This window comes from Cottoperca gobio, chromosome 1 (genome assembly GCF_900634415.1).
Source record: "Cottoperca gobio chromosome 1, fCotGob3.1, whole genome shotgun sequence".
Classification (NCBI taxonomy): Eukaryota; Metazoa; Chordata; class Actinopteri; order Perciformes; family Bovichtidae; genus Cottoperca; species Cottoperca gobio.
In genome coordinates, this window is record NC_041355.1 from 24,428,704 (window position 1) to 24,499,861 (window position 71,158).

General features: G+C 41.4%; 4 protein-coding genes and 3 non-coding genes across 11 annotated transcripts in view; 4 read left to right on the top strand and 3 right to left on the bottom strand.

Annotated features, from left to right (window-relative positions):
* Positions 1–13,749, bottom strand: part of LOC115013736 (ribosomal protein S6 kinase beta-2-like) — a 17,269-nt gene extending 3,520 nt beyond the window's left edge. The window contains exons 1-16 of one of the 3 annotated variants that reach the window (XM_029440337.1): positions 13,521–13,749; positions 10,401–10,455; positions 7,866–7,903; positions 7,647–7,761; positions 7,458–7,526; positions 7,103–7,250; positions 6,708–6,765; positions 6,408–6,508; positions 5,952–6,042; positions 5,702–5,792; positions 4,588–4,695; positions 2,037–2,099; positions 1,679–1,756; positions 1,374–1,481; positions 1,036–1,148; positions 654–872 (exon numbers count right to left, since the gene is read on the bottom strand). In XM_029440337.1, the coding sequence (XP_029296197.1) occupies positions 695–872; positions 1,036–1,148; positions 1,374–1,481; positions 1,679–1,756; positions 2,037–2,099; positions 4,588–4,695; positions 5,702–5,792; positions 5,952–6,042; positions 6,408–6,508; positions 6,708–6,765; positions 7,103–7,250; positions 7,458–7,526; positions 7,647–7,761; positions 7,866–7,903; positions 10,401–10,454 (1,413 nt within the window). In that variant the 5' untranslated portion in view covers position 10,455; positions 13,521–13,749 and the 3' untranslated portion in view covers positions 654–694. Of the gene's footprint in view, positions 873–1,035; positions 1,149–1,373; positions 1,482–1,678; positions 1,757–2,036; positions 2,100–4,587; positions 4,696–5,701; positions 5,793–5,951; positions 6,043–6,407; positions 6,509–6,707; positions 6,766–7,102; positions 7,251–7,457; positions 7,527–7,646; positions 7,762–7,865; positions 7,904–10,400; positions 10,456–13,520 lie in introns of all 3 variants that reach the window. The other 2 variants (XM_029440255.1, XM_029440413.1) reach the window with 2 other exon arrangements.
* A 9,828-nt stretch (positions 13,750–23,577) lies between these two features.
* On the bottom strand, positions 23,578–23,650 carry trnak-uuu (transfer RNA lysine (anticodon UUU)). The gene has a single exon. It is a non-coding gene; the product is annotated as a tRNA-Lys (tRNA).
* A 470-nt stretch (positions 23,651–24,120) lies between these two features.
* On the top strand, positions 24,121–53,918 carry LOC115013556 (E3 ubiquitin-protein ligase DTX4-like). 3 transcript variants are annotated; one of them, XM_029440067.1, is made up of 12 exons: positions 24,121–24,346; positions 27,570–27,796; positions 38,070–38,284; positions 38,399–39,288; positions 49,269–49,330; positions 49,488–49,649; positions 49,863–49,924; positions 50,029–50,195; positions 50,274–50,427; positions 50,531–50,620; positions 50,740–50,838; positions 50,968–53,918. In XM_029440067.1, the coding sequence occupies exons 2-12, from the start codon at positions 27,586–27,588 to the stop codon at positions 51,097–51,099; spliced, it is 2,244 nt and encodes a 747-aa protein (XP_029295927.1). In that variant the 5' UTR covers positions 24,121–24,346; positions 27,570–27,585; the 3' UTR covers positions 51,100–53,918. The 3 variants fall into 3 exon arrangements, with proteins under 3 accessions (XP_029295927.1, XP_029296004.1, XP_029295846.1); XM_029440144.1 differs by lacking the exon at positions 24,121–24,346 and adding an exon at positions 26,233–26,389; XM_029439986.1 differs by lacking the exon at positions 24,121–24,346 and adding an exon at positions 26,801–27,272.
* Positions 25,194–25,266, bottom strand: trnat-ugu (transfer RNA threonine (anticodon UGU)). Its single transcript has one exon. It is a non-coding gene; the product is annotated as a tRNA-Thr (tRNA).
* A 1,553-nt stretch (positions 53,919–55,471) lies between the features above and the next one.
* trnay-gua (transfer RNA tyrosine (anticodon GUA)) lies at positions 55,472–55,559 on the top strand. The gene is given in 2 exon segments: positions 55,472–55,508; positions 55,524–55,559. It is a non-coding gene; the product is annotated as a tRNA-Tyr (tRNA).
* A 1,968-nt stretch (positions 55,560–57,527) lies between these two features.
* LOC115014075 (ladderlectin-like) lies at positions 57,528–61,078 on the top strand. Its single transcript, XM_029440762.1, has 10 exons — positions 57,528–57,666; positions 57,761–57,830; positions 57,994–58,023; positions 58,271–58,315; positions 59,034–59,102; positions 59,364–59,396; positions 59,787–59,878; positions 60,151–60,276; positions 60,389–60,488; positions 60,970–61,078. The coding sequence occupies exons 2-10, from the start codon at positions 57,782–57,784 to the stop codon at positions 61,038–61,040; spliced, it is 615 nt and encodes a 204-aa protein (XP_029296622.1). The 5' UTR covers positions 57,528–57,666; positions 57,761–57,781; the 3' UTR covers positions 61,041–61,078.
* Positions 61,079–66,693: 5,615 nt separating this feature from the next.
* On the top strand, positions 66,694–69,716 carry LOC115007980 (rheacalcin-1-like). The gene is made up of 8 exons (XM_029431178.1): positions 66,694–66,757; positions 67,316–67,372; positions 67,776–67,808; positions 68,677–68,709; positions 68,815–68,906; positions 69,032–69,157; positions 69,386–69,485; positions 69,643–69,716. Exons 1-8 carry the CDS (start codon positions 66,694–66,696, stop codon positions 69,714–69,716), a joined length of 579 nt encoding a protein of 192 aa, XP_029287038.1.
* Positions 69,717–71,158: the final 1,442 nt, after the last annotated feature.

The following is a 71,158-nucleotide window of genomic DNA, read 5'->3' on the forward strand; positions in this document are numbered from 1 at the left end:
GTTTCATTCAGTAGATTTCTACAAGATAAACTCCCACCCCAACACATGAACGCATCTTACTACTTTACGCTTGTGCAGTCAAGAATGACTTGATAAACTGATGGCTGATGGTCGGTTTCACAGTTCATCAAAAATGGAAAAGAATCAGGACTTCAAGCAAATTCTATTAAAACCTGTTAGACAAGCCTGTGATAGCCGACCTCCTTGCACAAAACTCTGGTAAATAAACTGAAAGTGGACGAACTAATTAAAGCCAAGAAGCTTTTTAAATCACAGCTTCCCTTTACTGGAATTGTTCTAGCATGTAGATGAAACACTGTTACCAATCAATCCATCACCTGACCTCGACTCCTCACGATAGACTCCGTGAAGTTGGTGAAGAAGAATCATTGCTCCGGTTGCCTTCTTTCCCAAAATATTGAAAAATTGTTTCCTATATATTAATGCACATATTAATGCATAAAGTCCTGAACAGTAAGCCCCCATAACACTGTATTTGTTTTCATAGATGAATGTGAGAAAAGAAGCTTTCCACTTTTGATTTGGCTTTTTAGAGACCTCTAAAGTTAAACCACTTAAAAAACAGCATGACGCCAGCAAAAACGCTTCAGCTCTGTGCCTCAGCGCTTACTATACACCAGGAAAAATCTTACTCTGGTTTTGCAGCGCAGCCTAGCTCCTTGAAGATTTCACCTCATCTACGATGTCCCTTCTGCTTCTTGTTCCTCGAAGGCGTCTTGATCGGCTGACTGGCCGCTCCATTCTCTAGTGACACATGAGCTGGAGCTGCTGGTGGAGAAGTGGGAGAGAAAAGATCCGGCTCGCTGTCCATGCTGGACTTGAAAGGTCCGGCTGGGGAAAATTTCATAGGACTGAAAGATAAAGACAAAGAAAAAAGACAGAAGTTATAAGAAACATAGGTAGGAAAGATAAGACGATAAAAAAAAAAGGATGTTAACAAAAGGAAGCAAAAAGTATGTGTGTGTGTGTGTGTGTGTGTGTGTGTGTGTGTGTGTGTGTGTGTGTGTGTGTTACCTGATGGGTGTGCGTGGGCTGCTGTTGTGTCGGCGTACAGGTCGTGTTCGTGGTTCGAATGAGAAGCCTTCTTTCAGACTCTCTAGGACCGACGGAGCCACGTAGGTGAAACCCTGATTGAAAAGGATCATTGTTTCTCGTCAATCGAAGATGGATAATGTTACCAAGTTATTGGCTTTCTTATTAAAAACAAGTCATTTTTGTAATAAAAATATAAAAATAAAAAAAAGAGCGTACTGCAGTGAACTTAAGTAGGCATTGACTAATTATTCATTAACCCTTTGTTGCCAGTAGACTGTGGTTTCTGTAGCCTAAATATTAAAAAAACTGAATCTCACAGCAAAGGCAAGCTCTGCACTGTGGCCGAGCGAAGTGTCGTCTGGACTGTCCACCGGGGTCTGTCTGGTAAATCTGGTATCAAACTGGCTTACATCCTCGTCCGACTGCTACAGAGGCAGATAAAAAAAGAATGGATTTATTAAGGTGTAAGTAGAAACGAAAGGTGTGTAAGAATGTCAGGTGAACATGAAGGAGATGGTAGTTGAGAAGAAAAGTAATGAAAGAACGAGAGCATACAAACATAATAATAACTTAACAAGTCATTCCGTTACATGATGGCCACAAATGACAACTGAGGACCTACTAGTTGTGGCTTGTAAGGCGGCTCTATGGTCTTGTTCAGCAGGTCAGCCCAGTTGATGTGTCTGAAGAACGGATGTTTCTGTTTGGAACAAAAGGGATCATTTATGTATTTTCTATGGACCCCATTTCTAGCTGACATGTAGAGGAATCCCTGAACACCAGTGAGGCCATGTCTCTCTTCTTTACAAGCTCTGGTTTTGCTTAGAATGCTTGTATAGCTGTGAATTACTTTTACTTACTGGTAAACAGTACAATCAAGATCAAATCTTAAATATATCTTATGAGACACATGGATTCAGTGTATTTTAGCTCGTCACCCCTGTTAACGTGCAAGTGATGAAGTTACTGCAGTGAGGTACCTGGATATCAGCGCAGTCTGCTGTACTGGAGCCAAGTCTTTGGGATGGACTCTTCTTCAGCAACTGAAAAAAAGAGTGGCGCATGTCACTATAAAGATTGAGGATTGTGCGCAATAGTACCCAAGTTTTGAAATAATCCATCATTTGTTTGAATTTTCAGAATGTATGTGATTTCATAGTATTGTTTCCAATGAGCATTCATACCAAGAAAATAAAAAGAGGGTTAGATAGATTAATTAACTGACTGTTTTGTAATTCATTCATATGGAAGGACTTTTACTTTCATGTTAATAAAACCATCATTTACTCTAATATATTTGCAAACACGCATACCATCTGTTCTCCTGCAAAATAAATACTACTGCTACTACTACTGCTCCTGCTGCTACTACTACTACTACTACTACTGCTCCTACTACTGCTCCTGCTGCTACTACTGCTACTACTGCTCCTACTACTGCTGCTACTGCTGCTACTACTACTACTGCTGCTACTGCTGCTACTACTACTACTACTACTACTACTACTGCTCCTACTACTGCTCCTGCTGCTACTACTGCTACTGCTGCTGCTGCTACTACTACTACTACTACTGCTACTGCTACTGCTCCTACTACTACTGCTCCTACTACTACTACTGCTGCTACTACTGCTACTGCTGCTGCTACTACTACTGCTACTGCTACTGCTCCTACTACTACTGCTCCTACTACTGCTCCTACTACTGCTCCTACTACTGCTCCTACTGCTGCTGCTACTACTGCTGCTACTACTGCTGCTGCTATTGCTACTGCTGCTACTGCTGCTACTGCTACTGCTGCTACTACTGCTACTGCTGCTTTTACTACTACTGCTAGCTGCTGCTGTCAAATTCAAGAGAAATATATAGTAAACTATCAAATTAATGAAAACTTTACGTAGCTTTTACTTCTGAGAAAACAGGAGTTGAAACATAAAAAACACGATTAGAAGCTGTTCTTAAGCTTTGATCAGATCACATTCTCTGAATTTGATATTGTTGATACCATGAACATTGTGGTCAGATGTCTTTGACCACTAGTGTAAATGTAGATTTACCTAATGACTTTTACAGTTAATGTGAAGTGTAAAAGCTCTACTCGCAGACTGTACACGCTGTGTTGCTAACTGCTAACACAACTGAACAAAAGGGATTGGGACCGACTGATCTACATCTTCAGAAAATGTACAAAAGATGATTAAATGATTAAATGGCTAAAACAGGCTGTGTGCTGGGAGCTGGGAGCCCACTCTTGTGCCCACATTCATAGGCGCTGAGGTACGTTGCTAAGCAACCATACCAGATAATTGTACCATCGGATCTTCTGCCAGGCGCTGTTTTTCAAATGTTTATTAAAATATTGTCTGTGGGACAACAGTGTTTTCCCTAGAAAACGACGCTCTAGTCTTGAGGGCTCAAAAGACGCAGCAGGCTGATCAGATCAGCGGAGAATTAAAAAAACACTCAGTTATTTCTTTCAGCAAAAAAAAGGACACATTGCAATCTCCTCTGAATATTGCCTATTGGTAGGTCGCGGGTAATACATAATCGCCTGATTGAGCTGACCGTGATCATTTTGCATTATCGTTAGATTCCACAATCAGGGGAATTCAAAGCCAACGTCACTAATGTGACAAAGACAGTGAAAAGGTGTGTATTCATCCGTTTGGTTAAAATAAAGTGTCTACCTGAGATACCAATATCAGGAAAACCCCCCATGGAATAAGAGTTGTTTAGATCTTACTGCTGTTGGACAGGTTTGTCTGTTTCAGCTCATACGAGACCAAGATGACGACAGAAAGTTGAAGAGAGGCAAAATTCGGTAAATAATAAAACAAAAGAGATGTTACCAATTATTTTGAGATTTGCAAAGATTCATAAACTCCCATTTCCCTTGTCTTTGCATTTCTAAGACTTTTTAAAGATTGATTTAAGACATTTTAATACCAATTAAAGCCATTTTTTAATTGGTGAATTCAATGCCTTTAAAAGATTGTTACGGATCTAAGGGAACTCTGTGCTTGACCACGGTCTGAAGCTGAAGCAGTGACAGCTGCCACTGACTTTGTGTTTCCATGTGCATATTCACTAACTTTCTTTTTGTAACATTATGTTGGCCTATGGAACATTTTAGAACAGGCTTTTTAAAACAAATGCATGTGCAGCAGAGCGAGAGGGGAAACATAGTTTTAGGAAACCATTGGAAGATTAATTGACACTCTTTTACAGATGATCGCATCATTTCAATGAGCAGCCATTGAAAACAATATGGATTTAGATCAGCACCGCTGTGTGGCATAAAATGAACAGAAATAGACAATTAAATCGCTAATCTGAATTATTTATATGGACTAACATCCATGATTGTGACAGCCCTCCCTGTGGGTGATGAAACAATATGCAAAAAGTTCTTACTGCCAACCGTGTGAAACCAGAATGGAAAGAAAAGGAAAGAAATTACCTTACTCTACATTTGGTCTCGTGTGCGTGTGCGTGTGTGTGCGTGCGTGCGTGCGCGTGTGTGTTACAGACCTTCTTGATGAGGTCCCTGGCATCGATGGTAAGATATGGGGGCAGATTGAGTTTACACTTCAAGATCTTATCAATGGTCTTCTTCTTGTTTTCAGCTGTGAATGGAGGCTGGTGGAGAATCACAGGGTCAGTAGTTACTGAAGCAGATCTACAGGTTTCTCTAATCTATAAATCAATCACAGCAGCACTAATAAGCCTTGTTCTTTCTCACGCCTTTCTTACAGTTAGACTCATTATCAACAGTTAGAAAGAATGTCTTTATGTAACTTAACATTGCAGTACAAGTAAACAAATGTTGAGTTTCTTTGTAGTGTGAATTAGTAAAATGGGTACAGTAACTTCAGTGTTACTAATGTTACAGAGAAGTGTTGTGCAATCCAGGAAGCAGCAGCCATGAGACCACTTAGCTAGCATTAGAGAGATACAAACAATGTAATACCGTGCATTCTGTCGATGTGATTATGCAGAGTTGTTCTGTAAACAGTTAAAAATTGAAACGTGATGTTAAGATAAGAACTGTATTGATCCCCCACAGGGGAAATGTACTTGTTCTGGTCATTTCTGTAGTAAGTTACAGCTACTTCCCTACAGTTTAAATACGCTTTGCCTTAATAAAAAAGCTAGGCTAAAAGATGCCCCCTTGGCAGTGAAGTCTTATTACTTAAGGTTTCCAAAGAAGTTCTGTGCAACATTGTTCAGGAAGAGAAGGCATGACATCGCCCAGGCTGTTCAGAAACAACACTTTTCCTTTGACTTGCAGGTATTTCAAAGCACCAGATCAAATCTTTTGCCACAAGCTTTAGGTGCAGACCAAAATAATCACTGATACACACATCATGATACATGTGTGATCGGGTGAGAGGTGGACTGAGGCTTCACAATAAGAGGAGAAGATTGGGGTGATGGGGGCACCTAGTGAGGCTGCTTCCTTGCAGGACGCCTCTCTTTTGAGGCGTTTTGGGAACGGGTCTGCAGGGAGATCTTCAGCAAGTTTGTTTCCCACAAATATCAGTTTAAAAAAAAACTTAACCTGAACTATTACAGCCCACCACCATCTCCAGACTTCAAGATTCTTCATAATTAGTTAGTATTCTCGCTCACAGTTCTAACTTACCGATCCAGTCATCATATCGTACATCAGGGCCCCAAGGCTCCACCAGTCTACTGCTCTGTTGTGACCCGACCTGGTCAGGATCTCTGGAGCCCTGGTGGAGAGCATAACACATTCAACAAGTGCCGAAGAGAACATAACATAACATAACAGCATACAGTTTTACATGTGGACATAAAGTGGTTAGAAATCTAGGGAGTAAGAGTGTGTGTGTGTGTGTTGTGTGAACTGTGTGTGTTAATGTGTTACCCACATGTACTCTATGGTGCCACAGAAGGTGTGTGTGACAGTTCCATCATGAATCGATTCCTTACAGAGGCCAAAGTCAGTTAGCTTGATGTGTCCTTCAAAAAGAAGAAAACATATTTGAAGTAAAACTATCCGTGGTTAATGTGTAGCGAGACCTTTAGATTTGAATTAAGAGGAAATGACACCATCTCAAAATTCTGTTTTAACAATGACGCAAAGGAGGGAACAGTAAACAACACAAACAAACCACACAGTGCTCACATTCATTCGGCTGTTTAAGGTCAATTTTGATAGAATTTAATTATTCAAAAGTGGTATATTTAAAAAGGAGATGAGATCAAATTACGAGGTAAAATAATAATGATCATTCTGCATCTTGAGACTGTAAATGTTTTACTTTCATCCATCTTAAATTGAATTGATTGGAGTTTATCACATTTATTTGCACGTGATGCGTTACCTTGGTGATTAAGCATGATGTTTTCCGGTTTGAGGTCTCGGTAAATAATCCCGTTAGAGTGGAGGTGGCCTAGAGCCAATGTGATCTCTCCTAGATAGAAACTACACACAGACAGACATTATTTGAGTAAGTGATATAAGAGAGGCAGAATGCTTTGACCTAAACTACAATAGTGGAACTAACTAGGAGTAAAACAATGTATCATTATCATGCTTAAGTAAAAAACAAAATAGCAGATTTGCAGCTTTTGCTGGTTTCCTGACTGTGTGCAAGCATTTACCAGGAAATATGTGTCCTTACCAAGCAGTGTCCTCCATGAAGATGCCTTCCTTCTCTAGCTGCATGAACAGCTCCCCTCCTGGTAATAAACAGTACACAGTAAGGTACAGTACACAGTAAAGTACAGTACACAGTAAAGTACAGTACAGTACAGATGGTTAAGTGGCATTAAGGAATCTTCCTCCAATCCATTCTTTCATTTTTCCAGTCATCTCTTTTTCTCCGTCCAGCTCTTCTCTTCCCATCACTTCAAACAACCGTAAGGCCATACATGCTAAAAATGAAGAGATCTCATAAGGAGTGAGTGACAGACAGACAGACGGATAGATATATGCACAAACATGCCCCATGGCATTTGTCTCGCTCCCATGCCTTTACCCCCCACATCCATCAGTTCATCCCTCAGTGTCTCTTACCACTCAGACACTCCAGTATGAGGTAGAGTTTTCCTCCAGTCTGAAAGGCGTAGAGCAGATCCACGATGAAAGGGTGTCTCACCGTCTCTAGGATCTCCCGCTCTGCTCGTGTATGGGCCGTGTCTTTAGCATTACACACTATCTTGGCCTAAAGACAAATAAACAATACAAGTGAGCACAGAACAGTGTCGAACGAAGCAAAGAAAGGTAAATACAAAGAGGGGGACCTGAAAAGAAAGGAGAGGCAGCTAAAGCATGGTGTGGAGAGTGAAGCATGAAACATACATGGAAAGAGAGGAACAACTCCGTATACTGTTTGTGTTTTAGGAGGGAGCTGTGGGCTGAGACAAAGTACCTTTTTCAGGACCTTCATGGCAAATATGTTCCCCGTCTGAGCACCTTGAACCTTCCTCACTTGGAAAACCTACAAAAAGACATTTTGTTTTCATGTTTATGCCAAGAAATCTTTGTCACACTCACACAACACACACACCCCCCACACACACACAACACAACACCCCCCCCCACAAAACAAAACCCACACCTTGCCATAGGCTCCTTTTCCAAGCACAGTAAGAAGCTCAAAGCAGTCAGGTCCAACTCTCTCACAGTCTCTGTTGACACTTTCACTGGTCAACTCCACCTCCTCTGTCTGCACACTGGGATGAGCATGACGCAGAACATTAGCAGTATTGCTATAAATACATTTTGTGCACTGTATCACCATTCAATATTGTTTTATTTTATGCTAAAGTCAACTTACTTGTCTGCTTCTGTTACAGTGAAGTCGCAGACATCATCCTGCAGATGAGGAACAGCAAACCAATGAGGTTAAACAAAGTATGTCAGTAAGTCAAGAGAAATGGTCTTTCTTAATTGTTGTACACCATAGCCAAATGTCTCTATGATGTTTAACATGTTTAGAATTAATGTTTGTGTTTTATCAACATGTATAAGTATCATGCACAGAGTATGGCAAGCCGTTCTAACATTTAATCAGTGGGGCTGACTAGGAGCGACTTAAGGCCGTGTCACACATATCCGTATGACAGAAACGTATGCCAGCGTATATGAAAATTCTAATTCAGAGTCCAAATACGTCCAACTTTTCATCGGATCAGAAAAGTGAACATATACAGATCCACATGTCTAACCTATTGATATCGTATCACTTACTTATACAAAATGTATCAGACACCCAACAAATGCAACGTATATAAAAACGTGGCGTATACAAAATATCTGCAACACGCTGGTGTACGTTGACATAAGGTAAGGTATAAGTAGTATTCGTTAAGAGCTCACTGTGTTACGCTGGGGTGCGTTGTTGAACGCTGATGTTTTGAGCATGTTCAACATTACCGGACGTACCCGACGTGTGCTTCATAAGATATGCAGACGTTACGTTAGACATACGTGAATACGGAATACGTACGTGAATATTTACCTACGTGAATACCTACGTGACTACGTTAGAGGTACGTTAGATATAGGCTACGTCGGCTGACGGTGAACCCTACAGCCAACTTATTGATAACAAGTGGATAACCTATTCCTACCCTATGTTAACATTATGCCTGACGACGGAGTAACTTATTAAACGCGTTTCTACAGTACAGATAGCGTTCAGCTAGCGTTTTGGGAGCTTATTGGGGTTTGAATATAGTATATAGGGTCCCTGTGAGTAGCTCATCCTCACTTCTTCACAGGACGTCTTGATGAATACATCAAGAGAACATTCTAGCCGTTCTCCAGCATGACGTGAACCAGATGGCACTTTTCCAGCTCCATTGGCCAGACGCTCTGATACGTGTTGTATAAGTAAGTGATACGCTATCAATAGGTTAGACCTGCGTATAATAATTTGTTATGTATACGTCAGCTACAACACCGCTGTGGAAAAGTTGGACGTATTTGGACTCTGACACATTTTGAGCTACTTTACATATACGCCGGAATATGTTTCTGCCATACGGAACTGTGTGACAGGGCCGTGTGTCTGGCGTGTTCGGCGTATCGTCTGCGTCCTTCAAACGATCACAACTTACCCTTAATTTATATCAACCTATTGTCGATATTTCGTATTCGACAGCATACGTTTCTGTCATACGGATATGAGCGACAGGGCCTTTAGTTTTCACATGTCGAAATGACATTTTTACTAGTTCAAATGTTGATTTAAGAGATCTGTGAAAGTATTTCAACAGGTTACAAATATATTTTGATATATAGTAATTACATTTCGACCAGTCAGAACAGTTTTACAGATCACTAACCCCTTTTCACTATTAACCATTACAGATATCTACAATTTAATTTTTATTTTACATGTTGAAAAAGGAATTAAAAATGTTAGATATCAAGAATTGCATTTCTGATATGTCTGACATAACAACAAATAATTTTGTATATGTGCGCATGGTCAGCGCAAAGCCATTGGTCAACTTTCAATTGGGTGACGTCTACCTCATGAATATTCAACATATGCTAATTTGGGGGGAAAACGCACCTTTTGTTAACTGTTTTCACTCATTCTAAATCGAAGTGGAAGAAGTTTCTGTGGTAGAACATGGCGGAGCAAGTTATTATTCAAATCTATTTAAAACGCATATGTTTTAAAAAGTGATTGTAGATACCTCAAATATAACTGTTACACATTCAAATGTATTTTTTACATGTAACAATTGCATTTCAGATATTTCAAATGCAATTCTAGATATCTTATATTAGATATCAATATTTCTATTTATGAAATCTGTAATGCAATTGACATTTCTACATGTTACAATAAATGTATTGATATCAATAATGAAGATTTTAAGTATTTATCATTTAATATCAATAAATAGAATTGCAACTAATCAAATTTACAATACGGATAAGTAGACTTAGAATTAGAACACGTTATAACTGATTGATAGATATTTGTTAAGAAGTTTTTATAGGAGTCAACGTAAGAGTGAACTAGTAGTAATTGAATTACAGATATAACAATGAATATTTCCACTTGTAAGATGTGAATTGTTGACATCAAGAATTACCAATTTGACTTAAATTAAATGTAGATATCTTCAATTAGAATTGCTACTAGTCAAAATGACATTATGGATTTGTAGGAAGTCAAAATGCCATTGTCGATATCTGCAATTGCTATTACCGCTACTGATTAAACGGCTTGCCATACACAGTAAAGTATTATGCGATCCAAACGTCTGTAAAGCAGAAACAACCTGGGATGGAAAATGTTAGGTAACAGATCAGCAGTGACAGTGAGTATCAATGACTGGGGGATACAGACCTCTGTTTCACTGACGTCCTCCGTTTCCAAGTCTATATCGAACACTCCTGCCATCCTGAAATTTTAAAACATTTTACCGTCAAACATTCTCTTGTGTTTCATTCAACCAGAGGTTCATTAACACTTTCATCCTAATGAGGAATGTAGCATTTCTGTACAACTATAAACATGCACGTCTCCTGAGCAATAGGCAACGAATAGGTCTGCGACTCGTTCTACATACATACATACATACATACATACATACATACATACATACATACAGTATATCTCAAAAGTGAGTACACCCTTTAGATTTTTGCAAATATTCTGTTCTATCCTTTCAGGGGATAACATTATCCTACTGAAACTTTGATATAACTTAAAGTAGTCAGTGTGCTGCTTGAATAACAGTATAGATTTATTGTCCTTTGAAAATTACTCAGTACACAGCTGTTAATGTCTAAACAGCTGGCAACAAAAGTGAGTACACCCCATAGTGAACATGTCCTAATTGTGCCCAATGATGTTGTTTTCCCGCCCTGGTGTCATGTGACTCGTTAGTGTTACAAGGATTCAGGTGTAAATGATAAGCAGGGCTGTTAAATTTGGTGTTTTGGGCACAATTCTCTCTGAATGCTGGACAACATGGCACCTCATGGCAAGGAACTCTCTGAGCGGCTGAAAATAAGGATTATTGCGCTTCACAAAGATGGCCTTGGCTATAAGAAGATTGCCAACACCATGAAAATGAGTTGCAGCACAGTGGCTAAGATCATACAGCGGTTTTCCAGGACAGGTTCCACTCGGAACAGGCCTCGCCAGGGTCGACCAAAGAAGTTGAGTCCACGTGCTCAGCGTCATATCCAGAGGTTGGTTTCCAAAAATAGACGTGCGAGTGCTTCCAGCATTGCTGCAGAGGTTGCAGAAGTGGGATGTCAGCCTGTCAGTGCCCAGACCATACGCCGTACACTGCATCAAATCGGTTTGTATGGCCGTCGCCCCAGACAGAAGCCCCTTCTGAAACCGATGCATAAGAAAGCCCGCAAACAGTTTGCTGAAGACAATGAATCCAAGAACATGAGTTACTGGAACCATGTCCTGTGGTCTGATGAGACCAAAATAAACCTGTTTGGGTCAGATGGTGTCCGGCGTGTGTGGCGGCACCCTGGTGAGGAGTACCAAGACAAATGTGTTTTGCCTACAGTCAAGCATGGTGGTGGCAGCATCATGGTCTGGGGCTGCATGAGTGCTGCCGGCACTGGGGAGCTGCATTTCATTGAGGGACACATGGATTCCAATATATACTGTGACATCCTGCAGCAGAGCATGATCCCCTCTCTTCGGAAACTGGGCCGTAGGGCAGTTTTCCAACATGATAATGACCCTAAACACACCTCCAAGATGACAACGGCCTTGCTGAAGAAGCTGAAGGTTAAGGTGATGGACTGGCCAAGTATGTCTCCAGACCTAAACCCAATTGAGCACATGTGGGGCATCCTCAAGAGGAAGGTGGAGGAGTGCAAGGTGTCCAACATCCGTGCGCTCCGTGATGTCGTCGTGAAGGAGTGGAAGAAGATTCCAGAAGCAACCTGTGCAGCTCTGGTGAATTCCATGCCCAGGAGGGTTAAAGCAGTGCTAGATAACAATGGTGGTCACACAAAATATTGACACTTTGGGCACAATTTAGACATGTTCACTATGGGGTGTACTCACTTTTGTTGCCAGCTGTTTAGACATTAACAGCTGTGTACTGAGTAATTTTCAAAGGACAATAAATCTATACTGTTATTCAAGCAGCACACTGACTACTTTAAGTTATATCAAAGTTTCAGTAGGATAATGTTATCCCCTGAAAGGATATAACAGAATATTTGCAAAAATCTAAAGGGTGTACTCACTTTTGAGATATACTGTACATACATACATACATACATACATACATACATACTAGTTACAATAAAAAGCAGATATTACAAGAACGCTACGATAGGTCATACGTCTGCTATGACAATGTATACCATGAGACGATAGAAATTTGTAAAACAGTCAAACTTTTTTCTACACAGATGTAATTCTTCTATTAATCTCTCTGGATGGATCAAGCCGTACTGCAGTCAACGCTGCACATCAACACGTTTAAATGCTTTATATAGATATTAGGTTTACATCATTTTTGCATCAATGTGAAGAAGTACCTTGATTGTCATATCAATTCTGCAAAAAACTGATATTCTAATGAGTGAAAAATTACTATATCACAACATGTGTTAGTCTATAATCTCAATGATTATTTGTATTTAGTGTCCCAGAAATACCAAATGTATTCCACACAGCCACATTTTTGTTGTTGTATTGAATTGTAAATGCACTGACACAGAAATTATAAAGTGGTATAGCTGTGATTGGGGAACCTGTGATTCCTGTATGCTTAATCTGGTTTGTATTTCCTCCTACTGATCAAGCAGTATTTAGTATTTCCTATTCTACCGCCTCAGGTTTTTTTCATTGATCTTCATTGATCAGTTTGCAAACAACTGACCCAGTGATCAGAAATGTTCACACACACACACACACACACACACACACACACACACACACACACACACACACACACACACACACACACACAGCAGTGCTAAGTAACGTTAAACGTGTGGATTAATCTGAATTCATAATACTTGGCCCATCCAAAACCTAACGTTAGCCTAGCATCTACCAATCAGTTGTCTTGGCATAGCATAACACAGCTAATGCTACACCTTTCCGGTTAAAACAGACCTTCCAAATCGTGTCTCTGTCTCCGACATGATGGGGTTTTAAGTGAGGGATATTATGTATCTCAAGTTACACAAGTTAAAGACGTCTCACAATCAAATGCATTGAGACAGCTAGCTTAACTCTCACGTTAGCATGCTAGCTAATCAGATGGCAACCAAAACAACATGTGAGTTTAACTTACATGACAGCAAATATTTCATTAGACTGCTTTAAGGTTACACCCACAATAAGACTGAGTGTTTGTTAGGTCGCTTCTTTTTCCTGCAAAATACTTAACGAATTAACTGTCTAATAACAGTAAGTTTGAGCTAACATCTCGTTGACAGCTGGTTTGACAGCTAATGCTAGCTAGAGTTTCACCTGTGAACGCTTCTTCATCCGGTGGTTCTTTATCTCAGTCCGCAGTCCGATAGTTACAAACCGAAGCAGTTTCTATACACAAACAGCCGTGACCTCCATTGCTCTTGTTACTCTTTCGTCAACTTACAAGCAACAACACACAGAGCTGTTTAGGCTCCCTTTATTCCCCTCTGTCCATCATGGAAGCGCCGAGATGTTGTTATCCCTGAGTGCAACTTTAACCTTCTACGTCATTCTGGTCCTGAAAAGTAAAACTGTAACAGCTGGCAGTAATAATAATGATGATGGTATTACTACGTCTGCTGGTACTACTACTACTACTACTACTACTACTACTAATAATAATAATAATAATAATAATAATAATAATAATAATAATAATAGCCTACAGCTAAATATTACAATAAAAATAATAAGTAATTTAATGACAATATTTCATAATAAGCATTATTTAGTAATACTAGTACAATCCCACCCTCAAATTGTTTTTCATTTATTAAATAATAACTGAAGCCGGCAGCCGCTTATACAGTTCTGGTGACCATTATTGGCACCCATGAAATTGAAATGCATCATGTAGAATATCTACTGGAAAACAAATAATCAAGTGAAACATCTTTGGTCTATAGACACTGATGTTTGGTACAGAACAGCAAATGATGAAACAATAACAATTAAAAAATCAATAGGCGGAAAAAACTATAAAAAACTGAAAGATTGCCATGACACTGGTATTGGCACCCTTCAAATTATTTTGAAAGAAATAATTACATTTGACTCAACAGTGATAAATTAGAAATTACACTCACCTGTGATAAATTGTCAGTGCCCACATGACTTGAATTAACCAATGAATGATGACTTCAATGCTTAAAAAAGCCACTTGTTATTCCCTGTTCCTTTTCCCAATGGTGAAGACAAGGGAGCTGTCTGAGAGCATCAGAAGTGGTATTATCACCAAACACAAGACCTCTAAATGGTACAAGGCCATCTCCAAAGACCTTGGTATCCCTGTTTCAACAGTGTGCAACGTTATTAAGAAGTTTGCTAAGCATGAAACTGTTAAGAACCTCCCTGGACGTGGGGGTAAGAGGAAAATCAATGTGAGAAGTCTTCTTAAGTTGGTGCAAACTGTGGAAAAAATACCACGTAAAAAGGCTGAAGGCTGACCTTGAACAATCTGGAGTCATGGTTTCAACACGTACCATACGCCGCACACTAAACCAAGAAGGGCTTTATGGGCGAAGGCCAAGGAGAACCCCACTGCTGAAAAAAATACATAAAAAGGATGGACTGATCTTTGCCAAAGAGTACCTGGACAAACCACAATCCTTCTGGGCAAATGTTCTGTGGACAGACGAAACCAAAATAGAGCTTTTTGGCAATTTGGCACACCAGCGATTTGTTTATAGAAGACGAAATGAAGCTTATAAGGAAAAGAACACCCTACCTACAGTTAAGCATGGTGGAGGATCCATAATGTTGTGGGGCTGCTTTGCTGCATCTGGTACTGGAGGCCTTGACCGTACTGAAGGAATCATGAAATCAGAGGATTACCAAGGGATTTTAGAGAGGAATGTGCTACCCAGTGTAAGAAAACTAGGTTTGGGTCGAAGATCATGGGTTCTCCAGCACGATAAAGACCCAAAGCACACATCCAAAAGCACTCAAGAATGGTTGAAAAGGAAAAGATTTACTGTTTTAAACTGGCCAGCAATGAGACCTGATCTCAATCCCATTGAACATCTTTGGAGAGCTGAAATCTGTCATTGGGGAATGGAATCCTGCAAACATTCAAGAACTTGAACAAATGGCAAAGGAAGAGTGGGAGAAACTACCAGCTGACAAGTGCAAGAAGCTTATAGGTGGCTACAAGAGGCAGTCATCGTTGCCAAAGGGTGTGCAACCAAATATTAAGGAAGGGTGCCTTTATTACTGTCCAGGTCACATTTTCTATTTATTTTTTAAAATTACTACATGTAAGTTGATAAATAATGTTTTCTGGTTGAATTACTTTGGACATCCTATGAAAATATTCTGATGATACAAACTTTGTACATTTCCATTTATTTCTGAAGATATTGTACAGGTTATACAAAACATTGAAGGGTGCCAACAATGGTGACCAGAACTGTATATTATTAATTTGTTATGGGTTGGGGGGGGGGGAGTTGTGTTTCTTTATTTGTTGGATTCTGTGACTGGAAAGCCACACATAAGTTTACACTTTGTTGTTAATTCTTCATTAAGTTTAATTTTACCTTATACTCACATTGCGCATTAGTAAGAGAACAGATAAAGGCACATATTAGTTTCATACATCATACTCATAGTTTATTTAGTAATGTTGGCAGTACATATGTTTATTAGTAGCGCATACATTTAGTTCACTTCTGCACAGTATCACTTAAGTAATTTGTTCTACTCTACTTTCTATTTATTTTGAGTTGACAGTGAAAGACCATGAGCCTGAGCAACAGATGCACCATAGAGCAGAGGTGTTACATACAGGAAGTGGTCAACCACCACATCCTGGGAGGAAAGGGATGGATACTTTCTTTATAGTATATTATTGTTTGCTACCTGTATTTGGGTTAATTGTTACAATATTTAAACTGAAAGACTAACTGTCCTGTTTGTTGTGTTTATAGTTATTTATAGCTGGTAGTGTTTGTTTTTATGTCCCTCTATGTTCTGATCAGCCGTTATTATATTGTGTTCAGTTTGTTAGTTCAGTTTGACTGAGTTTAAGTTAAGTCATCACAGTCTGAGCTCAGTTCTGTTTAGTTGACCTATTTTATGGGCCCAGACCGTTTATTGTATATTTTGTAAATGGTTGTGTTAATGTTTGGGTGAATAAAACCCTCTTTTTGAAAATCCACCTGTGACTCCTTATGCCTGTCAGCTCTGTCTCTCAGAGTGAACTAACTCTTCAACTTATTAGTGACATCTTTTATATTTCTCATCTTATCAGTCAAATCTAATAATCACCCACACCTGGCAAATAGAAGCACGTTTGTCTGTGTTGAAAAGCTGGGTACAGTTAACAGAGACACTTGATTACTGTAACAACCTGTTGCCTGGCCACGATCAACAACATGAAAGGCTCCAGTTCCCTTTTTTCTAGTTTAAATATATATTTTTATTTTCAACTCATCCAATAAACAGACCAAAACCAAAAAATGCATTACTATCTAATAGTTTGTTAATTGCATACACTGTCTGTGACACGCACTCCTACATTAATCTAACATTAGTCTTTAAAAACAGCTGTGATTGTAAACCTTCATTTTTGTAAATCAAAACCTGGGAAACGTTAATCCAAGCAAATATTAACTAACGAGGAGTGCAGAGTGCATTTGCCTCGTACTATTTCCAGCAGAGGATTAATATACATTAATTACATTACAACAGAAGGATGGTGGGTATATGTCATCCAGTGCAACAGTGTGGCTCACTGCATTTTCTTAATATTTTTAAGACAACAATGGAGCTCTATCAAGCTGTGTTGGGAAACACAGGCAATACTTTGTTGGGAGGAACAATTTATTGGCATACTAGTCAAGAGACCCATCGACTGACCGAGCCCGAAGCTCCTTCTTCAGTTTGATCTCCTTCACCACTGGTGCCAACCACCAACTAGTTTGATCACATTTCTTTTCTCCATGTTCTCCTCTCTTAACTGTCAAATCTGATTCTGATTGTACTGCTTGTGACAGGGGAAGTTAAACAAACAGTTCTCTCTGTCTGGGGTGTGATAGAAAGTGAAAATGACCTTCTACCACAGTACCAACAAACAATTTATTGCAATATTCAGTTGTAACACAGACGTGAAACATGTGTTGTAGTTATGTTCCCAGGGTAAATGTACAATTGTCTGTAAGACTAAGACAGTAGAAATATCAAAACTGTAAGACAATGGGAGAGTAATGCATTATGATAAATATTATAAATAAAAGAGACTTTGAAGATGATCAAGTCCCTCCGACCAAATATAGAAGTAGAGCTTCAGCGGAAGGTTTCACTGTGGTTTCACAGTTAAGGGAAAGTCTGTGGGCTGATCAAAGTGTCATGAACAGAAACAAATAGAGATACAAGAAGATGGAGTCTTACTGGATTACAACAGTTGTTGTTGGTGAGTGATAAAATACCATATACATATCATTTTAGATAAACAGACAGAAAGTAACTTTGTTTTCTATGTAAGGTAAATTCACTTTTCACTCGTATTAGATGAAGGTTGAGTGTGACAGACATGAGACAGCTGCTGATGATTACAATGGCACAATCGCAGCGTGATTAGTTTGTACTGTGGTGGGAGCAAAAGGATGATTTGTTTTTTATGTTTCTGCTTTGGTCATTTCAAATGTTAAATGGGAACAAAGTGATGATATTGCAAAAAAATAGTGTTTTATTATATTGTTATCTGAAAAAAAAAAGATTACAATAGAACAACTATAATATATAGGTTGAAAATAGGTAAAGAAAGAAAAGAAAGAAAGGCCTTCATATACAAGTTCATTTTAAGAAAGGATTTAAAACTACTATCTTGTGATACTCAGGAATGGAGTTTTAGAGCTTTGGGCACCATACTGAAATATTTAATCAACCTTGGTAATCAGGTGTGTTGATTCAAGAACCAATAAGCCCCTTGTGAGGACTGTGCTTTTTCTCATAACAGCTATGTATAATACTGTCGTTCTTGGGGTTTCAAAAGTAAGCTATAGCTAGCCTACGTCATTGGGATGTGGGTTGGTGGAAATCCCTTCATACGACAAGGAATCTTCCGTTTTGGAATGTCACTTAACTTCGGCAGGTGAGTAAAGAGCATCCCCCCCTTACTGTGGATGACAACATCATGAGACTTCATCAGATCCAATCCTAGGAGGACAGAGTCACGTATGATCAGCAGTGACATACTGAGGGGTCTGCACTCTCAGAGAGGTAGCAGTGAAGTGTCCCCAGATGTCTCCATTGTCAGACCAAGAAGTGTGTTCTGCTCTGTTCTTTATTTCAGTTTCATGTCCCACAGTAAGTTGGAAGTTATGTTTACAAGCCTCTGCACACTTTTCAGCTTTTACAAGGGAGCATGGGTCTTGGTTCCTAACTTCATGGGCCAATTTTTGATTTCTTAAACCTTTGAGGAAGGCCAGTTGATCTTGCAGCTGGAGAGCCACTCCTGGATATGCAAGCATGACGACAAGACGTCAATCCTCTTCTGCAAATTCAGCTGACGACTATACCTTGTCAATGTCCTCCCAACCTTCTCCATACTGTGTAGGGGGGTCTCTGCTCTGAGTGAGCTGTACATGAAGACAACCTAATCATACCATGTTGCAGCTCCTCAAGTAGCGAGATTTCTGCTTATTGGTAGGCCTACAGGGCAAAGCATTATTTGTTGAGTTTTGTCTGTTGGTTTTGATTATGCAACAAAGCTTGTAACCAATTTTGCTTGAGGTGAGTACAGATCACACAGCTGTGTGAGTGAAGGCAGTCATACACTGCTGCGTTTTACACGTGTGATACTATCATGTTCAGGACAAGTCGACATGCCAACATCTGTAAGCTTTGAAACTGAGTTGTTTGCACTTCAGTTAACAATGTTATTTAAATCTGCTTCAAAAGTTTGTTTAAAGATGAAACTCAGTTGATGTGCTTTTGATTCACTCTAGGGTTTATCACCATGGCTGCTTTTTGGATGCCGTTTGTGACTGCTGCTGAGGTTCAACATGCCCAGTGTGGTTCCACAGTGACTCTTGGCTGTAACATATCCTACCTTCATGATACAACGTGGCTTAGGAACAACCCTGATCTCACCCCCACTGTGATCCTCAGCGCCAGCCTCAGAGAGGGACAACCAGTACAAGGTTGTACAAGATCTCCAATGCTGATTTGAACAACCATGAAAAACTGAGATCTAAACTAAACTGAGGCTATAGAGAGCATAAAAACAGAAGTAATAAGGACATTAAATATTTTAAAGGGGAAAATGTGTTAATAAAACTGGGGGTAACAAAAACTGGGAACACAAAACCGAAAAGATTGAGTGTTGGATTGGAAGCATTGGCTAAGTAGTATCTTTAGCTTACCACCTGACTCTTGAGATGTAGAGGTTGAGTATACCTGCAGCTGTCCTTAGGAGACACACATGCATGTTGTGTCTGGTTGAGCTTGCCAGGAGGGAAAACTTTGCACGTTGTAATAGAACATGGAGTATTATTTGATATGCTTTCAACTGACTGCAACTGTTTTCTCAGGGTTTCTGCTCAGCCCTCGTTTCTCAGTGGGGCTGATGAACCGATCTCTGGCACTGAGCATCACTAGTGTTGAGGAGAGAGATGTGGGGCTGTACTACTGTATTGCCAATGTGAACACACATTTAACAGTTGGGAGTGGAACCATGCTTGAAGGTAATATATTTTGCATTGCACTAGGACTAGGCAGGCCTTGTTGCACAATTGCTTGTAGGATGTATAATGGCCTTATCTCAAGGCTGCAGATTGCTCTGCATGTTTCTCACCTGTAGCTGCAGGCAACTGCACTCTGTATCACTAATGCAACATTTTTCTAAGAGACTGGCATAATAGTAGCCATCTAGCTTCCTCAGGCTTTGGCCAGCACCATTTCTTGATGTAGCATGGAAGGCCAAGTTCCCAGATTCCAAACAAAATAGTCCAAAATAACAAATAAGTCAACGTTTTTGCGATTGTCTTGGCTCAACTCAACACAGGCAAGTAATAGCCAAGGGGAGCAAGGGATGTCCCCTTAATATATGATAGATAGATAGATAGATAGATAGATAGATAGATAGATAGATAGATAGATAGATAGATAGATAGATAGATAGATAGATAGATAGATAGATAATAGATAGATACATAGATAGATCTATATAGAGATAGAGAGCTAGATACTTTATTGATCCTGAGGGAAATATAGGCATCCAGTATTTTAAAATACATATGACATTGATATACAGAAATGTAATAATAATGCAAATAGGAGATGTGCTGTGTCAGTGCTGACACACACCCTAAATCTATCACAATGAAAAAGGTATCGTAACATGCAGCATATACAACCAGATAGCATGTTTTCGTACTGAAACCCCGGTTCTCTCAGAATTCAGTGAGTTAGTGTCCTGCAGGGATTACATGTTTTTGTTGGCCAACCACAAAAGTTAGCATCGCACTGGTTTCCTCAACAAAAAGCCCATGGGATTCTTCAATTGGATTATAGCAGAAAATAAGCTCTGTAACAAATAAACATTTATGCTACGTGCATGTTTTTTCCAGAGAGATAATCTTCACAAATAAACACCCCTTTTATGATTAATGAGGACAATTGTTTTGCATGATGATGTTTAGTAATTTAGTCACTTGTTAGCAACCGCCTTTTTTAAGACACGTAAATACTTATTTATTTATTATTATTATTACTGATATATTTTATGTAGTAATCTTATCCACAATTTAATTTTCTTTCTCTGCATTTCTTCAGTTTCACCTCCAGGTTCGTCTTCGTTTGTCTTCCACCACTGGTACTGTTTGGTTGTCGGTTTTGGGCTGCTGATGATGGTGCTGGCTGTTTGCATCACCCACTGGAAAGCAAAGTCAAACAAGGAAACCACCAAAGAGACCCCCAATGCTAACTTAATTAAAAAAGACAACAACATCAGCAACTAATGCAGTAGACCAGGGGGGCCAACCAGTCAGAGGTTAAGAGCCAAAAATGTTACTATGTTACTACAAAGAGCCACATCATACACAAAGTCACAGATGCGCAACCCCCCCCCCCTTCTCTCTTTTGTTCTCAGCCATTCTCTGTGCTCCCTCGCTTTCTTCCTCCCCTCTCTCTCTCACACTGACAAAATTAAAATCTAAAACTATACACGCGCACACACACACACACACACACACACACACACACACACACACACATTTATTGTAAATGTCACATACCATAATATTGACAGCAATTGAATTAAACCTCTCCTACCAGTATTCAGTATTATCAACAATGAACATTGTGTGTACTCTCACACACAAACTCTCAGTAATTTATTTTTGAAAAAGTGTTTTATCTTCCTATGCATGTTGCTTCTTTAAATTAGTGTGACTTCTGACATTCCTTGCCTCGAACAATCCTCCTCAAATCTGGCTTCTATTCCGTTGTGGTCATTCGAAGCAATTCTTTCACCTATCAGAACAGATGGATACTTTGATTTCACGTGTTTCAGGGTAGAAAACACCGACTCACAGACACATGTTGACCCAAACATTGATAGTAGCTTGAGTGCAGCCTGTTCAACATTCAGATATTTTTTCCATTGGCACATATTCCAGAACTCAAGGGTCCCTTCACTCAGAACAGGTTTCAGTCGGTCTTCCTCAGAAAGTTCAATCATCTCCAACTGGGCCACCGCCTCGTCTGTGACCTGTCAACCCTCCCGTTTTTCCCGGGATTATCCCGTATTTTTACTTCTAACCCGATTTTCTCCCGTTTAAATATTTTCCCGTACTTATCCCGTATTTTTAACCTTTCAGAAAGTGGCCTCCGGTAGAGCAGGTGGCAGTATTATGTTTAACTTTAGCTGAAAAACGTTATCCACCAGTAAACACACAGAAGAAGAAAACAGGAACAATAACACAGAAGAAGACGAAAGCATATGGATGAGTCACAGTGAACGGGAGATAGATGGAGACGCAGTTGTACCTGCCAAACAAGTTAAAACTTTATGCAAGTACCAATGGGAGGAGACCTTCCCTTTTTTAATAAAAAGCAGAGTCGGGCAAACTCGTGCTTTTTGTAAATTGTGCCATTCAGATGTTAGCATCGCACACGGCAGAATAAGCGATTGTTCGCCAGCAAGAAAAATCATCCAAGCACAAGCACAAAAACATCCACTGTCAATGACTTCATGTGTGACAAGAACTGTGTCGGAGGCAGACCAAGTGACCAAAGCTGAGGGAAAGATGTCGATGCTTTGCGCCAAAAATAATGTAGCCTTCAGCTTCTGCGATTGATTTCAGTCGCAGTGTAGCGGACATGTTTCCTGACTCTGCCATTGTAAGGAAGTCCTCGTCAGGGGAAACAAAAGCCACACAACTCATCCATCATCAAATATATTGATGATAATAACTCATCAAATAAAATACATAAATCTTATAAACATGTCTGTACAAGTAATGCATACTTTAAATAAACATGTATTTCCTGAATGTATATATGTTATTTATGTGTTATGTGTTCTTATGTGTTTACGTTTACATTGGTGGCTGACAGCTGTTGGAGAGCCGAGCGGAGTCCGGAAAAAAAATTCCCTTATTTTCAATAGTTTCAGTTTGTTAACACACGCAAATACACTTTGCACTAGATCAGGTAGCATTTTTATATGAATATGAACTCTCCCACTCTAATAAAACGTCCTATGTTGGTCTTCATATTTTCGCTTAGCTGTACATTTTTTCCCTGCAATTTTAGGATCGAACTCAGATGGTCAGATAGTGTTTACTCAACGATAGGTTTTTCCCCCCTCGAAGGTGATTGGTTCACTGCATCGCAGGCATTTTTGTGATTGGCTCTTGGGCCACATCAAAATTAGACGCACTGTCACACATACACACTCACAAATAAAATTCGATATGGACTGAAGAGCCGCATGAAACTGGGCAAAGAGCCGCAGTGGACATTTTTCACAGCAAACATTTGAACATGGAAACAGGAAATGCACAGCTGTCACTAATAACATTTACGAAGGCCTGAAACTGCCACACTCATTGTAATGCAGCCTTGATTAATGGTATTAAACACAACTGTGCTTTTCAATATATGGTGTTCAATTATAACCTGATGCAAGTGAGTGAGGAAAATCTCTCTTGAATGCATTTCCAGTGATTGTTGATTATGTTTCTCACAAACCAAGTACACAGTAACCCAACAACAATATAATCTCAATGAACAAGATAGGAGCTCTCAGTTCATTCTCTGACTGTAGCGCCCTCCATGCTACACACACAAATTGGAATAGAATTTAAAACAGAAGGAAAAGGCTGTTCGCCCGAACAGGGACTTGAACCCTGGACCCTCAGATTAAAAGTCTGATGCTCTACCGACTGAGCTATCCGGGCTCTGACTGTTTGTCAAACAACTACCGTATATGAAACCATGCACGTGCTGTGATACTATTGTATTGGTTGTATATCTTGGCGCTTACTTGGCTCAGGATCGGCTGTCCAATCTCATCGTCCAATCACGATACTCACTATCCATTGTGAGATTGGACCTAAACCAATCACGCCGCGGATCACAATGGGCCTAAACCAATCACGCCGCTGGATGACATTGGACGTGTCGCGAAAAGTAAGTAACAACATTAAATATTTTTGTTTTCTTCTTTAACAGTCGTAAAACGTATTTTTCAATTATTCGTTCAAGTCATTTTATCACTTGGTCGGCTAATGTCTACACTGTTATACGGCAACTTCAGTCTTCTTAACGTTAGCAAGCAATTGTTAGCAATCGCTAACTGTATATCACGTGTAATTTTGAGGAGCTGTTTTACGCTTCGCGCAACACGTCCAATGTCATCCAGCGGCGTGACGTGAGGGTGCTCGGAGAGAAGCTGAGCCGTGGTTTAGATCCATTGTGATCCGCGGCCTGATTGGTTTAGGTCCATTATCACTATGGACCTAAATTGGACGATGGGATTGGAGATTGGACAGCCAATCTGAGCCAAATAAGCGCCAGCCACACCAGCCGCCAACCCATGACCAACCCAAATCGACTCCAGACCCAGGCTGAACCGACAGAAACCACTGAGGAGGGTAATGTGTCAAAATAGATTTTTAGCATTTACATTTAGGGTCACGTCAGTAAATCACCAATATATTGGGAAAATACTAGAAACCTTTTCCTAGAATTAGTACGGAGATAACAACTTGGAAATGTTATCAACATTAACCACAATTTACAGCAGCCTGTTTATTTTCATAAGAAGAAAAAACTGTTTCAATTGAGAAACACAAGAGACAACTCAAATAATAACATTAGCTTCACCTACGCTTAAAACTTCTCATTCTTTATTTAATATTAGCATAGCTTAATTATATAAAACAGGCAGTAGGGAAAACTTTTGGAATGATAATGTTGGGGTATTTTATCTGATGTGACCAATCACAATAACAGACATTGTGGTAGTGGAGCTAACGTGATTGGATGCATTCCTTGAGTAATGTTTTAAGACGAATAACTAATTATATTTTTACCAATTCCATTTATCACAGAAAGCCTCTTACAATTCATGATCATCCACAAAGTTCAAAAAGTACATTATCTTCAAATAGGTACAATCCAGCAACAATCACAAAATTCCTCTTTCTGTCTAATTTATTGCTACAACATATTAAAAGAAAGACAACTGTGTATTAACTATCTCTACCTCCTAAAATGGAAGTAGTACGAAATGATTTACAAATGTATATTTTATAAGGATGATCGTAAACTATAAACTAGACTTATATATATTTTCTTTGTATAAAAAACTGAAATGTAAATGACATTGTGAACAAGTGGCTATGATCTATGTTGTATTATTTTCATGTATTTATTTTGTAAAAATTAATATAATTTAACCACAACGTTCATCAAAGACAAAAAAAAAATATCGCATGCAGGCCCCAGCGAGATTTGAACTCGCGACCCCTGGTTTACAAGACCAGTGCTCTAACCCCTGAGCTATGGAGCCAGTGCTGGTAGCGTATGACGTCACATTCATCTAAATAGTTGTCTCAGTGTCATTGTCAGTGTCAGTTACGTATTACGTAATACGATGTATTTCTTTTAGATATTTTTCAGGTAAAATATCAACTTCTGCCAAGCAGTGCACAATGTTATACGCTATATTGCCCTAAACAGAAATATGCAGGTAAATAGATACAATAGATACGTGATAAAGTTACATGCACACCTGTAAAATATCAGCATTAATTGACGACATAATATTGAATACGCGCCCTCAAAAACTGCCTGCGATTTAATGCTTTCATGATTTTGATTTGATATTTTTAAAAACTATGAGATTCACCATTTATCCACCAGGTGGCAGCATGTCACCACCTTTAAAATGACAAGCACCGACAGCAAACCCCACTTTCAGTAAAAGACGCTGCCTGTCATTTCAAAGTGACCAAGGGAACCTTTAAAATATGTTTCTATTACAGCATAAATACCATGTTTAGAGCATGGCTTTAATCATATTTTGCTTTGTGGGCAATGGCAGTTATTGGTTACAGTGCAGAAAAAATAGACAAACGTTAAACAAGACTTTGTCAAATAGGTCAAACTAAGGCATATAAAATATACGTCAGTGACTCGGTGGTGTTGGTTGGATGAAATGTTTTAGAAGACTTTTTATTGGTTGTCGGCCACCCCTCACGATTGGGGTTACAGGGAGTGGTGAGGGGCAGGAGCCGGCTGCTGTCCCCCACATCTCCCCCCCACTCCCCCGCACTCTCCTCTGTAGCCTAATGCCAAGTTTGGATGCGAAAGGATAGCAACAGGAATACACATGGCAGAGTTTATTTCAATGCATTGTGGAAGTACAATTTCACTAGCATTAACACATTTGGAGGGCATCTAGTCCATCTCTGTTTGAACATTTAATTAAAAGAGAAAGCAGGGGGATTTGGCTTTGTGCGACCACCTGGGGTAGAGAGAGAGAGAGAGAGAGAGAGAGAGAAAGAAAGAGCAATGGTGGAACCGAGAGGACGAAAAGGTAGATTTAATTCATGAAGAGGTCTGTGGCGATCCTGGATTTTGTTCCAAGTGTCCTGGACTAGGATAGTGGACCCAGAAGTTCATATCAACAGGTGAATATTTGATTCAGGACCACCCTTTCTTTGCAATGGTGGAAACGACTATGCATGATTGAACATATTATAAACTGGTGCATAAGACCTAACCAAGTGTTTAAATGCAGAGTCCGCCCCACCAGGCTGCAGCAGCAGCTACCAGAATAACAACACCGCGATAATGCTGTAGTAAAACTTGAAATATGACAAACTTGTGTTTTCTTTAGTTCAGTCGCTACAAATTCATTATATTAACATATATTCCTCGCCTTGGGCTCCAATGCACATTTTTTGTTGGTTACATTTGTTTGTAGTATACATATTCCGTGTTGTGTTCAGTGCTCCCGGGATCCAGACCAGTTGAACCTGTTCTGATATGACCCGGGTTGGAGACTGGTTACTACTGAGGTTGCGCTGTTGGAAGCCACTACTTTCTCAACATTTCGGTATGCTACGCCCCAAACTACAGGAGAAAAACACACTAGCTGTTGCTATCTACACCCTGTCGAGGTTGGTTCTGTCTGGATTTATAGACACATCTACCTCCCGCTCTACAAGAAATAACAAGCGTTATTTTCTAAACATATTCCCCCCACACCGAGGAGATTTCTTCCACTGAGGCAAGAATCACACAACAAGTAAAAGGCCGTCGCTGGAAATAAACGACTCGTTGGAGAAGCTATCGGTGTGTCTGGAGCAAGGACTAGCAACAATAACAGACACTATTTAGGCCGCTTCATTGTCAGTGTCTGCGCCTGGAACAACACCGTATTACGGGTTTATAACAAAGACAGTCGAGTGAGGACCGGGATTTCCTTCTCCGCATGGCCATGCGAGGAGCTCGAATCTACGTACAAGAATGTTTCGCCTTCTCCCGGCGTTAGCTCAGCCGCGGCTCCATGTAAGACACAAACTGGCTTTGTTTTAGCTTTGGGGTACAGTCGGCCTGTATTCATTTGTCACGAGGGAATAAAAGACACGCATACAACCAGAACGGACCGGATTAAAATTGATATCGCAATGATAAAGACTGCTGTGTGCATATGCAGCCTTGTTTTCTGTGTGGTTGGCCTCTGCTCTGAGCAGCCAGGCTTTATTTTGGCAAACAAATCCCTCACTCATCTTCGATGTGCTTAGCAATACATCTAGCTAACAAATGAGTGTTTTCTTGATATTTCATAATTAATTTCCTCTCCAGGGCCAACAGTAACAACATGCTCCTGGCCTCTGTCGTGGTTGTGTGGGAATGGCTGAACGAACACGGACGGTGGCGGCCCTATAGCCCCGCCGTCTCCCACCAGATAGAGGCGGCCATCCGGAGCAGCGACCCCCGCGGAGGAAGCGTGGTCCTCGGCCAGGTTGACAGCCGGCTTTCGCCCTACATCATAGATCTCCAGTCAATGCACCAGTTCAGACAGGACACAGGTAAGACAGGGAAGGTGCTGGGAGCGAAAGAAAGAGGATGCATTGTGCAAGGATGTCACGTTTGGGCTTTTTATTAAGGGTTCAGGGGTATTGTGACACCTTGAGGTGTTTTGCAATAACTTTCGTATATAGTATACAGATATAGATCTGGAAACAAGTGTTTTTTAAACTGGTAGTAGGGCGACGAATGCTTTTGTCAACAAAGTCCGTGAAGACAGTTATTAGCATATATTTATTGTTTTTTGTTAAATTCAAATGAACATATATTAACACACACTACTTTAAAGTTTGAGTTATAGCAGAAAAAGAATCAGAATCTTTTTTGTTTTACAGATTATAATTGCACTTATTGGCATGTTTTCCTGCAGTGCCAACAGTCACCACTTATGTAAACAAAGCCATAACATAACCAGAAAACATGACTTTGTGAGTGATAGTAGGTTTCAGTGCTGTTTTGATTGTTAGACATGGGGCGCCTTTTTATGCTCACATTTGAACCACAGCATTGAGCCTTTTTTGATACTAGTCATCTAGGTTAAATGAGATTACAACTGCAAAATGTACCTTGTGTGTTGTATAGAGTAGGTCAACAATACCTCTGATTGGAACTGGGATCTATGATTTCAAGCCTAGTTTCATGAAGGGCCACGCTGTTGTGTATGAGCAGTATCACAATATCTGGTGCTATTTTTTTATTGGATTTATTATTATTATTTAATAAATTATTTATTTGGATTTAAATAAATCTCTGATGCAAAAGGCTAAAGAAAAGTAATTAAGTGTCTGCACCAGAACTCTTAAGTTGTTGATTTGCTCTATACAGTCTTGTATTGGTTCAGGTCCTTTTCAAAGTTTGTGGAACTTCTGTCAGAAACAGAGACAAAGTTTGTGTGTGTGTTGGGTTGAAATTCAACAATATGATGGTGTGGAGCAGCTGCAAATCACACCACTGAGTTGGCTGCATTCTTCAGCCCTTATCCACTCGCACTACTAACATACACAGAGACACACAGCAGCTGCATACTCCTGACCCGAAGAGATGGAGAAAGAGCATGGTTCTGTGGAAAGAATGGAATATTTCAAGGCCTGATGAGCAGAGAGTTCACTTTAGTTGTTGTGTTGTTGTCCTCCCTCCCCCACTTCTCGCCCCTTCCTCTCCCTCTGTTTTGTACAAGTGTTAAGTTTCGTCAATAGGCAAAAGTCCCAAGGGCCTTTTGGTTTTGGCTTCAATATGAGAGAGATAGAAAGATACCTCCTGTTTGTGTCTGTGTGTGTGTGTGTGTGTGTGCAGTGGGGGGGTTGTTGCAGAAGCAGTGAAATAATTGGGGAGTCTGTATTCTCTCTCTCTCCCTCTCGCTGTCTTTCGCTCTTCCACCATTGTTGGATTTTGTCGAACAGATGTGAGTTACTCCATTGTGGCTGTGAGACACACACACACACACACACACACACACAGGAGGTGAAAGTCTGAGGGTTTTGAGAAGCAGAACCGACCTCGGAGGCAGAGGGGAGGGGTTGGTAGGTTTGGGGGTCGCTCGTTGTTACAAGTTCAGTAAAGTGGAAGAAGAAGGGAAGGAAGAAAGATGAAGAAGTTGGGTCCACTCAAGATCCAGTTTCTAGCTTGGCACAATACTGGATTTGCTAAACTCAAACTCTCATATCAAATATTTTATTCGTCCTGCGTTAAGTTGACAAACATACAGCAATAAGGAAACGCCTCAGGTCCTCAGCATGGTCCCTGTCATATCTTAAGGCCTGACATACCAAGCTGACGATCGGCTGTCGGCCAATGTTGAGTCGTCCTAGGTTTTGGTCGGCGATGGAGCCAGTCGGTGAGACAAATCACTTTAAATGGCTGCTCAGCTAGAAGAGAATCGGAAGTGAGGAAAACAAGCAAACAAGCCCATCGGTCACACATAGAGGCTCTTTTTATTTTTATCTTCATCTCATCTGATCATTCCAATACTCCGATATTTTCACAACGACCAGGCCATCTGTAATGTAGTGAGCCAGTGGTGGGAAAAGGCTGCTTTGTTTTAATATGTGTGTCATAACAACGGCTTGTATAGGTGAAGTAATAGGTCTTCCACTTTCCATTTTTTAATGACAAATACAGATTACCACCGCCTGCTGTTATGGAGAGTTATTTGCTCGCATGCAGGCGCAGAATGTTTATTTATTTTATTATTTATGTTTATGCACTTGAACACAGCATTTCTGTGGTGTGTTGAAGTGCGACTTCCTGGCCAAGACGCAGGCGACGTGAAGAGATGCAACAGTCGGCTCCGTTGCCACTAGTTCTTTGAAGTACGTTTGGTTTGTCTGGGCCTTTAGTGTGCTTTGTGCGACAAGTGGGAGCCCATGTTCCCAGAGACCATCTTTGCTTCTAGAGCTCATCGGTGCGGTGTTCCTGCACTTCTAGAGATGACCCGTCAGACAGGATGGTCAGTAGTTTGACGACAGTCTTGTTTCTTGGATTCTGACCTTCTGTAAGTGTCGCTCTTACTCTTAACTCTCATCAGATACATGCTTGAATACAATTCTTGGTGTATGAGAGAGAACGAACAGGGTTCCTGTAGATGGAGAGGGAGATTGGAATCTGACACTTTGTGTTCCTTTCAGCTATAGAGCTCCACTCTCTGGTTGTTTTTACTTGCAATTCAGTATTATTCGATATATACATATATAATTTTAGGCATAGTATTGTTGCCTCGTCTTTAATTCATAGTGAACCAGTAGGTGTCCTGGTAGCAACAGATTCATCTTACCAATCCAAATAAGCCGCTTTAAGACCTGAGTTTTCTTATGATGGAACAGGAGTTGGTAAGAGACTTCAGCTAATGTTAGGAGGAGCTCAACTTGACAAATTATGCTACACAGAAAAATGTAACACTGAGCAAACGTCTCCCCCTCTTACTTCATGGCACTTATAAAGACTGATCTGTCATCAGTTTCTTTGAGGGGCGTTTTTCAAACTCTGAGGGCATAGTTTGTCCTGCTCCTGCAGCATGTTGCTCCTCTCGCTCCAGCTGGTCCTGCTGAAGGAGACACATTCCCAGACCCCCACAATGCCCAGGGGCGTTAGGGTCATGGCGGAGGGGGGGGAGGGTTGGATGGGGGACTCCCCAGAGACGCAGGGGAGGGGGTGGATTGTGGTGACAACAAAGAGGTGGCATGTAACTAAACATTAACATTGACTACATTTACATACACACAGCAAACCAGGTTAGTGGGACAAGTCAGGTTACAACATGTTTACATGTGCTGTAGTAACCTGAGCTTACATGACACTGTATAAGATGCCAACCCCTGAGGGAAATATGGAGCTCTGTATCTGTTCACATTTTGATTTGTATTCATTTGTCAACAATCGCCTGTACTTGTGTTTTCATCATTTCATAGAGAAAGTGTTACTGTAGTTCTGCACCGTTCTACACATGTAACAGGGATTATTTACATACATAAATGATTGGAATTGCAAAACCACTAGACAGCTTTAGGGGCATTGTTTGTCTTTGACTTGTTACGGTTAGAGTCTCTTCTTCTCTTGTCTTGAAGCCTCCGCCTTATGTCGTCCCTTTATCCATCGCTCACTATCTCTTTCTCTTTTCTCCTCCATCACCCTCTTTCTCTGCTTTTCTGTCTCACACTCTATGAAGATGAACATTGACTCTGAACCCAAATCTCAGGGGATTGGACTCTTTCAAGGTGAGACCGAGTAGAGACAAAGACAGAGAGAGTTGAAGGGAGTCGGCACGACAAAGTCGGAGGAGAGGGGTGGAAAAAAGTGTGGAGAGGGTAACTGTGTTAGACAGCAGTTAAACAGCGAGGAAGAATATTGCTGGGGGGGATAGAATAAGAAAAGATGTTGAGAGAATGAGACAGCTGAAAATTCAAGACGTGGAAAGAAAGGAGCTGAGGTCAGGAGGAAAGGAGGAAGATACAAGTGACTGAAGAGAAGATGACAAGACCCGACACAGAAATTGAAAGGGGAGAGTAAAAGATCAAAAGCTTGTGTGAAGACTTTCGGTTGATTCTTTGCAACCAGAAAAACAACAAGTTGAGATGATGCATCCTTTTGCTTAGTCTTAATAGAAACTTGTGTTGCATTGTTCTGAGTCAGCAGGGACCTATTTTCCCAACCAGCTGTCAATGCAGATGTATGGAACATTTAGAAAAACTCAAATATGAATTAATATTATTGGTATTCTTATCTTTCAACATAATTCATTTAAATAACACAATTTCTTAACTAATTTAGCTTCAAGTTAGCACAAGAAATCTAACTGTAAGGAAGGAACGCAGAGAAAGGAAGATGGAAGAGGTGGAGGGGTCAGAGCGCTTTGAGTTGTGCTGAAACTTAGCGTGTCGGGTTACTGTTACTGTGAACTCTGGGGGGACATCACTCACGGGCTGCCCTGCAACACACATACAAGCAGTGTGTGTGTGTTTAAAGACACCAATATATATGTATGCCACTGCTGCCTTACTGTAATGTAGAATGTCTTAATCCGAGTTCTTTTAAACACTCCAAACCTCAATTTACCCGAACTAACACCTCTCACACTGAAACCACACGAGTCACGTTTCTCTTCCTGTGAAACACTGACCAGGCATTAACACCCAAGGCAACACACACACACACACACACACACACACACACACACACACACACACACACACATGATGCATACAGGATTGCCTGTGGCTGGTGACTCTCATGTGATGGGGTTGAAAGGGGCCTGCAGGGAGGCAAAGAGATGACATGCAACAAAAGTGTGTGTGTGTACAGACAGACAGACAGACAGACAGACAGACAGACAGACTACTTGTGAGCTCCTCCTCTGTTTTAGTCTCTATGTTTTTCCCTTACCTCATACTTCTACTTCATCTTTCGACTCTCTCTTCCTCTTCACTCACATCCTCTTCATCTACGTCTTTGATTTTCTGTTCTGTTTTTTATCTCAGCATATGTTCTCCTTCTGTGGTTGGTGTCACCATTTGCCACACATTCTTATTCGTACGTCCTTCTGAGGGGTGTCATTTTAATGTTCGATATTAAACTTGATAGAGACTCCCATACTATATATGAGTTTTGTCATTTCCTCAGCCCTCCCTCATCCCTCTGCTGCTCGAGGGTACTCTGGCCTGTTTGAGGACGATGAGTGGAGAAGTGGAAGGACAAGGAATATTTTTGAGAAGTGCTTTATTATTACTAGGAAAACGGCAGCAAGTTCATCTGATTTGACTTGGGCTTTGTCCATCATTCTGGGTTCAAACTGGGACACTTCAAGTTTCAGGGGCGAGAAATGGAGAGAAACATGACATCTTGTTATTCCTCTGATGGGTGGATACAAAGTCACAAAAGCGTGAGGTCACACAGTTGGTTTGCATGTGTGAGTTAGGAGAGTTGGATGTGGTGGGAAGCACAAGAGGAATTTGTGTTTTTGTGGAGGAGAAGTGCTTCTTCCTACACCGTCATCATCACTATAACTTCAAGGATTCAAGGGTCAATTATTGTCATACACACAGGGTTTCACACTGAAATGCAGTTGTAGCCTAGTCCATTTATGCTACACAAGAAGATGACAATACAAAACGGAGCAAACGCATAAAAACGCATGCATTTTTATCATTTGCATCACAGCTAGACTGGGCACTGCCTTGGGAGTCATATTGTTCTTTGACATCAGTAGCTCCAGAGATAGACGGCGTAACATTTTATATCTGCACCAGAATAATTTTTTACTGCACCACTTGTTGAACTGACCCAAAGAAATCCAACATTGAATGCTGTTACATTTTCTGTTTTATGACAAATGTGAGGAAATTGTCTATGTGTTTATAATGTGTGCTTTATAGCCCGATGCAGTCATTTAAAATGACATCATTTTGTCCAAAACATCTGTGTGAATTACAGTTATGCACAAAGTTGTGCAATGAGTCAATGTGTAGAATTGGCTAAACAGAGAGGAAGAGGAAGTGCTGGTAACAGAGTTACTGCTGTGGAGTTCATGAAAAGTGTGAAGAGCACAAACACCTTCCTGCATGAAGCATGACCTGGACCTAGTGTGTGTGTGTGTGTGTGTGTGTGTGTGTGTGTGTGTGTGTGTGTGTGTGTGTGTGTGTGTGTGTGTGTGTGTGTGTGTGTGTGTGTGTGTGTGTGTGTGTGTGTGTGTGTGTGTGTGTGTGTGTGTGTGTGTGTGTGTGTGTGTGTGTGTGTGTGTGTGTGTGTGTGTGTGTGTGTGTGTGTGTGTGTGTGTGTGTGTGCGTGCCCTGCCTGAAATTCAAGGTATTTTATTTTTTCTCGAATTTCAAAAGAAATAATATATTTTTTATTCACAACTCACTTTTCACATTGACAGGTCTCTTTCATTAAATAAACTAAACGCTTGTTATTGATCTAATTAATGTGCACGTTTCAGTTTGTACTGTCTACTTTGCATTCACATTCTCTCCTTCGGCTCCGTTTCGCACCTGACGCACACACCTACAGAGCGGTAGAAAGGAGAGGGGAGAACTAAATAGAAACCGCGCCACGCACGCGCACACAATCTCCCCCCCCCCCCCTCTTATTGTAGAGAGAACAATAAAGACCAGATGGCCAGTCTCTATCCCCACCTGCCTGAGGCCTCTTTGTCCTCGCTCTCCTTCTTTTACATACATTTCACTCATTTTAATTGCTCTCGCTGGTGCTCTTAAATATTCACACATATGTCCTATCTTTACTTTTGCTTGTAGCTCTTCACCACACATATAACAATGTTCATTAGATTAAGGATAGATCCTGGGTGTATCTTTTAAACCCTGCACTCACATGCTAACACTCATTTGAAATTTGAAAGCAGCAGCGGGCTTCTTATGATCCAGCTCTGACAGACGAGACATTTAGAAGGGGCGTGGTACTGTAAGAGAGCAGCAGGATTAAAGCTCTGGTGCGTCTCTGTGTACAACACGTGGACAAATGTGTGTACCACACAGTCCCACAGCTGTAACGTTCAGAGCCAATCACACCTTTCATCTGCTAAGTTTTGGCCTGTACACATACGTAATAAAAGATTCTGATTCATTTGTAGACATGGGACACACCCAAGCATGCCTACATTCACATAAACACGTGATTACACACACACACACACACACACACACACACACACACACACACACACACACACACCCTGTGCTCACCAGCTTAATGGAGCACAGTCGAGGATTAAAGGCAACAAGTCTTTTGGTTATGAAGTTGTATTCTGGTTCGTCTGAATTTCCCGCCATGTTTCAATTTTGTTGAATTGCTGTGTAAGAGAAACTACGGAGCCAATCATTGTTCTAAATCATAGACATTTATATGTACTGTTTATGATATTAGGCACGCACCTATCCAACTTTCCACTCCTACATCGGTCAGGCTGTATGTACAGTATATTAGCTGCTGTTACCTGTTCAAAATCTGTAAAAGATGGACCAGGAATCTTTGGGTTATAATATCAAGTTATTTATTAAAATCAAAAGTGCAGCAAAACATCAAATTATACTCATGAGGGCCGATCGGCTTCACTGTTCCACAGACCACCAGGGAAAAGCAGTTAGCTGTCTCGCAGTTTCACAAAAAGGCCCCGAAGAGCATTTCACATACAGTATATACACACTAGCAAAATATGAGTATCCCTTCTTCTTATTGGTTGTTGTAGGCCACCATCCAATGGTGGCCTTTGTTAGGTGCGGTAGGCGTGATCATGCCTCTTGGCACAGTTTCAACGTTGGTGTCCTGATTTGGTAGCTGTTTACATTTATTGGGAACTTACACTTACACTACATTATGTATACATGCTTGAACTTACACTACATTAAGTGTGCATATTGAACAGTAAATCTCTGGTCTGTGTCTCAGCCTGACACAGGGTGCTGAAGTTTTATCATAACATCTTCAAAGTGTCCTCATGCCTTGGGTTACTGCTGTTCAACACAACACCTGCTATGATAGCGGAATGGGCATCTTTTCTTACGCACCCCTTATCTGGTTATATTCTAAACTAAGCTAGCTCCCTGCACCCTGTGTGCCACAGCTCAACTCACTTTATGTGAGTACTCTTTTTAATCATTGGACATGCATATAATTCTGATCAAAAGTAAGAATATAACATCATACATAGTAATGTGTATGGTACTTTAATCAAGGTATAAAAGTATAAAGATATACATACATAGTAAAGTGTATGTCACATGGCTCAAGATATAAAAGTACACCAATATAGTAATGTGTACAGTACATAAATCAAAGTATAAAAGTGCAGTGTACATCTAAGATTGAGCAAGTGACACTAAGCTTGGTGATAAATTCATGATTTCCACACTACTACGTTGCATGTAACCAGACATTATTTAACAAGGCAAGTTAAACACGTTTAAGATCAGCCAGCCGGCCACTTAACGTTAGCCTTTTACCTTCGGTCTGCTAAAATGATAATTGTATGCATCTGAATACCAAATGTTGTTACTCATTTGTCTGCTAAATGAATGCTAACTTTGCGCTGGCTAACACAGAGTTAGTGTTGACTATAAACGTCAGTCACAATGGTGTTTGGGCGCAGTGAGGATAAGAAGAAAAGTCAGTGTAGTCACTATAGTCATTCTCTGTAAAACAGCTTTAACTACACACAAAATACACCGATGATACACAACTCACTTTCCCACAATGGCTCCAACTTACATTATTCTTATTATTAGCATAAGGAGAGGTTATGAAAGATGGGTTTTGTCCTGTTGGAGTGGACTGCAGCAAGTCCATCAGGTTAACTAGTACTTGCATATTTCTAGTGATCAGGTCTTTGCATACAAGCAGACATGCTTAACACAATGTATTTAATAATGTCATCAGGAATCTCTGAACAACCATCCCGTCCATTTTTACACTTTGGCCATGATCTGAAGTATTTGCGGCGCTGCCTCTGTCCCACCAGCACTCGGACGAACTGCCCATGTCAGATAAACAGACCGCAGCCTGGCCTCAGTCTGCTGTGGCTCTCGCTGTGAATGGACTTGCTCGCTCCGCACTTTGAAAGAGAAATAACATTTTACGTGGTAATCAGCAGGTCAAGTGCTCCTCGCTGCGCTGCATTCATTCAACAGAGAGTGAGAGAGGAGGATATACACTTATATACTTTGTCTCACATACATTTTAAAGCCTCTCTGTCTGTGTCTCGCTTGTAACACACACTCTGTCCCCAAAGAGATTTATTGGCATCTTCTTTGTAGGGATTTCTGCAGCAAAGGAACTATTACTATGAACTACACTATTATATACACACCACAAACAATACAGTGGGGGATATCTCCGTTTGATTATTCACTCTCTGTCTCTGTCTCGCTGTCCACATCAAACAATTGCAGCCCCCGTCCACTCCACCCCTTCCTTTTGATGTCTGTGTGCTGATGCCACTCTGCCAATATCACCTCTTTGTACGAGTCTCTCACTCACTCTCTAACACACACACACACACACACACACACACACATACACACAGTCTCTCTCTCTCCTTGTCCTGGCATTGCCTGAATATCCTGTTACCCCTGGAGACTTCGGTAGTTTCTGGTTGGTTGGTTGAGGGACCCTCCTCCCACCCCTCTGTCGCACTGGGAGACAGAAACACTGTGTTGCTCTAATTATTTATTGGTATTTGTTCATTTGTGCTCAGATTGTTTGGTAGTACGTCAGTAAAATATTGTACAGAAAGTGAAAATGCAAGTATGAATGTGAGACAACGGGTAAAGTAGATTAAGTGGTTTTTAAAACCGTTTAACTCAACGCCCCCCTCCCTTTGTGGTATTATGTTGTTGGATATGTTTACCCACTCATCCAAGTATTTAAATGAAACTCATGCATCTAGTTAGAAAGGCTCCATCATGGCTCTGTGGCCATTAGTTGTTGCATAAGCATATCGTGGAGTTCCTTTATCTGACCCTCTGCATTCTTCCTGCAGGCAGGCTGGGTACTAAAGATGCTGGACACGCAACTCTTTTTGTTGCATATTGAATAAGGGATGAGCTATGTGTGAATACATATATGCTGTGATGCTTTCAGTCTTAAACATAATGAAGTTATTACATGGAGCATGAGCATTAACAATAAGAGAACATGTGACAAAGACAGTTAGTTGTACAGACATGTTGTTTATCTGGTGGAGAGGCTTTTGGTTACTGTTGAAGAAACGTATGGACATTAAGTAAAAAACTAACGCAAATGTATTTATTTTTTTCATTCTCACTATATCAGGAACCATTCGTCCGGTGCGGAGGAGTTTTTATGACCCAGTCTCGGCCCCAGGTCAGGGCTGGCAGTGGGAGTGGGAAAACGATGCGGGTTCGTGGACGGCCTACGACATGGAGGTGGCCATTGCCATCGAGAACGCCCACAATCGGCAGCAGCCCTGCTTTGACCTGACACCACTCGGCTTCTGCTACCTCATTGATTTTCAGAACATGACACAGGTGTGTTTACATTTTTTACATGGACATCAATTACAATATCAACTCGTAACTTCTTCCATACCTTTAATTCCTTTACTTACTAATACCTTTACTAAACTAATGTGTTGTGAACAGGTGAACAGACAGAGCCAGAGGTGTCGGAGGCTCCAGAGACGTGCTGACATGGCCTACCCTCTAGTGTCCGGTCCTCTCCCAATACCTAAAGGAGGGGGTGTAGGAGGAGGAGGAGGCGGCCTAACAGGAGCCCTGCTGGGTGTTGGGGTGTCGGGGGCCAGCATGGGGATTGGAAGCTCCGTCTACCCCAATGGGGGCATACCGGCTACTGGACTAGGCCAGCCTTGTTCCTGCCAGCAATGCATGCTGGTCCTTAGTGTAAAGACCAATACTGGAGGGGCAGGGATACAGACTCTAGGTAGACGCTCACTGACCATGCAGCGGTCCAAGAACCCAGTACCCATCGCCTCTAAACCTCTGAGTCCATCTAAATCAGCCACTCTGGGGCGAGGACAGCAGCTGAACTCAAACGCCAACTCCAACTATTATCAGACGCTGCCACACGGTCTCGCCATCTCCAGAAATATCGCCTCTCCAAGAAGGAACGCCCAGCTCTTTGCTCAGTCGCTGGCCGCCCTCACCGCTGGCACCACCTCTCTGGGTATCTCCTTGTCTTCCAACAGGCCGCCTCCGCCATCCCTCCCGCCTCCTCAGCCTCCATCATCTAAACCGAACCTGATCCCTCCGTCCATTCCAGCTAAGCACTCCTCATCTTCAGCCAACGAATCAGTGCCAACCGCCACATTAGTTTCCCCTTCCAACAGTGTGACCACGCCCCCTTCTCCTGTCCCGTCTCCATCGTCGATGGTGATGAAGCCGCAGCGCCCACTGTCCTCCGCAGCAACAGTGTGCCATGCCCCGTTGCCACAGAGATCAAGCTTAGCCGGGCTGAGTAGACCAGCGTTACAGAGGATTGCAATGGCCCAGTCCAGAGCGCTCATAGCATCAGGGTGAGTAAATGAAACATACACACAACAAGACTACCGACTGTAGCCTTTATAGTTATTACATTGTCTGATGAAGATGAAGGTGATGACGTAACACTCCAGGGCTGAAAAGTTATCTATTATCTACCTATTACTTCAATATTCATTTCCACAATAAACAAGAGAATGAGCTGCAGGATCAGAAAAGCTAAGACTAACAAAGCTCCTCTTCTGCTTTGCTGTTTCTAAATATGGATTTAGAGTCAACAGTTGGTCTAAATCTAACATCTAAGCATTTTATTCGTTTGACAGATCAGAATAACAAACTGGATTGACAGAATGCTGTTATTGTTGTTATTAGGTGTTAAAGTTGGGATTTTACTTGCAGAGTGCGTGAGACACTGAAGTCATTTATTTGCACCTCATATTGTCGTTAAATATCCAAAGTGTATCTCACACAGGATATTTCCCCACATCATGCAGCCCTATTGCAATCACAAACACTTTCTAAGCCTGTGCAGACATGTATGAGAAATGCATGCATACATACAGCCGTTGTAACTCCCATCTAAAGGTGCTTGTTAGTGTTGTAATGAGTCATGCATCTGTTACACAACACTGACTGTGAGGGATGAGATTTCAGAGGTGGGACTCTTCATTCCTGTTGGAAATGTCTGCGCAAAATTCACAAAACAGAAGTGAAAGTGATCATTCATTTCTCATGAAGGTGACGGAGAGATTAACAGGCAGAAGACAGTGAAGAAGAAGAATTTTAAGATCCAGTAGTACCTACCCTCCATGTATGTGTCTTGTGTCAGCAGACAGTGAATTCTGGTGACTAACATTTTAAACACTTAGTCAAATTCATGTTAAGTCAAAATAAATCACATGCACACTAATGAGACTGTGTTGACCATCTGTGAAGTGGCATCTGTAGAGCAGAGGGGGGACGGAGGCCATGGGTCAGCAGCCCCTCTAAAGCTATTCTATGCACACAAGGGTACGCACGGTGCAAAGGTCTGAGCAGATAGCCTCTTTATTTGACCATTTCAAATTGGAAACCACCGTGGAGACCTCAGGAATTACGAGAACACACAATTTAAAAACACACTTGTTGATTTAAAAACATTGTTTAAACTCAGCGGTAGATGAACAAACACTATAGATGTGCAACAATCAAAATGAGATGGCAAAACCACCTGTCTGTCTTATGTCTTTCTTTTCACACCTCGATCAATCTTCAACACCAGCAGTATACCTGAATGTACAAAAGCTGTCAGACTGCTGTTGTAAACATTTACAGCAGGAGAAGTAGTACACCGCAATCACAAACACATTTAACCAATTGAATTGTGTTGACCAGTTGCAGCTTCTCTCCTCCCACCCTGCTCTCCTCTCACCCTGCTCTCCTCCCACCCTGCTCTCCTCTCACCCTGCTCTCCTCTCACCCTGCTCTCCTCTGCACCCCTGGCTCTCCGCCCACCCTGCTCACCCTGCTCTCCTCCCACCCTTCTCTCCTCCCACCCTGCTCTCCTCTCACCCTGCTCTCCTCCCACCCTGCTCACCCTGCTCTCCTCCCACCCTGCTCTCCTCCCACCCTGCTCTCCTCTCACCCCTGCTCTCCTCTCACCCTGCTCTGCTCCCACCCTGCCTCTGCTCCCACCCTGCTCTCCTACTCACCCTGCGCCTCTCTCCCCACCCTGCTCTGCTCCACCCTGCTCTCCTCCCACCACTGCTCTCTCTCACCTAGCTCTCCTCTGCACTTCACCTCTCACCCTTTTCTCCGCTCACCCTGCTCTCCTCCCACCCGGCTCTCCTCCCACCCTGCTCTCTTATCACCCCTGCCTCGCCTATCATCCTGCTCATCCTTCTCTCCGCCATCCCTTCCTTTTCTCCTACCCAATTCTGCTCTCCAACCCTGCTCTCCTCTCACACTATCCCACCCTGCTCACCCTGCTCTCCTCTCACCCTGCTCTGCTCCCACCCTGCTCTCCTCTCACCCTGCTCTCCTCCCACCCTGCTCTCCTCCCATCCTGCTCTCCTCCCACCCTGCTCTCCTCCCACCCTGCTCTCCTCCCATCCTGCTCTGCTCTCCTCTCACCCTGCTCTCCTCCCACCCTGCTCTCCTCCCATCCTGCTCTGCTCTCCTCTCACCCTGCTCTCCTCCCACCCTGCTCTCCTCCCATCCTGCTCTGCTCTCCTCTCACCCTGCTCTCCTCCCACCCTGCTCTCCACCCAACCTGCTCTCCCACCCTGCTCTCCTATCATCCTGCTCTGCTCTCCTCTCACCCTGCTCACCCTGCTCTCCTCTCACCCATTTCCCCTCTCACCCTGCTCTCCTCCCACCCTGCTCTCCTCTCACCCTTTTCTCCTCTCACCCTGCTCTCCTCTCACACTACTCTCCTCTCACCCTGCTCTCCTCCCACCCTGCTCCCCTCTCACCCTGCTCACCCTGATCTCCTCCCACCCTGCTCTCCTCTCACCCTGTTCACCCTGATCTCCTCCCACCCTGCTCCCCTCTCACCCTGCTCACCCTGATCTCCTCCCACCCTGCTCTCCTCTCACCCTGTTCACCCTGCCCTGAACACACTCTCTGGCTCTTTCTTTCCAAGTACCCTTGAACTCCTGTGTTTTTACCGATTATTCTCCAGCCCTTAATCCCTTCCTCTTCCTCCCTGTCATCTCTCCTAAATAATAATTGTTTCTGACTTTCTAACTAAATCTCTTAACAAAGTGTGTTTCTTCCATCCCTAGCTGCTGCCTTATATATCCATGGTAAAATACTATTTGCCATCTTAAAGTCATTTCAGTTTGATTCTAATGTTGGTGGATCTATTTCAAAAACTTGAACTCATGTGGAGTTTGTATCACATTGATTTCAAAGCTTCTGGGAGATCGGGGCTATTTGTCATATTCAGCAAAACCTATTTGGGACTTTTTAGCCAAACTGTCTCCATTGGTCCATCAGTTGGTCCACCCCTTTGGTTCAGACATGTATGGTCCCAGAGGACAAAGCTTACTGGCCTCGGTGATCCCCTGACTTTTCTTCTAGCGCCACACTTATGTTGACACTTGTAGTTTTGAGTGAAATGTCTCCACAACTACTGGATGGATTTCCATGAAACTTGGTACAAGCATCCATGTTCCTCTCAGGATGCAGTGTCATTACTTTTGCTGATCCCTTAACTTTTCATCTAGCGCTCTCATCAAGTCAACATCACATTTTGTGCAACACTTTATGACCAAATATTTGCAAAACTAATGTCATTGCCACCACAAACTACTCAGAGAGTGCTGCCTGATTGCACTTGCTGTTGTTTTGGCGCCGCTCTTCACAGTCATACTGAGGAGGGGGAAGTGTTGCTCATTTACCCACAGAGGCTGGTTTGACTCAGCTTCCAGTTACTCTACTCAACTTCAAACGGACTCTTCAGTACCGCAAAGCGGAAAGGAAAACTAGATTACCTAGTGATATGTTCCAACTCTCCCTGATGTCATACAACAATGATGGAAGCTGCGTCATCAAAGCTTTCCCATATCTTGGTTTCAACAACAGGTGTGTGTTTTACTTTTCTTGTGAAAAAGCCTCCCACTGTACAGGAAGTGATGCTTTTCTTTTTTGCACCAGAGACCAAACAATGGGATTCTTGTCAGATACTTTAGATGTAGATTTTTTGGTAGTACCCCCCCTCCCTCAACTCTGTCGTATGTTCCCTGCCCCCTCCTCTCCTCCCCTGGCTCCTCTCCTCCCTCCTCTCCTGTCGCGTCTCAGCAGTCTGGGCCCCTCAGAGCCTCATTGTTGGTCTCCACAGTAACCTTTGTTGGATTACCCAAGCCTGGGCTGCATTAGCAGCACAATGCTGAGCCTCTCCTTCCCCCTCTCTCTGCTCAGACCTTTCTATATTCTTTTCCTACTATTTCTTCACTTTCCTTCTCAGTTCTCACTCTTTTTATCTCTGCTTCCTTCTAGCAGCCTGTATAGTTTTGTGCTACTTAAAACCCTATGCCCCTCATAGCGTTTATCAGCGTGTGGGGATTTTTTGGGGTGGGTGGATGTGGTGGAATACCCCATCATATCAATATGAATATCCTTCAGGTGGGGGAGAGGTAGACAGCGATACCGTTTCAGTCAGCATTGTTTTCATCCCCAGACAATCAAAACTCAGACGGGGTGTGTGCGTGAGTGCGTGAGTGCGTGAGTGCGTGTGCACATGCATAGACAGTCTCAGACAGCACACCAAGACATGGGTTTATGGGAATAGGGTGGGGACTACAAGACAAAGAAACAAGTCCGCAAACTGTCAAAGATTGATCACACAGTGGTGCAAGAAATCAGGCCAACACTAGAGAAGAGAGAGGGAGGTCCCACACACACACACACACACACACACACACACACACACACACAGTAATGCCTGGCTGTGAAGGCATTTAATAAATGCACACACACACACACACACACACACACACACACACATTGTCCTTCTCTCTCTCTGGCACACAGTAAATATTGACAATCCTAACAGCAGTGAAGAATGTGTGCTCACTCTATCTCTAGTGGGGGATTATATGAACGAGACAAAGGGAGGGAATGAGTGGGGGGGAATGGTGTTTGGAGGGGAGGGGGCAGGACAGTCAGCATACTGAGTAAAGGGAAATTAGGCAGGAAGGGGGGGGGGGGGAGAACTCCATGAAGTCTGACTGTATTTGGGAGAGAGACAGGAACAGAGGAGCAGGGAGAATGTGCTGTCACCTGTTTGGTTCACCAACAGGTTTCATCGTCATCCTGTGTGACCCACAGAGGGAGCTGTAACCACAGACAGGAACATTCTTATCTATTTCACAAATTCAAGGAAAAGATTGTGTGTACAACAAAACCTTGAGCAACACTTGTATCCTTGAATGAAGGAGAAGAATGCAATAATAAAGACTTGTTTAAGAAGTAAAAGAATGCAGACAAATCTGACTTTGACAAAAAGTTCCCAGAGTAACTGTCTCTATTGTCTCTGCTTTGTGTGGCTGCTGGCGGACACAATAGGTTTGTGGCTTTAAGCAGGCGTATTGTTGTTGGAGTATTATAATATATTGCCCGATCAGTATGACCTACATGGGATCTTTGACAATTCAACATTATACTAGTTCAGCAGCAAAAAAAGATGTCTTTATTGGACAGCAGATGTGCATTGACGTGCAACAAGACAAGCAGCTGTGGCTTTGAATGAATATAAATAAAAGGAGAAATACAGAAATTGTATATATGTACAAATTGTGTAGCTAACTGGTTACTAATATTTATTATATATTATGGATTAATCTATATAAAACGTATAACATATATCTAAAATACATCCATCCATCGGCACAACTGGCCTTGTGAAGCCCATATTAATAAAATAATGTAATACATAATGCATTAGCAAAGCCTTCCGTTTTTATCCAGCACTGACTGACGCTGTATCAGCTGTTTCTAACTCTCTGTGTAAGTCGATGACTTTGTTGTTGTGGTTTGTGTGCTCTGTCGTCCGTCAAAGATTGTTTATGAGGTGTAACACCGCTGTACAATCACTATAACAGAGGTCTCCCCTCTACCGCATTGCATCAATTATCATCAATTTCAGAATATGCATTCTACCAGTTAACCTTTCCTCAATATCATATAGATTATTGAATCTTATTAATATTATAGTTTTGAATCAGGGCCTTCAGTATTTTGATCAACAAGCTCATTAAAAATGAGGTATTGTTTGCATTTAATCAACATTTAGGTAAATAAGTAAGTAGCCTATAGGATCAGATCGCCAATATTAAAGTTAGAGTAAGAAGTATGTATTAAAAAGGAAAATAAATCTAGTCTGAATGCATGGTGCATTAGTATACAGTTATTTGCTCTCAAGACAGAGTCTGGCCAGACTTTTGAATTCTTTTTGAACAATAATAGAAGATGAAGACTGAAAACAAGTTAACCTGAAGGAGCGATGGCGAAGTCATGTGACTGATCTGTGCCGATTCCTCTGCCTGTGTGTCTGCATTGTGAATTCACAGGATGCTTTCCCTCATTATCTTTAGGAACAGTGTGTTGAGTTACACTCAGGTCAGTTCTGATGGTTTAATGCCAAACGATAGTCACATCATTTCATAATGAACACTTTTGAACTGCTGTATTATGTTTTTGAACATTTTATTTGTTGGTCATTATTTATTCAACAAAAACACCCTTCTCTCTGTGTGTTGACAAAAGAAGCTCCCAGCTTGCTTTTGAAATGTAGTAGGACGTTAGAAAATGTCACACAGTCGCCCCACAACAGCAAACCTTTCTGCCACTGTCTGTCACAGGAAATCATGTTTCACAAAAGCAGAGGAAGTTTCCCTGAAACATCAATAGTGAGTGTTTAAGTGAGTGAGTGTGTCCGTAAGAATGTGTGTGAGGCTGTGTGTGCGGCTTTATGTGCGTGAGACAATATGTGTGTGAGAATGTGTGGGCTGTGTTATTGTCTGGTGTCTAAAGTCCAGCTGATGTCCATCTGGGGGAATAGGAGTAGCAGAGGGACGGAGGGAGTGTGTGAGACAAAGATGAGGGAGTGTGTGATATTGTGGGAAGCGGGTGGAGGGTAGGAGGGCGGGTTTGAGGTCGCAGAGGGTCAAGAGACTGGAGTCCCATTCAGGCCCTTCCCCCCTGCGATGTTACGAGTCCTACTATAGTGAATGCATGACCCGCCCTCCTCTGCCTCTGATTGGCTAGAGGGTGTTACTGTCTAACAGTTGAAAATACACTAATCTTTGCAGCATAGCAATTTCATGCTCTGTATTGGAACTATGTTAAATTTCATCATCCCAATCAAATTCAAATAAATAAATTCAAATTCAATTGAAATAAATGTAATTTGTGTAGCAAAATGTTTCCTGTCCTGTGACATATCCAAATACATATATAGATATTAGTGTTGTCACAATACTAAAATGATGATGCCTGCCTTAAGTATCTCGACAGCAATACTGAAACGATACCGCAGCAAGAACCTAAAACATCAGGATAAGTAATGAAATAATAGATGACAAAACATGGAACTTAAAAGTTTTTTCTTTCCTTTTATTTGATCAATAAAACAAATAGCACTGAAAATATTGAGCCAATGTGAGGATGTGAAAAGAATCCATAAAACACCAGGAGTGAATGATTGTAGCACAGTGTGTTCATACATTTTATTATCAATGATCCCAACCAGGACTGGGGAAAGTGTACATTAAGATCCGCTCTTTACACGTTCACATCTCCACCTTCACACGTCACACTGCGGCTTAGAGCCGGGGAAGTGCGAGCAGTACTGTAAACTATTTTATTGAGTTGTCTCTTAACAGTTTTTACTCTTTTCAATGGTCACATTGTTGGTACAAAAAAGTATTTGGTGTCAATATCCAGCCCTAAGTCCAAGTCTGGGCAGTGCTACAACTTGTAGTCAAATGTCTATGCAGAAATGTGGACATCCAGAATAACCCCTCCCACTCTGGAATCTATAGTGTGTTTGTAACGTGCGCTACGCTGTGATAACGTGGGACTGTAAACAAAAGAGCTGTGTGTACGTGTGTGTTGTCAGCACATCAGTGGGGTGGCTGGACAGTGTGTTAATGAGCCACATGAAGCTTATCCAGGATCAGACTTGGCTCAACACTCTCTCTTCCTTCCCTCGTACGCTAAAGCTCCCCTTGCTAACGCAGCAGCTTTTTAGCTATTAATAGATCAGGTGGTGAGTGTGTGTTTACGTGTGTGAGATCACTGTCATTTCATTGAAGTGATCCAGCGCAGATGTAATAGAGGTGTTTCCCATCCGTCATCAGCAGATAGCCTATTCATAGCATCGTGTGCAGAGCGCTGTTCAGACCGAGCTGATCAACGTGCACGTGCTGTGATTAAGATGTGAGGGGAGACACATTCAGCCGTGCATTCTCACTACTTGGTTGTTGGACAGCTTCTGACTGTGGGCGGTGTTTGGTGCTGTGTCTGCTTAAACTAGAGAAACTACTGCTCGTTAGGGTTGAAATTGTGTGAATGAACAAGGTGTGACGTCACGTGTGATGTTTGTATATCGCTTGTGTGAGGAGTGACTGATATCAATGGTGGGTCACTTTGCTGTGCTGGGTTCCTGTGAGATGTTCGGTCACTCTCTTCAATAGGATGTGAGGAGAAGATATTTCATACACCACAGTCTTCAGTGTGATGAGATGTACACAACGTAAAGTCGTACAATCCAAAAGGAGGCACCTAACCCTATTTTCTTAGAAGTGAGGCGGCCATTAAGGAGACATCTAATCTACACACTTAATGATGGAATATGTTAACATGTGGAATGTAATGTAACCCTGCCTTGGCCATTATTATTGTTTTTATCAGCAGACTATCAGAAGAGCAGCTTTTTACTGCCGTGTTAGTCAAGTGTCATGTTTGTGATGAAGGTTTCACATCATTTCTGACTCAATTCATTTTCTTTTTACATCATTTTTGTATAACGTTTTGTACAATGTACCTCTGTCCTTTTGAATATAATAAATACAACTAGGCTAAATGTTGTTTCTAGAGAGGCAAAAGTAATGTTTCCAACAGCAGACTCAGAACTATCGCACTGGAAACAACATAAAGTGTCAAGCAAATAATATGCTGGACATAAAGGAAGTTCAGAGAGAATGCAGAACACAGACAGCGTCAGTATCAGTCTCAGAGAGCAGAGGTCTGCGCAGCTTCTCTTTCGATGTTCTGGAAGGATGTACCGTAATCTACTCGACTGCTGTCGGTCGTATGTAGAGGCGGAGAAGCCAACCCACCAGTGTTGACTTGTCTGTGTCTCAGTTTTCTATCCATCTTCACCCTGTAATGTTTAGCACTTGTGTGTTTTGGAAGCTACATCTATGCATGTGAACTAGTAGCACATTACATCAGTGGCTTCTGTGCTAGACCCCTCACTCTGCATGTTTCTTCTTCTACTACATTTTCTGTTTTGCTTTTTCTCTCCAAAGCGAATAAAATAACACCTCATTTTCACACAAACTCATTCTGTCTTCCTCTTCCTCTCACACACACACACTCACACACACACACACACACACACACACACACACACACACACACACACACACACTAGTGAGTCGTTTGTCGTCATGTGTCACTGAGTGGTGTTAAGTGAAAGCAGCTTAGTGCACTGACAGAAAGCCTGTTAAAGCTAAACCAAAAACTGGAAACAACAGATCATCCTTCTGCGTGTCACACTGCCAACAACAGCCTGGAGTCGGTCTGATAGTGCAGCTGGTTGGGCGGAGGGGTGTAGTGGTGAATGCAGGAACCTTTAGGTCGCTGGTTCTAATCCGGCTCGAGGGAGGAGCTGTTTTCTATAAATGTAGGCGTGTTTGTGTTCCTTCTTGAATCTCAGCTTGTTTATTTCTGAGAGTAAAGTTCAAATGTCACGATCATCTATCATAGTACTGGAGTCTGTACAGCTCTATACAATTCCTTTTAAAAAACAGCTTATGTGTCTGCGTATGATAGATGGGTTTGTCCCTAAAGATGATGATGATGAAGATGATGGGCTTTGTGATGAAACAGATAATCCCCAGCAATCAGCTGAATGACGTCCATCTCTCTGAGATCACTGAGAAGATGGAAACTCTGTGGATTATCTGTCATTAACACACACACACACAGCCGGGCGTAGTCATTGTAGCCGCCGGACGAAGATGCACACAGAGATACAAACAGAGCGAGGAGGGAAACATGGAGGCAGAACTGAGTCTCTTGTGTCTTTATGACAATTGTCTTCAATTGTTTCGCTGTTTGAACGTTTGACAAGATACTAACTTGTAAAGCTGAGTCGTCTTTTTTGTCTTTTTGTGAAACCTGGTGACCTCTCAGTGTGAAAATGACAGTGATCAGTTTTTCAAAGTGAGTATCGGTGTGCTGCAGTGAGGGGTTCCAGTGTTGGAAACACAATGTACTAAACTGTTTGTGTCTCCTCTTGCAGTGTGCCCACCGTCCCAGTGAAGAACCTCAATGGATCCAGTCCTGTTCACCCTGCACTGGCCGGTAAATCACACACACTCACTAACCATTGGATGCTTCTGGTGACAGCTATAGCATGTCCACATTTTGATTAGTTTCTTTGTGGAACTTCACAAGAAACCAGAGAGGAAAATGCTATTTGTGTTCGAACAAGACTCAACTTCTCTCTTCTGTATTCCAGGGATCACAGGTATCCTGATGAGTGCTGCCGCTCTGCCCGTTTGTCTGACTAGACCTCCAAAACTCGTGCTGCATCCTCCGCCTGTCAGCAAGAGCGACATCAAACCCGTGCCAGGCTTTGGCCACTGCTGCAGGAAGACCACCAAGAAACAGGCTCGTAAGGGTAAGTCAAGAACCAACCACAGAAATGCAGAAGAAACATAGTTTTGCCTCCACAAAAGCATCACTTGTATGTTTTCTGCCCTTACATCACTTTTAACCATGTGCCGTTTATCATCAGCTTTTCTATTGCGTGAGAGTTTTAGAAATGATTCACCAACAGGTGTTAATGACCTGGACTTCTTCTTGCCTTTCACCCCCTCCCTCCTGTCTGCAGGTAAAACTCCAGAGGAGGTGGTAAAGAAGTACCTGCAGAAAGTAAAGAGTCCCCCAGAGGAGGTATGAACGATATTTGTATCTGTATCTTTCACGGTGCTAACTCATATGATGTATAATGTTGGTTTCACATGAAATGATATGAAATGATCTTCTTTTTCTTTTAGGACTGTACCATCTGTATGGAGCCGTTAGGCGGTCCGTCTGGATATAAGGGTCCGGGGGTGGCGCCCGTGTCTCGGGCGGAGTCAGTTGGGCGACTAGCACAGTGTGGACACCAGTACCATTTCCAGTGTCTGGTGGCCATGTATAATAATGGCAACAAGGACGGCAGGTAGGTTACAAACAGAGCAGCACTCCTCATTGTCTCTCAACTGTTTTGAAAATAAGCTCATCAATTCTCTCTTTGCAGTCTTCAGTGTCCCACCTGTAAAACCATCTACGGTGTAAAGACAGGCAACCAACCGGCAGGGAAGATGGAGTACCATGTGATCCCTCACTCTCTACCAGGACATCCTGACTGCAAAAGCATACGCATCATCTACAACATACCACCAGGCCTTCAGGTACTGGAGGAGAGCTGGGCGGACTGAAGAGGTCTTACATGCTCAGAGTTTGGTTGATCAGCATGAGTGCCTGCTAATATCAACCATCTCCCTCTCCTTTCAGGGACCAGAGCATCCCAACCCAGGGAAGCCCTTCACTGCCAGAGGCTTTCCCCGACACTGCTACCTCCCAGACAGCGAGAGAGGACGCAAGGTAAACACAATCCACCGTCCTGTCACACACAACCATCAGCCTATGTAAATCTATTCTTTTTGAAGATTGATTGTTCAAACGAAACATTCATTCTTACCTTTACCCTAACCCGTCGTCAGGTACTGAGACTGCTCCTGGTAGCATGGGACCGCAGGTTGATCTTCTCAGTTGGGACTTCGAGCACTACTGGAGAGTCTGACACCGTCATCTGGAACGAGGTACATAGTGTTAGGTTAGGTTAGTGTTAGACTGTAACTCAAGTCTAATCTGATAGTCTGTAGTTTGTGATATATGCACATCAGGGGTTATTGTCATCAAAACAAAACATGTGTTCCCCTCTCTTCAAGGTCCACCATAAGACAGAGTTTGGCTCCAACCTGACGGGCCACGGCTTCCCTGACCCCGGACACCTCAACAACGTCCTGGAAGAGCTCAGAGCTCAGGGCATCACAGAGGACGACGGACTGGTGGAAAAGTGAAAGGACAAGCGACCGGGGCAGACATCGTGTGAGAGCAGTGAAGAGTGGAAGGAGGAACGAGGAGTAGAGAAAGAGACCATGAAAATAAAAAGAAGAGGACCTGGACTGAGGCACACTCTCTCAGCCAGCATTTAAGAGGGGTGCAGGGGACGCTCGGGTTATAGGAGACATAGATTTTGTTTTGCAGAGGGAACCACTTTTCAAGATGTTGATTGAGTCATTGCTGGGTTCGTCTGTCATTGTAAGTCTGTCCAAACTTTTCTGTTTTCAAGTAAGCACATTACCAGCTGGAGTTTGAGGAAGCTGCAGCAGAGAAAGAGGAGGAGGCTAAAAGAACCAGCAGAAAAGAATGATGGCACTCACAGGTTTAGCTACTAGACAGCTAGGTACTAAATGTCGACACGTGAGAATGGATTGGTACTAATATTTAACACAAAAACAAGTTCACTTTACTGAGAGAGAGAGAGCAAGAGTAACCAGGAAAAGAAGGTACAACGTTAGAGCAGTTCAATGAACACTGGGAGAGAAAGGACAAAGAGAGAAGTTGGAGCAGTGGGGGAGGGGACAGGAGGAGGGGATGCAGGAATAATGTAGCAGAAAGAGACAAAGATGGTGAATGAATGTAGCGTAGGATAGGAGTAGAGTCAAATCAACTTGTATGGTACATAACATGTACTTTAGCTATCATTTAAAACACCAGGTAACCAGGAGTGATGGAGGGAAAGACAGATGGACTGCGTGCTTGCCTTGTTCAAACCACCTGCTTGTTTGTGGTTGAAGTTTAGTGCTGTTGCTCCCTCTTGTGGTGGTACTGATGAACTACACCTCAGCCTGCAAGCTATCGGAACAAATCAAATTGTTACTATGAGTTATCCGCTGTGTTACTTTTTTATCATTGTTACTATAATCCTCATTTAACGTCATTCCATACTTTACCTCCTACTTTTGACTTGATGGGTTTTTTTAAATGACCTCGGCTCTATATGTTTATGATTGTGTGTGAAATGACAAAAGACCAAACTAAGGCCTAGTCACTTTGGTCTATTTGGAGTCTTACTATTGAGCCTTTGTGGTACAAGTTAACCTTAGATACACAGGTACAAGTATTTACTTATATATCTTTAGTTTTTTCCCTTTTGATGGTTCACATGGTTTCAGTGGATGTAAATGCTGTCGTGTCCTTGTGAGAAAAGGTGAGGATGTGAATAAAAACCCGATAAAGATAAACAGTTTGAGGGTTGCCTAAAGGTGCTGAGGATTTACTAAGTGTTTAGTTCTAGTTGAAAGAGCTTCACTGTCAGTGCTTCAACTGAGAAATGAACATGGGCCTGGTTCACCACCAGAAAGCCCCTCAAATTGGGCAGAGGGTCGGGGAGGATGGAGAGGACAAGAGGTAGAGCAGAAGCAGAGGTCACGTCCTACTGAGGAGAGAAGACCCTCAATATTCAAATACTGTATATATATTATATATTGTTCAATCTGGCAATTTGTCAAGGACACTGTGGTTGGTGGAGCTTCAGAATGAGTTGTAAGTAACTAGTGGAAAATTACAAATGAAGATCCCCAATTAGACACAAACATGATTAACTAGGATTCTAGTTAATAGTTATGTCCCATCAAAGTTAATAAAAACTATTTCCTCATTTTTACTTGAGAAGTTAAATTGCAAGTTCCCAAAACCGGTTTAGGCCAACCACAGGAAACATCACAACTGGACTGGCTTCTGATTGGCTGACATCCCTTAAAATAGGTGACATCTGTCCAATAAGGCCAGTTTGCAGCATCTGAACCAGAAGGCCGTCATTCTGTGGATTTACCTCGTCGGCCAATCAGTGATGTCAGTTCTTTCTGTGGGGATGTTAATATTCCTGGGAAATAGCATGAAGAGCATATGCTGCACCTGCACCAGAGGACAGTGTGTTTGTAACTATACACAGTATGGGATCTTTAATCTATGACTTGTTGACCTCAGCTGGAGATCAGTAGCATCCTTCTTAATTCAACTAAATTGATTTTAAAAACTCCTCTTCTCACCTCTACCCCTCCTGACGGATAACACACTGCCCAGTCTTAGAGTTGGGTCTGTAAATGACCCCTTATCACAATGCAATGTTACAAGATGTGTGTGTGTGAGAGTGAGACAGAGAGAAAGATAACCTGTGTACTGTGTATACTACCAACATGCTCCCAGTTTAGGGTATTATTTTGGTACTCCATGGGAATCACATCATCCATTAACGCTGATGATGATTCTCCCTTCCTTCTTTATTATGTTATTTTAATTTGAAATGTAGTTACATCTTTGTTTTTAATTGCATCTTCCTTGACACTATTATAGAGTAAACTGCCTTTTTTTTATTGTGTGTATGTTGTATTAATTATGCCCCTTTTTATTTGTTATAATTGGTTTACAAAGACAGTATTTTTAAATACAATGTCTTTTTTTTCATTGTGTACAGAAATGAAGCTGATTTGTGTCATCTTTTCTTTGGAAAAGGAATTTGATGGTAGACTTTTATTTGAGTGTGAAATGTAATGAAATTTAAAGGCAAGTCAAACCCTTACACACTTGCTCTTCTGTGAGGTAAAGAATACTTTTATTTTCTACATATCATCTGTCCTGTTACTGTTCTGCACTGAGCCTTTATCTGCTCTCAACGTTTGTGACCCTGGAAGGTTTCGTAGCAGATGTGTTGATGGACATGTTGGGCTTAGTCTTATGTCCTCTTTTAACAGGAGAATGGTTCAAGTGCAGGTGGCATGATGGAAATTATTATTTTAAACATTGTAAAATATAATAAAATCACAATTTCCTCTTGTGTTGTTGCAGTTTTCTCACTCTGTTGGCCCAAACACTGCACAATGACTTGGGAAAACACTGATTTTGTTGATTTTGAATTTGAATTATTTGAATAATAATACATTTTATTTATAAGCGCACTTTTTATTTGCGTAAACGAAACTCAAAGTGCTACAGAGTAAAAACAATGAGCAAAATATACATTTAAAAAATAAAATAAAAACATTTGATAGACAAGACAACACTTTTAAATGGTTAAAGTCTAGCAAAATGCTCCAGTTAAAGAGATGCGTTTTTAGGCCTGTTTTAAAAGCATCCACAGTCTGTGGCGTCCTCAGATGTTCAGGGAGAGCATTCCACAGTCTGGGAGCGGCAGAGCAGAAGGCGCGATCTCCCATGGTTTTGAGCTTGGTCCTGGGGGGAAGGAGGAGGTTAGCCTTTACAGAACGGAGGTTTCTTGTGGAGGTTTGTGGGGTGAGCAGTTCTCTGAGGTAGGATGGAGCATTTCCGTGAATGCACTGATGGGTGTAAAGGGAGATTTTATAATCCATCCTGAGTGAGACCGGGAGCCAGTGCAGTGATTTGAGGATGGGTGTGATGTGTTCGTACTTTCACACTCTCATCAGGATCCTAGCAGCGCTGTTCTGGATGTATTGCAGCTTCTGGATGTTTTTGCTAGGAATCCCGATGAGAAGTGCGTTGCAGTAGTCAAGTCTGGAGGAGACAAAGGCATGGACAAGCTTTTCAGCATCTGACAGAGAGAGTGTGGGGCGGAGTTTGGCAATGTTTTTGAGGTGGTAGAAGGAGTTCGTGCATGTTTGTCTGATGTGGGCCTCAAAGGTCAGGTGAGGATCCATTTTAACACCCAGATTGGTGACTGTTGATGAGAGTGGAATGTTCTGACCGGAGAAGGTGATGCAGGTTATGGAGGAGGACTGGACCTGATGTGGGATGCCAACTAGAAGGGCTTCGGTTTTAGAGCTGTTTAATTGGAGTAAATTTTGTAATTAAGATAATGTTAATCATTTCGAAACAATGAACAGAAATTACAATAAATGTTTTTATTACTATTTCTTTTGATTTGATGAATTGGATGAATTGAGTCTGATTTGGTTATTGCAGAGTTAAAACGTGCTTGTCGATTAATTACTAACTAACTTGAAGTATAAGTGTCTTTGGAAGACATCATGATGGATTTCAAAGTTTACCCATGGTGTGCAGTGTCTGTGTTTGCCATGTAGCAAACAGCTATAAACTCACCATTTCAGTTGTGTCCCTTTAAATGTGGATTTCTCATCCCTGCTGAAGGCAATACCTCCTCCAAACGTCTGTGGATAAGGGCCTTCCATGACATTGTCTTCTTCTTTATGAGATGTGGGGTGGGAAAAAGATTATCATAGGTGCTGGTGTGGAGAGAGAGCATCAACAGCAAATTATACATATCGCAAAATGCTGAGTGTGGATGATTAATACAAGAAAGAAAATAAAGAATGAATGAAACGTTACCTCTGTTCGTATTTTCTTTCTAGCCAAAATGTAATAGTGATGTACTCTTGAAGGATTGCGTGTATCCCTTCGATAGCTCAGTTGGTAGAGCGGAGGACTGTAGGTGCTTAACGCAGAGATCCTTAGGTCGCTGGTTCAAATCCGGCTCGAAGGAGGGTTGTCTTTTTGCACATTTACAAGAGACAACAAATTACTGACATGCTACCAAACGCTCTAAAGCTCACACAGCTTCTCGGATCATTTTTTTTTCACTATCACAATAATATTGCTTATTAATAACCATGAGGTAATGACATAATCATGATATTTTTGAAAAGTTTCAGTTTTGTTTTAAACAACGACATAGTACTGGAACAGCACTTTTAAGAGTTTTTAATGATTTTCTCTTAGCTTCTCTTAATTTAACTTCTTGACTCTAAATTATTGCTATTCTGGTTCTTTTAGAGTCTAAAAGAAGTGTGAAAGGCAGCTGTAAGGTCTACATTTTAAACCTTACAGCTGCCTTTCACACTGTGGATCACAGGATCCTTCACTGTTTGGGCATTAACCCTTGTGCTGTCTTAACATCCTGTATATTCTTGTTCTAAGGGTAAAAAATGACCCATCTCCACTAAACCTCTTAAAGCAGGGGTGCCCACACTTTTTTGGATTGTGAGCTACTTTTAAAATGACCAGGTCCAAATGATTTTTCTACATTGGTCAAGTTGCTGTCGAAACAGGTGAGTTTTCAGTCTGAGACAGAAGGTGTGAAGACTGTCCGCTGTCCTGACATGGTCATTCCACCATTTTGGAGGCAGGATAGCAAACAGGCGGGTTTTGTTTGAGGGGAATCTGGGTCCCACTCGTAGTGAGGGAGCAGCGAGCCGATTGGTCGACGCAGAGCGAAGTGAACGCACTGGGGAGTCTGGCTTGACCTCGGCCTGGATGTAGGAAGGGGCTGATCCATTCACAGCACGGTAGGCCAGCACCAGAGTCTTGAAGCAGATTGAGGCACTCACTGGTAGCCAGTGAAGGGAGCGCAGGAGCGGTGTAGTGTGGGAGAACTTGGGAAGGTTAAAGACCAGTCGGGCTGCTGCATTCTGGGTCAGCTGTAGAGGTCGAATGGCACATGAAGGCAGTCCGGCGAGGAGGGAGTTAAAGTAGTCAGTGAGATGACAAGAACCTTGACCAGAACCTGCGTCGCCTTCTGAGTCAGTAGGGACATATCCTCCTGCTGTTGTACAGAGTGTGTCTGCAGGAGCAGGTTGTTGCAGCGATGCTGGCTCTGAAGGTCAGTTGGTCGTCCAGTGTCACACCCAGATTCCTTGCAGTCCGAGTCGGGGAAACAACTGAGGAGAGTCCTTCTCAGGAAGGAAAAGGAGTTTGGTCTTGTCGAGGTTGAGTTTCAAGAGGTGTGCGGACATCCACTGAGAGATGTCAGCCAGACAAGGCGAGATCCATGCCTCCACCTGGGTTTCAGATCTGAGAAAAGACAGAATCAATATGTCCTTATTAAATCTACAGCAACTGGGAATATACGTTCTTTTCTTTTGGAACAGAGGGAAATCAGATTGCAGATTAACTGCAGAAAGTGCATTAAACACAAGTGGGAATCAAACAATAAAATAAAATAAAACAATCCTTGGTGATGCTGAAGCCTTTGTCCTTCAAAGACTTAGTGTAACAGTGGCCGCAGCTACAGAATATTATGGATTAAACTGCCCAGCAGTGTGTAAAGATCTTTTCAAAATGATGATTATCTCCACCACAGTCAACTGCAGGATTGAAATGTCACATGCATCAGTAATAATAATCCAATAATATCATGTTTAGTGTTACATTGACAGACTACTTGTATGTGCACGTTTCTATGTAAACTACTAAAAGTACATTTTGCTGCTCAAACATCTGTAGTTTTACTTAAGTATCATTTTGAATATCATATCACCACTGTTCACATGTCCTTTAAAGCACAAGTGCAGCACACACACTGACACACATACAGTAACTGAATATTCAGCCCAGTTTCAATTCTTTAAACCTTTGACCTGATGTCACAACAACAATGAAGTGGTTTGTGCAAACTGTTTATATGATAAGATTCATATCTTTATGTCCACTCTGCAATCATCTTCAGGACTGAGTCACGTTCTGCCATCCACACGCCCACATGAACGTCACTCAGTGTTCCAGTGTGTGTATAAAGAGCGGGGAGACCTCATCATCATCACTGCATCACTCAGCTGATACCTGAAAAACATTAGCTCACATTTACCTTACAGGTGAGATACCTGCTATATTTCTTTTATTTCAGGGGAGTTCATGGTTCTGCTCTCCCTCTGTATAGTTATTAGCAGCTTTTTCTTCTCCACACAGAACAACCAGTTGATTATCACCATGAAGACTGTTGTGGTCCTCTCCATTCTCCTCTGTGCTGCATTTGCAGGTAAGATTCAACGCTGACCTTTTAGACAGAACACACACACACATACACACACACACAACCATATGTGTGCTCATGAGTCCATCAGCAAGCCTCTCACAGAGTGCGGTGAAGAAGACGAACAAGTGCTCTAATGTCACTGACAGTGTTGTGTTGTTTTCTGCAGCTCCGGCTGAAGACAAAGAGAAGGCTCCAGGTCAGTATTGAAGGTCTTTGCTTACACACACACACACACACACACACACACACACACACACACACACACACACACACACACAACACACACACACACATACACACACACACAACACACACACACACACACACACACACACACACACACACACACACACACACACACACACACACACACACACACACACACACACACACACACACACACACACACCTAAATCTATCTAATTCATGTGATTCACCCACAGAAGCAGCAGTGGTGGCCCTGAAGGAACAGATGGTTCCTGCACCTGGTTAGTGTCCTCTTTTTATTTCATCTTTTATTTAGCCTGCACTGTGACAGCCATGTGAAAAAATAACTAAATGAAATGTTTAAATAGTTTGTCAACTAATGTCCAAAGCCAGGATAAACAAGTTCCACCAGTATGCTCAGTCCACAGTCCCTGAGGATCTCAAAGAGGAGCTTTGTGGAGTTTGAGAACTTGTGGCCACCAGATTAGAGCTGCTGTTGCTGATTTGTGATTGCTGAGAATTAAGACCAACATTTGGTACCTTTCCTTTAGCTTCTGTCAAGTTGTAGGTAGTGACCTTTTGCACACTAAAAGAAAGAATTGTGGCATATGGGAATCTTGGAAGAGTAGCCTTACCCATCTAGTCACAACTTGTATTTACTGACATTCCCATCAGCCATCCGTTCTAATTAGATAATGTTAGCATAATACTGTAACGTGCTAAACTAAAATGGTAATCATGGTGAACATACATGCTAAACACCAGCATGTTAGCGTTGTCACTTCGTGCATGTTAGCATGCTGACATTAACATTTAGTTCAGTGCAGCCTCAAAGAGCCGCTGGTGTGGCTGTAGACGCTTAGTCTGGTTTTAACCAGTTTGTCAGTTAACACTTAGTCAGTTTGAGATTAATATAATTTACATCAGACATCCTTGACTTTTTGTAGTTGTGAATACTCTCAGTTAAAAAGAGGTCTGATGGAGCTGCTGTTGTTTCAGAGACGGAGGAGAAGATGAGGAAAGATGAAGTCTTTGTGCCAGAAGATTCTGTCCCTGTTCACAGCAACGGTAATTAAAAAGGACTCACGTCCCTCATAACAATATATTGTGGCTGCTTATAGTCAACTTAGCTGAAATAAACATATTTGGCTTATCAGTTATACTTTATCTCACTAAAAGCCAGTTCAATTAGCAACAATATGCACACAATAAGACTTAAAACACACACACACACACATTTTGATAATGCAATATACTTTATATAAATATATTAAAACATGTGTTGACCTGATTTCACTAACCTTTATGTCGACCGTTTCTGTTTTGCAGAACATGTGTTTGAGAAGGCAGCAGGATCTGAATGTAAGAGGCACATCACAGTTGTAATATTTACCTTACGAGTGAGCTCGCCATTGCAAAAACAATACACAATTTAAAGAGAATAGTCAAATAAAAGTCACACACCTCTCTCTAAATAAAAAAAAGGACATGTAGAATGTACAAATGTCTAGAAGCATGACGTGCTTCAAGCACCACAGCAGTACATTTGCATGTCGGGCTAATTACCTGCCTAGTTTTTACTCCACAGCTAACAATTCTTCAGAATATATCCGATACATGCAGATGTTGGTTTCATGAGAACAGCTGTTTCTGCTGTAGGAGGCTGTACAAAGTGAGATTAGAAAGGACCTATTATCAGTGTGTTTCAGTGAAAGTGCTCTGAAGGCAACGTTCTCTCTCTTCTGTCTGCAGCTGGTTATAGCTTCTGTCCAGACGGCTGGTACAACCACGGCCCACGCTGCTTTAAAGTCATCAGATCTGCCATGACCTGGTACAAAGCTGAGGTACTACTACTGTAACACTTCTACGTTGTTATTGTGAGCAGTCACTCCCATTAAGCTTCTTTAAAGTATTTTACGTCATCTGATAGACGTTGTAATTAATCCAGTTAGGCAACATGGAGCATCCTGGTGGTGATGGAGAGTCAGTCTGTCACCATCAGGCCATGAAAACAGGAGCTTTCACATCGAAACTAAAGACAATTCCACTTGGAGGAAGAAAATGAAGTAGAGTTGTACAGCCACAAAGATCCCTGTGTGCTTCCTCTGTCCGACAGGAGCACTGCAACAGCCTGGATGCTAACCTGGCTTCGGCCACCAGCGCCAGAGAGTACAGCTTCCTCCAGGAGATCACGAAGTTAAATGGTCAGAGCTGCGCATGGCTGGGAGGCTTCAGACTGCAGGTCTGCATTTATTTTAAAAAGACCACTCAGTCCGTTACATCAAGCCCAGAACCTTGTCCGAATAAAGAGACTAAGAGAACACCTCATGACACTCATGCTCTTTGTCTTTTAGAACACGTGGATGTGGATTAATCGTGAGGGTTTCTATTACAAAAACTGGAACTACGAGTCCACCTCCGTCAGCCTCCCCTGCCTTTACTTAAACACCAACTGTAAGTCCACCTGTTTGCTTTGGCTGGAGAAACACATCAGCTAAACCTTTTGCTACTTTTACGTCTTTTCTTATGTTATTTTCTCACAGGGAATATAACGTGAATACAACATAGTTAGAACCTTCGCTAATGTGTTAGTTCAGATTAAAGTTACTACGTAGCTGTCTTTGAAGGTGCTGTCTGGCTCTTTAACAATGCTTCGAGCACAGTTCACCCTTCTTTGGTCTGAGTAATGATTTACTAACTTTTCTGTGAACAAAGTAAAATAAGTGATATTAAAGTGAACATCATGGTATATGCGAGGGTCTAAGGACAGAGAGTGTTGTATGCTGCAAAGTCTGTAAAGCCCCCTGAGACAAATGTGTCATTTGTGATATTGGGCTATATGAATACATATGATTTGATTTTATATCTTTGGTTAATTGTAAATATGTATTAAATATGTATTTAGTGTTAATGTTGTTTTCCCCCTCTTTTTCAGATGGTTGGAAAAATACCCAGTGCAGCTCTTCTTTCTACTTCATCTGCTCCAAGAATCCTTTCGGCTGCTAAACAAAGATTCTAAACATCTGGGGTCCTGGGACAGCTCGGCTGGGATATTGTTTCAGTTTAAAGCCAACTCATGAAGTTTGTTGTGTCTTACTGAATTTTAGTTTTCCTTTGCGTATTCTTCAAAGCATTACATGATTAAGTGTTGTAATTTGTGTGTCAAAGTGTTTGTGATTGGAAGTAGGTTTCTTTTCCATAATAAAGACTTTGTAAGAATGGGACAATGTGTGATCTTCCTTTAAGAGTTGCATTGAACAGTTCTTTCAATGGCAATTTTCCAATGTCCAATGTTCCAATGTTCTTATGCCATATACAAAGGTAGGTGTGTGGGTTCTTACGCAGATATAGAGCTTCCGGTTGTAGTTACGGATGGTTTGCGGTTCTATGGATGTCTGCTCGTGCCTGTTTTATTCCTGTTTGTCTGTTCTGGTATATAGCTGGTTCGGTTCTATATCTGATTCGGTTGAGTCTATCACTGGTGAGAACTGTTTGCTCTCTCTACCTGTGTCCTATCACCCATTTCCTGTCACCTGTGCCCCCTTATATACAGACAGCCTAGTCCAGGGGTCACCAACCTTTTTGATGCTGAGAGCTACTTCAAGGGTACTGAATAATACGAAGAGCTACTTGTTTGATACAAACTTCCTGAATAACATAGTTATTTTGGTTCACCTTTTTATGATAATATTATCATTAATAATGATAATCGTAATAAATATTCATATATGTGAAGAGACTGTCTGATCACCTGTTAATGTTAATTATTCCTCATAATAATTATTAACAATGATTTACCAATGGTAAGAAATGCAGATATATTTAAACATGCAACATTATTTATTTATGTTCTCAATCTATTTCAACATTTGAAAGTCAGAGTTATCACATCTCTGATATTTTTGTAAATATCTTTATTGACAGTTTTGTATGAATGAGCACATTTGTATCATTTTGTTCAAAATCACACCAGTTATATTTTAGTACAAAGTATCACTTCTGTAAATTAAGTTTCCGTTGCTTTCTGTGACTTGTTCACCGGCCTCGTGAAAAGAGATGCTGCTGCCCAAAGCTGCCTTTAACTCTCGGTTTGTTCTGCCCGCAGTGCTGCAGGTAGTTAGTTAGTTAGTTAGTTAGTTAGTAGTAGTAGTAGTAGTTAGTTAGTTAGTTAGTTAGTCAGTTAGTTAGTTAGCATGGTAGCTTCTGTGACACGTACCGAAGTGTCTCCACAATGTGCCGCTTTGCCGTCGCCCGCAAATGAGACATACACACTTTTCTTTTACTGTTGTAAAAAATAATTCTTCCTCCCAATCATTGTGCAAATAGTTTGTTTTCTTTCGCTTTTCTTCCATGTTTAGCATAAAAAACGCACCTAGCGCCCCATCGTAGCTGCTCCCACTAGCTTGTCTCAGCGAAAAGGGAAATGGACATTTAGCTTGCGCGTGGAATTGAACTCGCACACTGTCTGGGGTCAGAGTTCAATTTCAAACGCAAGCTAAATCATTTTTTTTTTTATTATATATTCAATATTGTCATTTTAAAATAAAGAATAATTCAAGTGTTATTGACTTTTTTTTAAACAGCAAAAGGGAGCTCCACGGAGCTCCATGGTGACTCGTGATATTTTTTCGAACATGCCCTGCGGGCGACTCACGTGGTCCTTGAGGGCACCGCTAAACAATTACCAATAAATAATTTCTAAAAAGGAGCTAAAAACATTAGCCTTTATTTTCCCTTTAGACATACAAAAAAAAAATCCAATAGTCCTTGCTGTGCCTGTGTCTCAGCTTCTTGTGCATCTGGTTGTCTCCAGTATCCTGAAGAACTGTCTCTTGGGGTTCAGCCCATAGGCCTTCAGCCTCCGTCTACTGAACTCACGGCCGCCTATTTTTACATCCTGTGTTCCTGATGTGAGGCTTCCTCCAGAGGGCTTTTGCTTCATCTTGGACCATTTCGGCCTCTCAGTCCTGTTTTTCACCTCAACAGGTTTATCTGCTAATTCCACAGCAGTGACCACTGTCTGTGGCTCCTTTTCTCGTTTCACCTTTTTATTGGGAATCAGAATCTCTTCTTCGTCTCCTTCCCCTCCATAGATGATCCAACCCAATAGGGTCCTCATATCATATGGCCCATCCCCTTGGCTATTAACCAGCTACCAAGGTTTCAATACCTTTGAACAATTTGTCCCAATGAGTAGGTCAACGTCTATTTCGTGAAAATGTAATATTTAATATTCCGTGACTTGGAAACAGGCATGGTCTTGTGTGTGAATACATCAGAGAGTTGGATGAAATCATCTCTGTCCAGACCAGATATTTCCAAACCTGAGATGTGATGACTGGTAAAAGGCTTCACTTGGTTTATGGTACGCAGAAGAATGCTGGTCTTGTCATTTTAAGTGGATAAATCTCTTTTCTTTTAATTTGTTGTCACATCTTCTTGCACTGCTGTTTCTGACAGTCAGTGGCGGGCCATGCATTTCCCACCTAGGCCTTCAGTGATGTCCTACACAGTCCTACCTGAATTATTCCACCTCTTAATACCATCATTATGACGCCATGGCTCTAGAAACTATACATTTAGACAGAAATTCAGTATAACCGGGCGTTGCATCACCCTAACAACAGAGTTATATTAATATTTACGAAACATTTAGTTGTAAATAGCAGGCATTCCCAGCAGTACAATGTGCAGTGCCTCTCGGAGGCTGTGAGCCGGGGGTACCGCTCGTAGTTAGTGATTTGAAAGTGGCGGACAAACCCGGCCAAGGATGTTCTCTTCTCACGATGTCTATCTTTTCTTGAAAGATTCGTCTTGAAAATGGGGTTGTAATTATATCTGCGACCAAAGTCTTTCAAAGTTTGCTAGCTTTGCATAGCTCTGCTACATCAAAAGATGTGGACGTGCTGATGTTATCGTATGCCTGCTAGCTGGCCCAGTGTCCCCAACTCGAAATCTGATTGGTTAACTCCACAGTTTTGTCTCCGTTCACTTTAAGCGACAGGCGCCCGCACTGTTGATTCTGAAGGCCTAAGGGCAGATTTCGTGGACCCTGGCAACACATTATGGCTGAAATATGATTGGATAAAAGCTCTAACATAAAGGCCAGACCTCCAAATCTCGATCTGAGGCTGGAAGCAGCGCAACCAAGAGGCAAGCTATGAAATGAAGAGAATAGACTATGGGGAATAATTAAATACATATTTGTGGAAAAAATATATCAAAATTAAATGTATATTCTGATGATGTTTAGGCTAGCAGAGAAGGCCTTGCTAGCCCTGATGGCCCGCCACTGCTGACAGTGTAACATTTGTTGCAAAACTACTTGATCTTGGTCTTGACTCGTTTTTGCAAATGTGGAGCTATTGACAGTTGGAACAGGCTTAGCATCCTGGATGTTTCCAAACAGTGGGTTTGACATGATCTTCACTTGTCTCTCTATAAAATCCACCAGGTCAGAGAATTTAGCTCGATGACAACGCTGTTCCTGTAGCTGACATGCTCTATTCCTCCACTGGTCTCTGAGCTTGTAAGGCAGTTTCAGCAGGATGGTCTTCATACTGGAAGCAACGTTCATTTCATCCATGTAAAATGGTTGTGGAACTGAATCTTATTTTCCAGAAAGAAGTCTCTATTCCGCTGATGTTCATTCAAAGTTAATCTCACAACTGTTTCCTTGACTGAGTCAGCCTCATTACACCTACTGTATCAACCACACCCTGAGGATTGTACGCTAATCATTAAATGTCAAATGGTTGGGGAACTGAATCTTATTTTCCAGAAGGAAGTCTCATTTATTATTCTGCTGAAGTGCATACAAAGTTATCTCTTAAGTGTTTCCTTGACTGAGTCAGCATCATTTAACTTAACTTAAGTAACTTCCTTATATAATCAGACTTATTTGAACAAGATATGTTCATTCCTTCATTGTACCTCCTTTGACAGTTATTCTGTTATTCAGATGTCTGTAAATGTTAAATGGATGAGTTAGATGAGTTGGAGTGAGTGGTGATAAATAATATGTTGTTGTATACCGGTGTTTCAGGTGTTTTGAAATGCTTGAAATGTGTGTGTTATACTGACTGCTGTATTAAAGGGAGAACAAAAACCAGTTCAGTTACAGAACAGGTGTTAGTAAATAAATATATAAGGTAAAGCCAGTGTCATAAAGCCATCTTTTAAGACAGTGTGTATGTATGGTTAACCTTTTTATGAATGTTGCATGTTATATATAATGTTGTGATTTTAACGTCGTATAAATATTTGCATGCTTCCTTTAACCTTTTCCACGAACTGTCATAACAAAGACACACAGCTAATTGACACACCTGAGCCCAGCTAACCTTTCCCTGGCGCAAGGGAAAACGCAGAGCGGTTGTTATATATTAACTGGACTGGACAAATGGTATTTTTAAACCACTTGCCTGAACTATTGCTTGACACATTTAACATTATTTTAACTATTTATTAACAAGGTGTTTTAAAGTAATGTTGCAATAAAAGTAAATCCTTTTATACAATTGTTGGTGTCATTCTCGCTGTGTTGGTGTGGCCGGGAATCCGAACCTTTTTGATAAATTTGATGTCAGCGGGCTACTCTAGTCCGTTACACCAGCTCAAAGGTTTCATTTGACATCGTTCAACACATTTAATGGTAAATGGACTGCAGTTATATAGAACTTTTCAAGTCTACTCAAAGTGCTTCACAACACAAGCCAGTATTCAACCATACACACACCCATTCATACAGAGGTCAGCGTACAAAGTAGCACCTCCTCATCAGGAGCGCTCCATGCTACAACTTATCCTTGGTTCAGCTTGTTAGTATTCGTCGTCATTCGTCACAGGTACGTAATATCATGTAGAGAGTTTCTAGCCATTTGTACTTTGTTAAATGTCTTTCACAAGCTTTATTACTCTCCAACTCTTGGCAAAATGAGTAATTCTGTCCAAATTATACTCCCCGAGCTGACAAGAGTTCACTCAGCTCACATCAACTAAGATACCAATTAACATAACAAATTGGGCAAAAATGTGCGTTTTAATTAGCAAATGGAGACTGCTGCCATTTTGGAGAAGAACCTTGATCCAAATTGTTTTTATTCTAGTAAGAAACAAAAGTAAATAAGGGTCAGTCACTGACAGACTCATATACAGAATTCTGTAAAAGCTAACAGTAACATCGCTGAATATTTACCTCTGTGGTCTTAATGTTTGTCTCCTTCCTTTTTTTCGTGTTTGGGACGCAGGGTAAAACTGTGGATATGTACATACTATCCATGAAGAGTTAGCTGGGAAATTTCACTTCTTTGTTGACCCATATAGTTTGATTGATGTCATTATTCAATCCCCTTGTTGGGAAGTGATGGACAAACAGTTCCTTCTTCCTGCAATAGACCTCAAAACTGAGGCAGGAGGCAAAGTCCACAAGTTTTATTGTTAACTCTGTCACAAGAGGGAGTTGGCTCAATGAGGTTCAGTGTGTATATAAAGATCACAGAGGCTCCTGTCTGATACCTGAAGAAACCTTCACATTTACCCAACTGCTGCTTCTCTCTGTAAGTCATTGTGCTTCGGTGTTGCTTTTTTTTGGCTCATTTCTTCCTCTTACCTTTTTGATGCTTCCACCTTTCAGATCCTGTGAGCTTTAGTTTTCATCATGAAGAGTCTACTGATCCTGTCCGTTATCCTCTGTGTCGCTTTGTCCATCAGGGCTGCAACATGTGAGTCAATACACTGATGCACTACAATGCTTTTACCATTTCAATAACACCACAATGAAAATGTGGGTCATGGGATGAAGGTTTGGAACTAGTGTTAACTTTGTCAGATATTTTTAGATTGACTCATAGTCTTAATAAGGGCTGGGTGATATGGAGACCAATGCCTCGATATCTATATTGTGACAATATTGTAGGGTTGGTGCTTTCACAAAGATATTTACATAATGAGATTTTTGATAAATGATCATCAGTAATGTGGATGTAATGAATAAGTGGGTAAAGGCACATGTGCAACCATCCAATGACAAGAAGGAGATTTTAATTATATGATAGTTTGAAAAAAGCCATGTCCATGTAATTTAGTGGCCTTTAGTCTCAGTTATTGTTTAATGAAATCAGTTTTGAAACTAATCCTATTTGGTTCAAATTGATGAATGGGGGATTTGGGACTGTACAGGCTAGAGTGGTCTTTGATCCTGTACTCAGTGGTACTTCTTTAGTACATACCTTTGTAACTGTAAAAGACTGATTTTCATCGTTGCCCTTCTTATCCCTCAGTGGTTCCAACTGAGGCTGCTGCAGTAATAGAGGAAAACAAACCTTCACCAAAATCAGGTTATTGGCACTTTATTTTTACTTTCAGTCAGATTACAGACCATCATGTGTTTTCAAACATCTTTACTTAACTTCAGATGTTTCTGCTCTAACATGAAGCATCTTGTATCATCACATCAGGTGTTTCTCATTTTCTTAGTGAATCATTGCTGTGAATCAGCAAAAGAAACTCTGCAGTTCTACTGTCCATACTAACATAATTCATTTGTGCCTTTAAATAAGTAATGTTTGAATAATTCAATCTGCTGCTCTTTATAAACTGTGAGCTAATGCTGCCATATCTAAGGATTCTTACAAGCTGCCTTATAAATTGATATGAAAATGATACAATGTAATCCCTTGAAAGCTACATAAATACGTGAATATGTTAAGCTTACAGACGTTATGTTGTTGCATTTTACAGGGATGGATGCTGACACTGCTGCTCTGCCTCAAAGTAAGAACATCTCCCACCTTCACAGTAACACACAAGGCTGCAGCTAGAGAGAGAAGAGGACACAAACTTAAATAAATATCCTTAAAAAATCATGCAGTATAATGAGTAAAAAAAAGATATCTTTTCTTTTAGTAGTAGTAGTTGGATCTGCAACTTCTTGATGTTAAACACAGACAAAACTGAAGTTATTATACTTGGCCCTAAACGCCTCTCAAATGTTTTTTCTAATGACATAGTAACTCTGGATGGCATTAACTTGGCCTTCAGCACCACTGTAAGGAATCTTGGTGTTATCTTTGATCAGGAAATGTCTTTTAACTCCCACATAAAACAAATCTCAAGGACTGCTTTCTTTCATCTACGTAACATTGCAAAAATAAGGCACATCCTGTCACAAAATGAAGAAAAACTAGTTCATGCATGTGTTACTTCAAGGCTGGATTACTGCACCTCATTATTATCAGGTTGTCCCAAAAAGTCCCTGAAGACTCTTCAGTTGATCCAAAATGCTGCAGCACGTGTATTGACAAGAACTAGGAAACAGGATCAGTCAGATTACAGACCATCATGTGTTTTCAAACATCTTTACTTAACTTCAGATGTTTCTGCTCTAACATGAAGCATCTTGTATCATCACATCAGGTGTTTCTCATTTTCTTAGTGAATCATTGCTGTGAATCAGCAAAAGAAACTCTGCAGTTCTACTGTCCATACTAACATAATTCATTTGTGCCTTTAAATAAGTAATATGTTTGAATAACCCAATCTGCTGCTCTTTATAAACTGTAAACTCAAACATGTATCAACTAATGCTACCATATCTATGAATGTGTTAAGCTTACAGACGTTATGTTGTTGGGTTTTACAGGGATGGATGCTGACACTAAAGTTCTGCCTCAAAGTAAGAACATCGCCCACCTTCACATTAACACATGATTTATAATGTGTGAAAAAAAGATCAATTTGGGTTTTTATTTGAACTATTGTCAATGTTTTTTCTCACCAGCTCGTTTTTCTTTTTGCCTTGATGGTTGGCTTAGTTTCCGTGGTAACTGCTACTACTTAGCCAACGATTATGTTTCCTGGAGAAATGCAGAGGTAATAATTTAGTATTAATAAAGAGAGAAAATAATACGGTTGGAGCTCTTTATTAGAATAACAACAGTATACAATTGTTCTGAAATAAAATAAAAACCCTCCTCTCCTCTTGTCTCATCCTGCAGAGCTACTGTGCTGCTTATGACGGCAGTCTGGCCTCAGTCCACAACATCTGGGAGTATAACTTCCTCCAGCATATGGTCAAGACTGGGGGTCACACTTTAGCCTGGATTGGAGGTTACCACTTCCAGGTCAGTTCAAACATTAAAAAGTCTTTATTTTAGGAAATATTTGTTTTCCTCTGAGTGATTTCTAGACTGACAGACCTTTTCTCTTTATTGCAGTAAAGTTAGACAATCCTAGTGAAAATTGATGCAGTCTTTGTTTTTTGAGTCATCATTTTTCGAATCCTACACCAATATGCTTTAAACTAAACGTGTACATATAGAGACACTGACTGTAAGTGTTATTTCCTCCAGGGCGATTGGAGATGGGAAGATGGATCAGTTTTTAACTATCACAACTGGGATACAGTAAGCTCCCCTGACCATTACCAGTGCCTGCAGCTCAACTCTCAAGGTGAGAACAGAAAACACACATTTACTGGTCATGGAAGAACAAAACATTTGAACCTACAGTACAGTACAGTACAAGACCATCAGGCCTAATTCTACCAATCAACTTGATCGATTAATTTTGTTGCTAATCATCGCTGATGATGCTGATGTTTCTGTAGCGTCCAAGGGCTGGTCCAATCATGGCTGCGAGATGCTCTTCCCATTCGTCTGTCAAGTGAAGCCAAGCTGCTAGTCGTCATTGTGTGTGGACTTCTACAGGAGATACTGGAGCTGATGTTTGTTCTTTATAAAACTGCATGTCGCTATTGTTTGTATCATTGCTTTTTTTATCTGTCTAAAGAGTGTAATAGGCTGTATCTATTCTCAAACAATAAAAAAAAGAATACTTGTGAGCTGTTGTCCCTATACAAAATACAGGATTGAATAGAATGTATGTGTTACCAGAAGCAAGTGGAATTATTATTATTATTATTATTATTATTAAATATATTAGTAGTAGCAGCAGCAGCAGCAGTAGTAGTAGTAGTAGTAGTAGTAGTAGTAGTAGTAGTAGTAGTAGTAGTAGTAGTAGTAGTAGTAGCAGTAGCAGCAGTAGTAATAGCAGTAGTAGTAGCAGCAGTAGTAGCAGTAGTAATAGCAGTAGTAGTAGCAGCAGTAGTAGCAGTAGCAGTAGTAGTAGCAGTAGTAGTAGTAGTAGTAGTAGCAGCAGTAGTACTAGTAGTAGTAGCAGTAGTAGTAGCAGCAGTAGTAGCAGTAGCAGTAGTAGTAGCAGTAGTGGTGGTAGTAGTAGTAGTAGTAGTAGTAGTAGTAGTAGTAGTAGTAGTAGTAGTAGTAGTAGTAGTAGCAGCAGCAGCAGCAGCAGCAGCAGCAGTAGTAGTAGTAGTAGCAGCAGTAGTACTAGTAGTAGTAGCAGTAGTAGTAGCAGCAGTAGTAGCAGTAGTGGTGGTAGTAGTAGTAGTAGTAGTAGTAGTAGTAGTAGTAGTAGTAGCAGTAGCAGCAGCAGTAGTAGTAGTAGTAGTAGTAGTAGTAGTAGTAGTAGTAGTAGTAGTAGTAGTAGTAGTGCCATAAAGCCATCTTTTAAGACGTGTGATGTATGGTTAACCTTTTTATGACTGTTGCATGTTATATATATTGTTGTGATTTTAATGTTGCTGTCCGCTATCATGGCGATGAACTCTTGTTGTGCATAAATATTTGCATACTTCCTTTAACCTTTTCCACATACTGTCATAACAAAGACACACAGACACGCTAATTGACACACCTGAACCCAGCATTGCTAATTGACACACCTGAACCCAGCATTGCTAATTGACACACCTGAACCCAGTTAAAATCAGCGATCTCATTCGCCAGTTGCCGACTCCACTCCTCTATAAATACGTCAGATTACCTGCTGAACCAGACGTGGAAGGATGTAGACCTTACATACATGTAGACCTTACATACATGTAGGGAAGTTGAGCTTTTTTTTTTTTTGTCAGACATGATCATTACATACATGTAGACCTTACAGGATGTTTCCCTCGCTGCGCACTGATCCTCCTCAGCTCCTCCTCGTCTGGTGAACCAGACCTTGAAGGATGTTTCCCAGGACAGTTGCTGCCTTGCCTCCCTGCAGATCGGATCGGATCCCTCTTGCTCCTCTCCACACTCTATCGACAGTCCCGCTGG

Bases quoted from the DNA above. Each gene is read 5' to 3' on its own strand.
- LOC115013556 (XM_029439986.1), top strand. The intron at 39,289-49,268 runs GTGAGTAAATGA...CTCCTCTTGCAG, and splicing joins AGAGCGCTCATAGCATCAGG to TGTGCCCACCGTCCCAGTGA. The intron at 50,621-50,739 runs GTAAACACAATC...ACCCGTCGTCAG, and splicing joins ACAGCGAGAGAGGACGCAAG to GTACTGAGACTGCTCCTGGT.
- LOC115014075 (XM_029440762.1), top strand. From the start codon at position 57,782: ATGAAGACTGTTGTGGTCCTCTCCATTCTCCTCTGTGCTGCATTTGCA. The intron at 58,316-59,033 runs GTTAGTGTCCTC...CTGTTGTTTCAG, and splicing joins ACAGATGGTTCCTGCACCTG to AGACGGAGGAGAAGATGAGG. The intron at 60,277-60,388 runs GTCTGCATTTAT...TTTGTCTTTTAG, and splicing joins TGGGAGGCTTCAGACTGCAG to AACACGTGGATGTGGATTAA.
- LOC115007980 (XM_029431178.1), top strand. From the start codon at position 66,694: ATGAAGAGTCTACTGATCCTGTCCGTTATCCTCTGTGTCGCTTTGTCC. The intron at 67,809-68,676 runs GTAAGAACATCT...TGGGTTTTACAG, and splicing joins CACTGCTGCTCTGCCTCAAA to GGATGGATGCTGACACTAAA. The intron at 68,710-68,814 runs GTAAGAACATCG...TTTTCTCACCAG, and splicing joins CACTAAAGTTCTGCCTCAAA to CTCGTTTTTCTTTTTGCCTT.